We start from the raw sequence: 72,089 nt of genomic DNA, 5'->3' as shown, positions 1-72,089 counted from the left end.
ACACACAGACCATGAAAAAATGGGTGTTTATCACTGCAAAAGGTTTTCTCTCCCCCCACCCCACTCTCCTGCTAGTAATAGCTTATCTAAAGTGATCACTCTCCTTACAATGTGGAGCCCTCTTACACCAGAGCCCTCACCTCGTCCCACACTCCAACCCCCTCCCCAATACCAGATCCCACACCCACAGCCAGAGCCCTCACCCCCTCCCACACCCCAACCCCCTGCCCCAGCCCAGTGAAAGTAAGTGAGGGTGGGGGAGAGCGAGCAACAGAGGGAGGCGGGATGGAGTGAGTGGGGGGCGGGACCTCAGGGAAAGGGCAGGGCAGAGGACAGGGCAAGGGTGTTCGGTTTTATGTGATTAGAAAATCGGCAACCCTAAACAAAGTGGGGTAGTTTTCCTAAAGAATAACAATAGATTTTCTGCCTAACAGTTTTAAGTTATGCAGAAGTATTCCTAATGCTGTCTGCAAATGTTTGTGGATGTATTAAATATTTATTCACTAAGGAATTGTATAGTAATATCTCTCTAAGCATCTCACTGGCAGAAATTAATACCTACCTTCAGTGATTTGTCTACCATAGCTCTGAGATTTTACTTTGTGTTTTCTCTTTTTGTCTGAAAAGTCCAGAAATACTTGGCCTCTGCTTCACCAGAGTGTTACGCTGAGGTGCAGGAAAAATGGGAATTGTAATAGTTATAAATAATATTACTATGGTACAACATTAGTGACTTCTCAGAGGCATATTCCATTTTGTATTATTTGTTTACGCAAATGAACACACTAACTGGATGATTTTTGTCTTTTGACTGCCCGATTTTACTCTACAAGGCAAAGAAGTTCAGAAAATAATCCAATTCTGGGCCTGCTTCATGCTGAAACTGGATCTGGAGTGATTGCTGGAATGGCATTGTACTTCACTACTTGAGAGAATATACATCTTTATAGGCCTTGTAGCTCTGCATGTATATCCGTTGTGCTGGTGGTCAGCTGAATGGATCTTGTATACACTGAATGTAGAGTCATTTTGCCAAAATAATCATACAGAAAATAGTATTTATTGTTAAAATTAAAATATTCTGAGCTGAAGTGTTTTGTAATTAATCTGTAGCTTTTTTTTTTAATTGGACTGTTTAATAAGGACTGTTGTAGTGATGCTTTTTTAAAACAGCTCTCTACGTCTGTAGAGGTAACTAAAAAATCTAAAGTTAAATCCAGGGTATTTAAGGAATAATTGCCACCCCTCCTTTTTCAGATTAACAAAAGGTAACTATGAAGAGTAAACAAGAAAGGGAACAAAACAGTAGACCAAATAGTTCGAGACAACATTCTTAACATAAATAGCTGGAAATGAAATACGTGAATCTGTTGACACGGAATACACAGGAAAACTGGATTGCTTAGATTTCATTTCACTCAGAAACATTTTATTTGTTTCCCTGAATGACACAGTAAGAACACTGGGGAGTTCGTTTTCCAATGAGTTGAAAAATCAAAGATTCTGCTCCACTTCTACAAGTGTCCTGACTAGTGCTTTGCAGAGATTAATTTTCTATGCTGCGATAAACAAACCAGGCTTTCCTTTTATTTTCTGTAGGCATAATTTAGATCCATTGAAGCTGATTGGATTCTTAACTACCTCTCACAGAATTTGCACACATACTGCTTATATGCTTTTGCTAGGATTTATGAACCTGTGACTCAGATGTGCCTGCATTTTTATTAACAGAATTTTTCCCCTTATCCAAAGTTTTATGTTCATACCAAACAGAACTGAAAGACAGACTTTTTTCTAGTAGTGGCATAATGTGCACTTAGGGGTTTTCCTAGTGTTCGAATCTGGCAATTTTCAAGAGCATTTAAAGCAATACACTATATGACTCCATTACATATATCAATGCTACTCCCATAGAGAACTGAATGCTTTCTTTTCGTATATGTATACCTAACTATATATTTAGTGCCATTTTTTTCTGTCTATATTTGAAAAGCATTAACTAGAAATTCCTATTTTCTTTTCTGCTTTGTTTGCTAAAACATAACTGAGCATTGTACTTAGGCACTTTTCCAAGTCTCTGTTAATAGTAAGAGCTTAATAATATCTTTGAGTGAATTTGGTGGACACATTTGCTGTTTCTCAGTGTTGTGAGGAAAAAATCATGCCAATAATTACTCTGCGTGTAGCACATGTGTAACTAAGAGCAGAGTATGGCCCCTATTCCTGGTTATATTGCAATTTTACAGTATACGAACTAAGTGATTCCCCCACAGCTGGAAAACTAAGACAATGTGAGACTTTTTCAAAAGCTGCATACAATTATTCTAAAATTAATGTGTTAGCTGTTGTTTAAACGGTGATTCTCTCATATCCCTCTTGTAAAACAACATTGCACTCTCTATTTCCAGAGGAACTAGTCTCTTGTGCTTTAATGATAGCATCTGTTGGAATACTGCTTCAGTCCTGGTGGATTTCAGTATTTCTTTGCATTAAAATTGACTCACTAGATTTCTTAATTATTCCCAAAAAGAAAAGGAGTAATTGTGGCACCTTAGAGACTAACAAATTTATTTGAGCATAAGCTTTCGTGAGCTACAGCTACTTCATCGGATGCATTTGCCCGTGGTCTGCAGCTCTCTGGAGGTCCTCAGACTATGTCTAAGATATTCAAAGGGACACCTCCATTTGAAATTTTGTAGGGGCCAGCAACTGAAAAAAAGGTTGAGAACTACGGGCTTAGAGTACACTGAAACTTGTTCCAGCAATGTTTCTTTCCTACCTTTCCCCCGTCCTAGTACTGTGATGTAAGGCCAGATTTATAAAAGGTATTTACATGCCTAAAGATGCAGAGGGATGCCGAGTGGAACTTTCAAAATTTCCTTACCACCAAATTCGTATTTGGGAGTTCGGCACCCAGGTACTCTTGAAAATTCCACGGGGCACCTAAATACATTTTAAAATCTGTCCTTAGGTATCCAATATCTTCTCCTTTGTTTTCTTTCCTTGTCATTCTAGCCGTAGAATTTCTTCACAATTCTTTATCAAATCGCATTTCCATACCATTGTAAACACTTTGGACATATACAACTGTGCTACTCACCTTGCTTATTTAAATGAAGTGTATAAAAATGTTCCTCTCTATTGATGATCTTGGGATGTGAAGCATCAAACCAAATTTCTGTTGTGCTAACTAGATCAAAATCTTCAGCACTGGTTCTTCTTGCATTATTCTCATGTTTTGTTTGCTTTTGTATGCATATATTGTAGTCTAATACAAATCTTATGCTTCATTTTTAGGTCCCAGAACTCCCTGTCTGCTTTAGCCTGTTATAATTATCATTAGATAGCTTGACTTAAACAAAAGTTCCTCTTTTTTTCCCTTTCCCATCTAGTATAAAATCCATCTAAATAACTGTGCCTATTTTGAGCCAGTAGCTCAAGTACCACTTCTGCTCATTCAAATAGGCTGTCACCCAGAATGCCTGCAAGTGCTCTGCAGGTATCGAATGCAATCACATATGGAAATATTTGAAAGAAATTACAATCCAAGGGTACATTACAAGACCCGTACTCAAACTGAATAGTGTTTTGCATGCTGAGTTATCCCATTCAAGCCAATGTCATTCTTTGCAGAGTTGCAGTACTATTCAACCTGGGTAAGAGTATCTGAATCTGGCCTCAAAGATGAAAAACACAAGACCCAGGGTAACAATTCAGGCTAGGTAGGTTTAATAAAAATGAGGGGAAAGAGGAAGTATGATGTGTTATGAGGGGGAAAAGAATGATTGATATGGACAAGGATGTTTGTTCCAGGCATAGGGGGCATCATGATATAAGGTGGAAAGTGGAGACTGGGAGAAGGTGGTTAAGGGTAAAATAAAGGCAGAAGAACTAGTGACAAGCACAAGGCATGGGCAAATAGGAAAGAGAGGGGAGATTTGTAGAAGGGCAGAGCTATGTATGGGCTTATAGGTAAGGACAAAGAACTTGAATTCAGAGCTGGGAAGTGAATGGAACGATTTTTCAGCAATAAAAGGATTCTGAGGCATGAGAAAATAGGGAGGAATAGAATATCATTACTTTATTCTTTGACATCTCTATCCTCCTTTAAATAAAGCTGTTTTGTATAATAACAATATAATTTTCTGCAAATGGAATAGAAGTATTAACAATATAGGGCCACATTCTTTCCAAACAACTGGAATTAAGAAACAAAGCCAACTTTACACTATGCACATTACCATGACAATAAACAATACTTCGGTGCAATCTTCTGTTCTTCTTATCAAGTCATGCTGGGAACTGCGTATTTTGAAGACTTACAACTGTTAATGAATTGAAATGTGTTTATTATGGTTTTCTGAATGCAATACAAAGATTTCTGTGATGTGAATGCTAGTATTTTCATGTTGAATTAATTCTGATCATGTATAATATGGAAATATAAGAGGTGAGCGGGAGAAAGAGATTCCATTTTGTGTGTCTGATGTGTAGCATCATCCACTGTGGGCAGCACAATAATATTTAACAAAGATAAATTGGGCAGCAGCATGAGCTAATGGATAGTATATTAGACTGGGATTTATGAGGTCCTGGGTTCTATTCCCAGCTCTGACCCTGGAGGCAAGTCACTTCACTTATCTGTGCCTCAGTTTCACCATTTATAAAATTGGGATAATGGTGCTCACCTCCCTTGTAAAGTGCTTTGAGATCTACAGATGAAATATGCTACATAAGAGCTAGGGATTGTTGTTTTCTTCTTTTACTCCCCCCCTCCAAAAAAAAAAACAATTGTACCCAGATGGTGATAATTCAATCTTGTGTGAGGTGAAAAAGATCTTGTCAGTACTGAATGCCTGGTACTACTTGTAGCATGGAGGACATAAATACAAAGAGCCATGCCTTAAGCAGCCACTAGAGAACTCCCCTCACTTCCTGTCAGAGGACTTGCAGATCCCAGATTCTCTCTTTTCATGTTGGGGAGTACTGAAGATGAACCCAATTTCTCTGAAGAATTCCTTTTGGAGTTTCCAATAAGTAGCATCCGGGAATTTCTGCTAAGTTCCAAGCGGTTCAGATGTCTGTGAGGTTTCAATCCAAATTTTGTTTCCTGGTGTCAGTTCAGGTAGTTTTTTTGTTCTGTGATGAACACTGACATTTTGCTGCTGAATTTTTATTTCAGCATCCTATTTTCAAAATTCCTTCAGGTCAGACCTCTTAGATTGGAGCTGTATCACTGACACCATGTTTTTAGTCTTCATCCCATCAAAGGTTTTCCTGGAGATAGTCCACATGCAAGTGATTTAGACAGATACGCCAAGAATGTTTTACAGAGGTCCACTGATTTCTGCTGAAGGTTTTGTTTTGTTTTTAAATATGTATTGTTCTTTCCACCGTCCTGTTACTCTGGGGGTAATGTGGACTACTACTATGCTATTCAAAATCAAAATCCTGTGCAAATGCTAGGAATGTTTCAGATGTAAATTGAGGCCCATTATCTGATATAAGGACTTTAAGAACTCCATGTCTTGCAAATACTGACGTTAGTTTCTGGATGACCTTTGTTGATGAGGTCTGTCTAAATATAGCCAAGTCAATATATCTGGAGAAGTAATCGACTCCAATAATATATATGTGTCCTTTCCAGAAAAATTAAGCTGTTGCTATCTGCTGCCAAGATCTGTGAGATACCTTTGTGGAGAATAAAGTTTTTTTCCCCTCACTTTTTATATACCTTGCAGCCCTCTGCTAAGGTCTGAATGTGCTTGCTCAGACCTGGCCACCATATGGATTGTTGTGCTCATGCCCTGCACTTTGGATACCATCTCTTTCTGAAGTACTATAAACAGGCCATTAGCCTTGTGAACATCATTTCAATCCTGTCACTATGGTAATAGTTTTGCTGGAAGTTGACCCCTTCTATACCAACCTGTTAGCCACAGTTGAAGTTTTTTGGCAAGTCTCATTTTTAGTTGTTCATTTCTAAATTGCTGAAGTCAGCTGGCAGTTGCTGGAATTGCTGCCAAAAAAAAAAATCAATGTAGACTTTGACATCTTTCTCTAAAGCCTTTTTTCCTGTTGATAGCTACTTCACCTGGGCTCTAGATGGTGTCTGCTGTTATGAGTGCTTTCCCAGGTACGTGAATGACAAAGGTGTGTGAGATAATATCTTGTATGGACCTTCTGTTGGTGACAGAGACAAGTTTTCAATCTTTCACAGCTCTTCTTCAGATTACTTTGTCTCTCTAACATTATGGACCAACATGATTACCACACTGCATTCCCAGTTATTTGTTCAACATTTAAAGAAAATCACAACAGCTGTTGTCAAAATCTTTGAATCCTAGGTAGAAGGTCATTCAATGGTTTTGATGAACCCAATAATGCCACTCAGGGCTTGCGGTCTATTTCTATTTTAAAATCCAAGCTAAAAAGAGATATGCACCGAGCCATTCACAAGCTCCGGTGACTGCTAGAGCTTCCTTTTCCACTTGTGCGTACCACTGCTTTGTTTTTGTGAGTCTTCTTGACAGGAATGCAGAAGGTCTCTAGTCTCCTTCTGTGTGAGCACTGCTTCCAAACCAGATGAAGATGCATTTGCTGCTACTATTGTTGGATAGTATACAGAGTATTATGCCAAAACAGGTGAAGATGTCAAGAATTCTTTTATTTTATTAAATGTATTTTGTTATATGCTCCCCCAGATCTACATATTGTGACCATTATAGAGATCTCTAAGGGTTTTGTTAAATGAGATAAATTTGGTAAGAATTCAAAATAGCATTCAAAACCCAGTCGGAGAAAACTTCAACCTCCCTGGTCACTCAATTTCAGACCTAAAAGTTGCAATTCTCCAACAAAAAAACTTCAAAAATAGACTCCAATGAGAAACTGCAGAATTGGAATTAATTTGAAAACTGGACACCATTAAATTAGGCTTGAATAAAGACTGGGAGTAGATGGGTCATTACACAAAGTAAAAACTATTTCCCCATGCTAATTTTACCCCTACTGTTACTCACACCTTCTTGTCAACTGTGTGAAATGAGGCATCCTGATTATCACGACAAAAGTTTTTTTTTTCTCCTGCTGATAATAGCCCACCTTAATTGATTAGTCTCCTTACAGTTGGTATGGCAACACCCATTTTTTCATGTTCTCTGTGTATATATATTTTCCACTGCATGCATCTGATGAAGTGGGTTTTAGCCCACAAAAGCTTATGACTAAATACATTTGTTAGTCTCTAAGGTGCCACAAGTATTCCTTGTTTTTTTTTTTTTGCTGATACAGACTAACACGGCTACCACTCTCAAACCTAAAATGATTTGTCATGTCCAGGAATCCTCTTTCAGCAAAACTATCTTGGGGTTTGCGGTAAGGCAAGTAATGCCTTCGATTTGTCTGAATCCAGCTGAATTAACTGTATCCTAATTGTTGTCCTATACATTTTATTTGCCACTTTCTAAATTCATATTTCTTATTCAGCATGAGGCTAGATTTTTGAAACCGTCTCAAACTGGAGGTCGTTGCTCATCATGTTTATTTTTATCTCTGCCTTTACCAACACATCTGCACAGTAAGGATACCAGGAAAACCTGACACAATCTGAGAGATTTTCCTTTTGGAAATATTCTGGTACTGCAGATTTGCCAAATGGAAGCCAGTTGAAACTGTACTTTCCAAATGGGGTAATGAAAGTTGTTAATGGTAAAGATTTTTTTAGAAAGGGGGATTTGCCAGCACCTTGCTGTAGCATCTAACTTTGAGAATACTTTGGCTTCTGATAACTGAGCTAATATCTGGTCTATTGTGGGAAGCATTTCTTTCACCGCACACATTTTTATTAAGTTTTGTACGGTCCACATAAAACCAGCTTTTGCCATTTTGCCTTTAATGCTACACCCATTCCTGCATACCAGGCAGTGCATTCTTCTATCCAGAAAATAACCCCCATATTTTCCATTATCTTTGATTCTTCTTTGTCTGTCTTTCCCAGCAAGGGTGTAGGGATGTGGCGTGGGGCTGTGAGAGGAAAAAGGGGTTGTTGATGGCACCAGTTTTAGTTTGTGCTTTCCTAGCTCTGTGAAGTTGTGTGGGTACATCTCTTGTATAGCTTGCTTTTTGTCATTGTTACATTCCAGTTCCTCTACTAAATGTAGTCCTTCTGTTGCTGGCAACCCTACAAGAGAGTTGTTAGTCCTTGTATTTCATATATTATATGTTGAAGAACTTTCTGCCCTTTCTCCAGTTTCCCAAGGAACTGGCGACATACATTCAGTGAATTATTTCCCTCACAGAGAATCTTATTTGGTGCTTGCAGGTCACCATCCTGGTATTGTTGCCGGCACCCAGTGCCGAGAGGCTGAACAACAGCTTGAGTTGGTGTGTTATCCGGTGTGCTACACCCAATAATTACAACGGGGTGGAGAAGCAGAAAAGTTTATTTGCAGCTGCAGAAAGGTACAGGGAGAATAAAATCTCAAATCCTGCACACAGAGCAGGAAGTTACACAGGCTTTTATACATTTTTTTAGCATATTTATTTAATAGCAAGCTGCCCCAAGTATTTATATAGCTAGCCAATTCAGTTTTCAGCTAGTTTTTTGATTTTTTGTATTATTTGTTAAACTATATATAAAGCTGCTTTATTTAGCATTTTTTTTTTATATTTGCCTTGTTTGGCTTTGCTTAGTTTTAGGCAATCTGACTCTGCAACATATTGTTGCAGATCCTTAGCATAACTGCTGTGTGTGCCTCGGGGGGGGGGGGGGGGGCGCAAGGACACTTGGGCCTAGTACGCAGAGCTGCTGCGAGTGCCTCCAGGAGGGAGGGGGGGCCAAGGACACCTGGGCCTAGTGTGAGGGGGCTTCATTGACACTCGTGGTTTTCCATCCCCTCGAGTTACCTAGTGGCCATGCCCCAGTGTCCCCAACAGTATCACTTACAACTTTTTATGAAATTGTAATGACTGCTGACCCAGAATCAATTTTAAATGTAAGGTTTCAACCATTTAGATAATTGGTTTTCAACCTTCTTTTCATTTGCAGACCCCTAAAACATTTCAAATAGAGGTGCAGACCCCTTTGGAAATCTTAGACATAGTCTGCAGACCACCAGGGGTCCACGGATCACAGGTTGAAAACCACTAATTTAGATGCATGTTTGTGTACCAACGTGTTGTCATTTCTATTGACGATATAGTCCCTAGAAATATGTATTCATTGTCATCTGACAATAACACTGCCTCTTGGATCATTTCCACTACTCTTGGTGACTTGAATATTATTGCAAGATGTCCCATTTTGTGGAATCTCCTAATTTCTTCCTCTTTTGCTAGACATTGTTGCGTGCTGAGGCTTGGTGTTTTGCCACATCTTTCACAATCTTCCCCCCAGTTAAAGTTCTTTGATCTCCCACTTTGTAGTACTGCACTGTTCTTATGTTGTCACTTTTGCATATTCTTTCTTTTCCTCACCCTTCAGGGGTAGGATATCAGCAGCAGCATCACCGATGGCAAATATTAGGACATTTACCTGATTTTCTTGTGCTTTCTTTATTAAACCAGAAACTATCTGGAATCCCTTAAAACTCTGGAGCCAAGAAGGCCAATAACCTGATTTGTCAAAATCAAACTTCTCTAACAAAGTCATTTGCACTGTGGACTCTGTTGCTACACTAAGATATGGCTGTGCCTCGTTTCTGCTGCAGCTTTCACAGGTCTCTTCCCTGATTTTTCACTTTCCCCACTTGCTCACTCTTTTGGCAGTCTGAAAGTCTCTTTTTTCCTTCTTTAGAGAGAGGGATTCACTCACTTCTGACATCATGTAGTATGAGGACATATGTAAGCGGAGGAATAGTCCCGCTATTGTGGGGAACTTTCCTGGCTTCTGCACTACCCCGGTGAAGTGGGCTAATGAAAGGATCTGAGTCCTCGCTCCCACTTCCTTTACCCAGTGGCCTCCCTGCCCTTGAGGACTCCCCTTCCACTCTCCTGTCTGGCAGAGTCCTCGTAACCCCAACAAGGCTGGGCCCAGGATTCCTGGGGGGCTCGACCCCCAGCCCTGCTGTGGTCACCTAGGACAGGGGCTAAGGTGTCCCCACTCCGGGGTACGCTCTCTGCACTGGGCACTTCTCTGACCCACTGACCATTACATACAAGTTAAAGCAAATGCAAGTTATTTAATCAACAATTAATTTTTAAAAGAATAAGGAAAAACAGGAAAGGTTAAAGGAAACACATCAACCCACTCTGTGGCAGGGAACATCACAAACAGTGATGCACTATAAGGTGGGTAGAAAGCTGGCTAGATTGTCGGGCTCAACGGGTAGTGATCAATGGCTCCATGTCTAGTTGGCAGCCGGTGTCAAGTGGAGTGCCCCAGGGGTCGGTCCTGGGGCCGGTTTTGTTCAATATCTTCATAAATGATCTGGAGGATGGTGTGGATTGCACTCTCAGCAAATTTGCAGATGATACTAAACTGGGAGGAGTGGTAGATACGCTGGAGGGGAGGGATAGGATACAGAAGGACCTAGACAAATTGGAGGATTGGGCCAAAAGAAATCTGATGAGGTTCAATAAGGATAAGTGCAGGGTCCTGCACTTAGGATGGAAGAATCCAATGCACCGCTACAGACTAGGGACCGAATGGCTAGGCAGCAGTTCTGCGGAAAAGGACCTAGGGGTGACAGTGGACGAGAAGCTGGATATGAGTCAACAGTGTGCCCTTGTTGCCAAGAAGGCCAATGGCATTTTGGGATGTATAAGTAGGGGCATAGCGAGCAGATCGAGGGATGTGATCGTTCCCCTCTATTCGACACTGGTGAGGCCTCATCTGGAGTACTGTGTCCAGTTTTGGGCCCCACACTACAAGAAGGATGTGGATAAATTGGAGAGAGTCCAGCGAAGGGCAACAAAAATGATTAGGGGTCTAGAGCACATGACTTATGAAGAGAGGCTGAGGGAGCTGGGATTGTTTAGTCTGCAGAAGAGAAGAATGAGGGGGGATTTGATAGCTGCTTTCAACTACCTGAAAGGGGGTTCCAAAGAGGATGGCTCTAGACTGTTCTCAATGGTAGCAGATGACAGAACGAGGAGTAATGGTCTCAAGTTGCAATGGGGGAGGTTTAGATTGGATATTAGGAAAAACTTTTTCACTAAGAGGGTGGTGAAACACTGGAATGCGTTACCTAGGGAGGTGGTAGAATCTCCTTCCTTAGAGGTTTTTAAGGTCAGGCTTGACAAAGCCCTGGCTGGGATGATTTAACTGGGAATTGGTCCTGCTTCGAGCAGGGGGTTGGACTAGATGACCTTCTGGGGTCCCTTCCAACCTTGATATTCTATGATTCTATGATTCTATGATTCAGTGTCTCTGGAATGTCCGGGCAGTTCACCGTCTGTTCCTTGTACGTCTCAGGCCTTCTTCTCAGGCCCTGGCTGTGCTGCAGGGATGCTGTGGGTTGGACACTTGCTCTGGTGGTGGCCACACACTCTCAGGCTCTAAGTGGTAGGACCCTTCTTCCCAGTATCGCCCCCCGCCCTGTCAGGGTTATGATCCAAGCCTGGCCTGCAGAGCCTCTTGGCTGAGGCGTCTCCCTGTGCTGGGCCTGCTGCCCAGGGTCCCCCTCGCTGTCCCCAGCTGCTCACCGCACCCAGCTCCAGCCCCAGCTCCACCGCTCTGTCTCAGCACTGCTGCTGCTGCTGCTCTGCCTCCAGCTCCCTGGGCTGCTTCTTTGGCCCCTCTGACTCTGGTTGCTGCAGCTCTGCTTCCAGGACAGGTCTGCTCCGCAGGCTGTGCCTCTAGCTTTGGAGCTGCAGCTCTGCTCCCAGGACAGGGTCTGCTCTCTCTGGGCTGCTTTTCTGGTCCCTCTGGATCTGGCACAGCTCTGCTCCCCAGCTTAGCTTGAGCCCCTGCTTTCTCCTTAGCTCGGCCCCACTCTGTCTGACCCAGGCAATTCCAGCTCACACGGAGGACGGGACCTCCCTGGCCTCCTGACTCCCTGATTAGCCCGCTCGCCCTGTATTTCAGGCTGACCTGGAGCATTGGCCTCTCCCCGTTGTACCTGGGGGCTGTCAGTCTCAGGGTCCTGATTCCCCATTGACCCTTCCCCCTTTTAGTACTGGGAGCTAGCCAACCAAAACACCCCCACTGAATGTTAGTAAGGGGGCAACAGTCCCCTTACACATAAACACAGAGCCAGGCCATAAGCTGCAACTAGATAACTTCCTGACCAGCAAGTTCCAACACTTCAGCTCCCCTCTGCAACACACCCTAGTTATCCCTCATAACTGTGGAGGACCAAGAATTTTGCAACCACTCTGCAGTATTGGCCAGATTTTCACTACCACATTAAAGTTCTATGGAAATTGACAAGCTAACATTGCAAAGTATGCTTCACTTTCTCATGTGTATAATACTATGGACATAAATAGGGCTGGCCATATAAAGGAAAACAGCCTTTATATTTAAACTTTTACCTTATATATTTAAACTTTAACTGTCATTAAAGTTATTTTGGTGATGTAGGCCTTGTCTACACACATTTTTTGTACTGGTATAAGTGTTGTGTGTGGGTGTTTTTTGTTTTTGTTTTCACAAGTATAGTTAAGCAATAAAACCCTCCTGTGTTGCCACAGTCACACCAATATAGCTGTGTCCACACTGGGGACAGTTTACCTTTTTAACTCTATCAGCATAATTAGTGGCACAACTTTTTTTTTATAGAGAAGGACTAAGACTCCAGTCCTACAAACACTTAAGCATGTGCTTAGCTTTCTGCCCTGTGAGCAGTATCATGGGAGTTAAATAATTCAGTGAGAATAAAAACGAATAAGTGTCACATTTTTTTTAAAAGCACTTTAAGTCCATAACTAGATTTTTAGCATACTCTCAGTCAATTTTCACATCTCACATTTCAGAGGTTTCTTTGTTTGAGGCATCCTAAAAAGGGTAGACTCACACAAAAAGGAAATAGATTGTTATAAACAGAGGTATTTTAAAATGCGTACAACTAACAGACTTACCTGGAAATTTATTCTGTGAATTCAGTAAGAGCAATATGTTTTGGGAGAATCCATTAAATTATTCATGCATATATGCATTAGGTTTAAATACCTGTTCAACTCAAGCCTTGAGGCTCTAGTTTCATCTCAGCCTGGACTATGGAGATACAATTATAGCATCTTCATAGTATTACAGTTAAAATCTTATTACAGGAAAAAATCTCTACCATTGACACAACCACTTAAATAAAAATAAAAATGCATAATAAAAATACATGAATAAAATGTTTCTATTAGAGCGGAACATAGTTCAATGGATAACGCACTGGGCTGGGACTAAGGAGACATAGGTGTCTGAGACACTGGCCTACTGGGTGACCTTTATCTTATCTATTTGGACTGCAAGCTCTTTGGGTAAGGGTCTGTCTCCTATTACAGTTGTGTAGCACCTTGCACAATGGGGCCCCAATCTCTGTAGGTGAGAACAGTAATAAAATAATACATGTTGAGAAAAATCCTTTACTAAACCTACATGTGGAGCCTAAACTTTCTGACGGTGTCCCATTAAAAAAATAAAATTATTTCATCTGTTCATAATTGTAACGTGATTCTTTTTATTATTACATAAATAAAGGGGATTGCAGCTTCTGCATGCTGGCTGCTAATGCAAGGAGTGAAGGGGATATCTTAACTATGCTTTGAAAATGGAAATTAAAGTTTACTGTGATATTATGGACACAGAACCTTTAGGATAAAATTGTAAAGGAAAATCTTAACTATATGTTTTTTTCTGCTCTTCACTTCAAATCCGTGGAGGAACAAAAAATACTATGTCATTATTAATTTTATTTTAAATGTCCAGTCTATTTCAGAACAACCTTTGCTTTAACTTTTATTAGTTTGAGTATATATCACTATCTATTTTGCCTTATGTAGAATAGCTTTTATGATGAATGTACCCAAGATAAAAAGAAAAGGAGTACTTCTAAGGTGCCACAAGTACTCCTTTTCTTTTTGCGAATACAGACTAACACGGCTGCTACTCCGTACCCAAGATAGCTTCAGCAGACTAGCAGAAAGATCATTTCAGGCAATAATAGCAATAGTGCTTTGGAAACCCAAATAGACTAGCAACAATAATACAAATAATCAGGCTTCTTTTTTTATCCTGTCCTCTTTATTAAATAAACAGGTTTGTCTGATGGTTTGTTTTTTTTTTATTTTGAGGGGTTGGTGCCAATATTATGTGTATTGTGAGTATTGCTAGGGAGAAAGCCCATTCAAGTGATTCAGGCTAGTGATGGGTGATGTAAGGGACTGCGGAAGACTCTGTTACGGCCTAGCTAGGGAAGAATGCTTTCTTGCGCCGACGGTCATTGTAGGACATAGAGAACTGGCTGTAACCAGCCCTTGGCCGGTTTCAACCGCCTCACATGGCCCTTTGCCAGTTAGAGGAAAACCCCTTAGGAAAGCACCTAATCATATATTCATGATATGTTCATGTGTAGTGCTTTTTACTGCTTGTTGTCCGCCCCTTCATCGGACTCTGTCCCAGGCATTGCTCCGGTGCACTGGGTTCTCTGCCTCCGTGACAGCAATGCTTGGAGTCCCCGTTGCAGGTGTGTCACTTACCTTCAATAAAGCCAATAATTCGCCACTTTGCCGCGTTCGAGCCTCGCTTTCTCGGAGCACCCCTGCCAGGCCTTCCGGGCCTAGAACAGAACAGGTGAACATGAATGAGTTCAAATAAATGCCCCAAAGTGTGTGTTTGTTTTATATGAATTTTCTTTAGTTCATCCCTAGGAAACTAGCTAATTCTCTAATTGGAAAAGGCATGTCTCAGTAGCTCCCTCTTCCTTTCCCCTCCATGATTTGCCCACTTGACATGATCAGTCTTTCACTTCTCCTCATTCCCATTTTGGTCCTCATGCTGGGCATAGGGGAAAGCAAGTTTTTTTTAGAGAGTAGGCTGGCCCCGAGAAGAACCAGCCATGAAATGGAAGCAGTGGAACGAGAGGCCTGGTAGTCATCTGTGTGAAGCCAGACAGTGAGTATCATGTTTCCATCTGGTCAGGGTGCTTTTCTTGGAGGATATCCCAGCATGGTTCACTGAACAGACAGAATGATCCTGTCCCAGATATCGCTGTATATGATGTATTCAGTGCCTGCTACTTTCTGACTCTGAGCATATTGTCTCAGAACATGGAATTCTATCTCTTCTTATGTACCATCATGATTGCTAAGATTAGCTAATACACTTTTGTCTATAGTCACTACATTTTAATACTTGGAGCTAGAGACTGGACATTTTCAGTGGTGGGCACTGGAATTTCTTCGTTTCCTAGGTCAGACATTGCTTGTGCTCTTTGACCTTCAGAGTTGAGTTTAAAGCCTATTTATAGAAATGTGTGAAGGGTCGATTGTGTGGTATGTCTATTCACTTATAGATTAACATTGCTATTACAGTTACACACTGTTTAAATTTAATATATATATAACTATTATTATTATTATTATTTATTATTTTATTATATATATTGTGTGTGTGTGTGTGTGTTTGTGTGTGTGTGTGTAGTAACTTTGTTCATGAATCCAAGGACAAATGTGAAGGGCACGTTTTAGAAAATCAATCTGGTTATGGGTGTCTGTTACTGCTGCATTTGTTGGGAGATCTAGCCATGTGTTTACTACAGAGGAGAAGAGGAGATTTTGTGCTGATCAGCTGAGGGAAATATCCTGACAAGCGTGTTCATAGCTCGTTATTGTTTGGTCTCCGGTTTCTGAGTTCAAGTCAATTTTTACAAAGATCTTGGGTTAAATCTGCAGAAGGCAGAGAAAACTGTAGAGAAAATGTATGATAAAAGCTGCACCTTATCTTTCACACAATGATGGTAATTGCACATGAAATAAATTAAATGCACATGCAAAAGGATTACCGGACATCCAACTAGTATCTTCTGGATGAATTCACCTAATTTGCACTTGAATCTCTACCCATCATTTTTGAAGTTTGGGCCTACTGTTTCTCATTTAAAATATTAGGAAAGTGCCCATTTGTATTTTTGATCACTTATTTTATCTGCTTGTGACACTGGTCTGGCTATGTTGAGAATGCATCTAATGTTAGGAAATTACAGCTCTTTATGCAATATGTTTTAATTTTATACTGAGAAGGTATGAATAACACTTTTAGTCTGGTCCCTGGGTTGTATTCATATTTCATTTCCTATCTTCCTATATCCAGGCTTAATCAAAAGAAAATTTACTTTGAATACCAATGAGTCAAAATAGGAAATTTTAAATGTTGTTTTGATATTACTTTTAAGGCTTACATGGCCATGCACAAAATAGAAAACTAGCACATCATTCTGTTTTAGAGGAAAAAAATGTTTCTAATTCTCACATCTCTAAATCCTACCGATAGGAAAGGTCCCCACACACTGTAGTTATCCAAAGTTTAGATTACAGACAAATATTCATTTACTAGATATTTTTGCTCTCATGTGCGTATTGCCTAATTTTCAGCAATAGTCTTCTCTTCTGTTTTTGTATGATCTGTGTGGGAGAGAACCTTGGGGAAATGACATCACAGATCACCATGATTCATTCCAAGGCTGTAGTTTCCGTGGACATCCATTAAAAAAGCAGATTTGACAAAATCATCCAGAGCTGAAATTTGAAGTGAAAAGGTGATTTTTTTTTAAACCTAGAATAACAGAAATTGTTACACAGACTCTAAGGTAGAGTTTCTATGTAGTGTTTCTATGGCTAATACCTGTGATAAAATTTTGATTCAGGAAGAAACACAGGGATTACATGGACCTAAGGGAATTCAACATCCCCTCATTGTTTTAACATGTTATCAGTTTCTAGTGTTGATTTGTAATTGTAATCCATAAAACTGGTTGGAAAAACTCTGATGAAACATTTTTTTGTTGGAATTGGTCAACTGGAACATTTTGTAGAAAGGGTTCTATTTTGATGAAGGTCCAACGGAGCCCTCCCAGGTTTCTTCCCAGCTCTTAGCTTCTCAGCAGCCCGTCTGATGGACTGCCTCAAAGCCACACACTTCACAGCTTATTCTATTTGAATGGTTCCAGGCCTGAATAGATGGGCCAGACTTGTTCTTTTGTGTTGCTCTGGCCAGCTGACATTATTTAAAGTTGTTTCTATGTTGTTCTAATATAATCTAGGGCCAGTGCAATTGGCCCACAGGAGGATGGACCTATATTTGGCTGCTTGACAATCAGTTGATTCTCTTGTGCCAAATGAAGAACAACAGGGGAAAAAAGTGCATATAATATATATTATAGGTGGATCTGATAGCCTCCCCTATGATTTGGGTAGCCTGACGTTTCCCACAAGACCACTTTTTGAGTTTATAATTTTTCCAAAATAATAGCAACCCAGGCTGAAATTTTCTATGCCAGGTGTTTGCCTCAGTCTGAATTTTTTAAAAAAGTTTTAGCTAAAATAGTTCAGCCATTTCCGACCTCAGTATGTTAAAAATAAATGTACAAAATTTCATTGAGAAGCTGTAGGACCTCAATGTTTTAGAGCAAAGGCTTGAAAATTGGCAGGAAGGAGACTCATGCTAATATGAGGGATGTGCTTTTTGCTGTCCTGTGGAAATTTTGCCCAAACTTGTCCAAATTATAAGCCTTTGGAAAATCTGAGATCACTCAAATTCAGTAGAGACTTTAAAGTTAGGCAGTTTAATTTTCCAAAAATTCTGTCTGCAATGAGCATGCTCCGACGAACATGCTCCAACCTGGAGTTGTGGGGGCTGTGAAAGTCTTTCCCTGCATTTGTTTCTGCTGGCTGCTAGCAGGGTCTATACATTCTTCTGCAAATTGTGTCTAATCCTCCTCTAGTTGCTGATCCATAGAGAAAAACAGCCTACTACTGCTACCAGTTTCTCTTAGCTCAAGTGGTAGAGATCTGTTGCATGGATCTACAGGTCCAAATACCACAGATGACCCAAACTCCTGATCGATATGATGCCACATCATTAATTTTTTTCAGTTTTTTAAAAAACATTAGGTATTTACATTAAAAAAACATTAAGGTTGCAATGTCAAGAACCCAGAAGTTAAGAAAAAAATAAAGATGCTCACACAAATGTAAGTCATGCCCTTATCCATGTACATTATTATACAGTCTTTAATTGCATGATCACATGCTATATTTTTTATTTTTCCACAAGACCCCTTTTTCTGAGTGCACAGAATGGATGATGCTTAGTGAGCAAAAAGAAAAGGAGTACTTGTGGCACCTTAGAGACTAACCAATTTATTTGAGCATGAGCTTTCGTGAGCTATAGCTCACTTCATTGGATGCAGTGAGCTGTAGCTCACAAAAGCTCATGCTCAAATAAATTGGTTAGTCTCTAAGGTGCCACAAGTACTCCTTTTCTTTTTGCGAATACAGACTAACACGGCTGTTACTCTGAAACCTGTCATTATGCTTAGTGAGCAAATATTCAATTTTTTTTTATCCTCAGTATGTGGCTGAAGGCTTTATTTACTGCACACTAATTAAACACTGCTCTGAACACAGAATTATCAGTTTCCTTGTGAGCATTTCTATGGTGCGTAGTATCTGAGTGTTACACAAATATTAATTAATTAATCTTCACAACACCTCTGTGATGTGAAGGGCTGGTATTATTTTACAGATGGGGAATTGAGGCACAGAGAGATTAAAATAAAAATATCCACCAATTTTGAATGCCCAATTTGAGAAGCCTAGGACTGGATTATTCAGAGTACTTAGAATTATACTGCCCTTTGTATTTTCGAAGCACATCACCCATTGACTTCATGGCGTCCCATTGAAAACCCAGAAAATGAGGAAGACACAATTAGTGACCACCCAAGAAAAGCTTAGTTTAAGTGACTTGCCCAGCATCACACAAGAACTTTGTCTCAGAGCGTGGGTCAGAATCCAGTTCTCCAGGGTGGCATTCAACTACCTCCACCATGCAACCATCCTTTGTCTCCTGCATTCCCCGGCTCCATTCACTATACACCTCCAAACTTCTGCAACAACTGAAGCAGAAGTCCTGCAGACAACAGCCTTCTCCTTTCACAATCCTAATTCATCCTCAGAGAAGATTCAATCTATGTGATGAATGAGGCAGGGGTACTCCAGAAAAAATGTGATCATGGAATTAAATGTTGGATTCCAGGAATGTTGGGTTCTATTCCAGAGGGTAAAGGAGAGTGTTCCTCTTGTGGGCACAGACTCTTCTGGCTCCCTGCCAAGTTTGACACCTTCGGTCACATCCCTTTCCACCCTTAGCTCCTCATCCCAACCACCATCTCCTCTTCTTTCAGACTTCTCATTCCAATACCAATCTCTTTGCCCAGTCAGTCCCAGTTTCACTAACTCAGCTCCTTGTCCAGTCTGTCTCTTCAGCCATTCCCTTCCTCCCTGTCTCCCCTTCCATGCCCCACCACTGGCTCCCCATCTCTCTTTCTGGGCTCTTCAACCAATATTTCTCCCCCCCACCTCCCTCCTGCCCAAGTTTTTTACATTTTTATCTTTCATGACCAAATTGTAACTTAGTTGTGACCGTCTCTGTTTATGCAGATGGTCAGCTGGTCAAAGCTTATTTTACCATTTATTGAGTCTCTTTCTGTCTCCTCCCTAATTTCCCAGCACCTGGGTGTCTCTACTTTCCAACCTTGGTGGTTATAACTCTCGTTAGGGACATTCCTGGGGTGGGGTGCTTTATCAGCAGCGGAACATTCTTTTTTTTCAATTTTAGTGGTGAACTTCCTCAGTTTCACCCAATGCTATTTTAATATGGGGCTAGGGGAGGGGGGAGAGGGGAGTGATCAGGTCTCAGGTCTACAATATGTTCCAGAAAGGCATCTGCTCTTGATTTTCTGTCTTTCTGAGTTTTCAGATCCATCATTCCCCATAGTAGTTTGTTCCAATAGTTACAGTTCCATACCTCTTTATTAAAAATGTGTGCCTTATTTCTGTTTCAACTTGTTTGGCTTTAACTTCCACCTATTGATTCTTGTAATGTCTTTCTCCACTAGACTAAGTGCCCCTTTGGGACATGGTATTTTCTCCCCGTGAAAGGACTTATACATATTATCAAATTGCCTCTTGATGTTTTTTGACAATCTTAGACCAGTCAGGCTCTTGAAGTCTCACTGTAAAGCATTTTTTCTTGCCCTTGGATTATTTTTGTGGCTCTTCTCTGCACCCTCTCCAATTTCTTAAATGCTTCTTATAGAAACTTTAATTTAGTGAAGCATAGCACCTTATGAAAAACTGAATATTTATTTCTTACTCCAACACATTATCTGGTGGATTGTTATTTTCCCCTGCATCAGGGATGCTTGAAAGTCTTAATAAGAGAGGAGAGCGCACACTTGTGTGCATACCCAGAAAGAGGCTGCTTGTGGCAATTTGAGTGCTTATTCAAGCGTCAATTGTCTCTCAATTATAAAAATAAAATTAGTTCTATTTAAGTAATGGTAGCATTCCAGACCATCTTGTGATTATGTCAAGGTGGGCCTACATCGTTCTATGTAACAAATGAGGAAAAAGACTTGGTTACTGTAGTCTTAATGAGAGATCATGAGGGCATGGAAGAGCTTTTGGGAGTGGGAATAGAGAAGGATGGAAGAAAATATCTGTATTATCCTGGCAACTTCTATAAAATCCATCCTTTCTTACTGGTAATTATAGCTTAAAATTTTTTAGACGTGTGCCTGTTAAAGTGCACTACAATTCTGTATGTGGTCAACTTGTTGTCGAAGCATGTGCAAGTTGGGAATTTGCACGTTTATACCTAGTTAAGTAACCCTCATTTATATGTGTGCCTCAGGCACTGAGTTGGCAGTTAACATATTTATAATTTGAATCAATCAGCTCATAGATAACAACCAAGCCATTTTATTCAACCTATCATAAAACAGAACTAGAAGGTTCAGATAATCAGATTATCTAAATAGCTCAACATCTGTGGGTTTGTAAAGGGAAGCCCCTGTGTGCAAAGCAACGTTTAACAGTTTAATTTAAAAAAAATTAGATATCTTCAAAAAGTCAAGATGCTTCATAAAATATTTAGAAATTCTCCCATCTGTATTTTTCCCTGTTAGTGTCATTGCATTTTCAATTGTGAAGCTGTCCCCAGCTGTTTTTGTCTTGATTGAATTGCTCATCTGACAATTTGCTAAAAGGAGAGAATCTGTTATGTAGATCTATTTACATATGCACACAATAATGACTCCTTTATTATTTTAGAGTATTACCATATGTGTATCTTAACAAGACAATGCCACATGTTTCCTTGCTGTCTTCTTTAGATATGGAACAGAACCTGTAATGATTCAAATTCCCAAATCAGAACTTGTCTCTATTTTGGCTACAGGCAGATCCCAAAACAGTAAGTGTTTTTCTAGTTCACATGTGGGCAAAATGTAATTGCTCAGTATTCCAACATCCCTTAAATCCAAATCTTAGCCCTAAATGAGTCCTTGAATCCTCGTTTAAAATCTGAGCTGGATTTTAGCATCGCTTCCTCAGTCCATCTCTACTCATTTAGACTCATCCACATCCAAACTGCTCCTGTGAGAATCTGCTTATATGAAAAGACAATATATTATTATTTATCATTGGCTAAGCAATGTGTTAAAATTTTGGGTGTGTATAATGACATGAATAAAAGTATAAAGAGGAAATTTTGAAGGGCACTGTATCCTTTAATCAAGCTTTTTCAATCCTTAAAAAATATAGTTTGTTCCACAGACATGCAGAGAGCCATGTTGCTTCTTAAGCTAAATTTTACCCATTATCAAGTAATAAAACATGAAATAGTTTTCAGAATGTAATCAGTTAAGCAACTCAGATTTAAAATTTGGAGTTAAACCTATAGGAAATCAGAGGCCATTCTGTAATATGTAGAAATATTCTATTCCTTTGGCCTAATTTAGTTTGACATGCAGTTAAATCAGGTCAAACTATAAAAGTAAAATTCTTTAAAAAGCCTGTAACATGACATCTGGACAGTAGGTTAGTTGTAGCTGATGGGCCTTACTTGTCCACTATAATTTTGTGGCTTGTCTTTTAAATATGCAATATTGCTTAATCAAATTTAATTTTTCTCTTGTTTGTGCCCCAAAAATGTATAGAGGTGGGATTTTTGGCAGAATTTTAAAACTTGAAATAAATTTTAAATGTCTTGCTGTTTTTTTTTAATCTAGCACCTATAAAATGTAGTGTGCCAGTTAAAATGCATATGTTTTGCATGGGATTTTTAAAATCACTGAACACTGCTCTAATTGCTTTCACTTAAATCAATGGCAAAGTTTCCACTGACTTCAGTGGGAGCAGCGATGTTGCCAGCTCTCACAATTTTATCATGAGTCACACAGTATTTAGTGGGTTTTTTTTTTTTTTCCCTAAAGCCACAGCTCCTGGACGTATGCAACTCTGTTTTCAGATTTAAACACTGATGTTTTTCTAAATATAAGCTTCTAGTCCTCATGGCTCTAGAGAAAAGCTGAAAAAAATTGAAAGCTAATGGCTCAAAGACAGAAGGCAAGTAAAATGACCCGAAGTGTATAATAGTTCAAAAATCTTGTCATTTTTCGAGTTTGACTCGTGATTTTGAATGCTTGGTTTAGACAACATTGCAGACCAATGCTAAGTATTTTCAAAAATCTCTTACTGTTAAATGGTGAAAATTGTCTTCACTGATCTAAAACAAGCATGTTTTCAAAAGCTGCACTTCATTCGTTAACAATAATCTTGAAATAGATATAAAGGAATTTCCTCCCTTGAGCTCACAATAATTACATCAATACTTTTAAAATATTGCTTTAACTCACAGAGAGTACCACAGAAAGAAAGAAAAAATAAAATAAATATAAAAAATATAAATGAAATATTTCAACTCTGATGTCACAAAATAACATGCATGGCATACATCATGAAATAAAATAAATCAAATTTAAAAACTAAAATTTCATTTCAAAATTATTTTTTTTCTAACCAATTTTTTTTTCTAATTCATTTTTAAGGGAGATTTTTTTTTTCAAAAATACATTTTCATTGAAATAGACACGATTTCACAAAATGTTTTTGTTTTGACTAAACTGCATTTTCTGATGGAAAACTGTTCAGTCAAAAATGTTCTGCCCAGCTATATTCTCTATCTCTTTAAACAGCAGAGACCTTAAAGAGTTTAGCAGTGCTGTACACAGGGAACAAATGCATAAGAGTTCTACAGCTAAATATAGCAAATTTGAGTTAGTGTAAACCAGAGCTGGATGAGAAATGGAATTTTAGTTCTGCCAAAATAAAAAAGTGAGTTTTCAGAAAACTTCTTGTCCTGATCCTGAGCTGTGAGAGGGGCCCATGAGGTGGAGGATGGAGAGAGACTTTAGGAGACCTCTTGAATGAAGGAGGTTGAACTTGAAAGCTGGAAGGGAGACTCTGAGATTAAGATATTGGCTGGCTAGGTGGAAAAGAGTCTCGTGTCACGGGTGGCATCATAGAAATAAAAGCACTGTGAGACAAATTGACTTTTAGCAAAGGGAGACTGGGGAGATGGGAAGAAAGGATATTTTGGTTGGAGGGAGAGGTGAAAAGGAAAGAAGAGGAGGGACTTTAGGAAGGAAGAGCAAGAGGATGGCTGCGGTATTGCAAGCAAGAATAAGTCAGCGGGAAATAAAGGGCAATATTTTATTTTTTATTATTGGTAACAACATGAATGAAAACAAAAGGAAGCATTAGTGACAGAAAAAAAATCTGTAAAATAAATACGTACAGAAAAATCTCAGATGAAATACAGTAGGTATGAGTTTCTAGTTTATTGTTTTTTACAAAGCAAGGAGAACGACTGGATATTGCGCAATCCCATGGCCAAAGCTTTAGTTTTGCTACCTCACATGGCAAGGGCCATCCATGCTGTAAGCTGTAACTGTGTTGTAAAAGGGCTAGTGGATAATTGCGCAATAACCTGATTCCCTACTTTGGCTGTATTTGTAGACAAGTCCTTAGATTTAAATACAGTTAAAACAAACCATGCTGCATTAATTTTCATTAAAAATTGAAAGGGGCCTCTGGAGAGTCATTTGTTCCAGGCTTCCCTGTCCCCTGCCAGTTGGAACATGTCCATCCAAGCTTAGATATCACCAGCTTCCACTGGAGAGGGGCCTGCAAGCCTGGTAGGAGAAACATACTTACTGGCTGCAGCTGGTGACTGGCAACAGTCTAAAAAATCCTGTCAGAAAATGGTGCTCTAAGGAGGAAGAACTAGTCACAGTGTGTGGCAGAGGAAAGGATCATTGGACTGAATGTGGAACTGGGAGGACAAAACTATCTTTCTAGTTTGAGCACTGGTCATAGTCATAATAGAGATCCATATTGTGGCTAACAGGAATTGTTTGTATGCACTGGTGGCTGAATATCCCAGTGAACAAAATATTCCTGCAAGGTATACATCCCATTTTTATAGTGGTAAAAAACAGAGTGGGTAAATTAGCCGAACCTAAACTCCATGTTCCCCAAATGAGAATTGGATAAATTTAATCCACCTGATCTTACCCTGAACTACGCTATTGCATCTTTGTGACTATTCCAGAGGAGCAGTGCTCATTCACCCTTACACTGGCATTCTTTAGTACAACACAAACAATATAATGTTGGGTGCTCAATCTAAAGTTGTAGACCGTAATGAGCAGCGACAGTCACGGTTAGATTTTGCATTGTGACAAGTTTTCTTGAAGGTAAGTATTCTTAAAACAAGACAATGTTGGTGCTTGTTTTAATAGAGCAGATTGCTTGTTCAGACTGATTTTAAATCTGAAATTCTGAGTTCCAGAATACGTTCTGAATTTTGAAGTCAAACTATCTAAAAGCTCCTCATAAGAGAAACTTAAAATGAAGTAATTTCCACAGACAATACTAACTTTAAAACCAACACATACAAATGAAAAAGAAAACACAGGTCAAACAAACAAGTAAACATAATTAATCTTTAACTAATATTTTTTCTCTAGTGAGCCAAGAACTTTAGCAAAGGGACCAGAATTGCAAGAAATAGTGAATCCAGTAGATGGCAGCCTTGCACTGTGAATTGTCTGGGTAAAGTTTTTTGTTATCACTATCTGTATCCATATACTTGTCTTCCTATTTGTTCAATATTTATCTGCACATGGCAAAAAATGGAGTAAAATGTAATATCCAGTCAGTTTGATACAACATTTACATGGAGAAACAACTTATAAGGGATATATCATGGAGAGTGTTGGATTATTGTCTTTAAAGTGGCACTCAAACATTACACTTGGTGCTCAATCAGTATGTTGTGATTTAAAAATAAAATTTGAATATAATGTTGCACAACAAAGATTTATTTTTTCTCTATTGGAGGTGTTCTGTATTGCACAACAGAAATTAATGGTGCAAATGATGTAGGTGAAAGGAGAACCGTGTGTTGTATAGTACACCTCTAATAACTGCTGGAGATATCTTAATAATTAGATTTTTAAAACAGTGGGAGGCGGGGTGAGGATTTTTTTTAAAGCACAATAATACATATCCACTTGAAGTCAGGTCTCCCTTGTTCAAAATGTAACAAGGCAGTGAAAAGAATAGATACAGCCCTCCAAATTTTTAACCACTATTCTGGCAATTCTGTGATCACAGTTTGTATGAAAGGCAGTAGACTGAAATGCTGTATATTTTTGATCTATTAATAAAGTTCACAATCAGTAGCCTACAGGCAGTGTGAACCTTTTCGTAGCCAATTAACATGCTAACAGCTTGTGGCCAAAGTGATTTCTACAGATCATAAGATGCAGCTTTAGCACATCTATTCCATCACCCTCTGAAATTTGTAATCCAGGAGTGGAGAAATGCAATGACTGCTATCACTATACAACAATAATTGCAATCTTTGAACATTTTATGACTGAAGTAGCTAGGAGGAAAGATGGTGCCCACGATGAAACAAACGAATCTGACGACCCACAAATATCAGCCCCCAACCTATGTTTGCTCTCACTCAGGACTTTAATCCTAATATGAATTTTTTCTTTAAGCTATAAAATCTTCTGAAACGTTTAGCTATGTATCTCTTTTTATCATTATTTTGAGTGATATTATTATACAGTGCATCAAATCCTAGGTTTGCAATGTTTGTGTATACTTTCGAGCAGTGATGAGCTGCCAAAATCTTAACAACGGGTTCCCTCCTCACCCCACGAGGGGGTCGTTGCCCACCCCCGCCCCCTGGGACTCCTGCCCCGTACAACCCCCCCGTGTTCCTTGACACCCCCCCCAGGACCCCTACCCCATCCACCCCCCTCTCCTGTCCCCTGACTGCCCCCAGAACCGGGCAGGAGGGTCTCGTGGGCCACCATAGTCGGTGCCCACCCCGCCCCGCCCTAAGAGCCAGAGAGACCTGCCGGCGGGCGAGGTGGGGAGTCCCAGAGGTGCTTACCTGGGGCAGCTCCCAGGAAGCATCTGGCAGGTCCCTCTGGCTCCTAGGGGTGGGGGAGCGTAGCTGGGGCGGAGCAGGGGGAGCGGCCACTCCCCCACTGATCACATCAAAAGTGGCGCCTTTGGCACCGACTCCCTGGGTGCTCCAGGGCTGGAGCACCCATGGGGAAAATTTGGTGAGTGCAGAGCACACATCGACAGCTCCCCGCCCCACGCCCGGCCCCAGCTCACCTCACCTCTGCTCCGCCTCCTCCGCTGAATGCGCCGTCCCGCCCTGCTTCTCCGCCCCCTCTCCCGGCTTCCCTCGAATTAGCTGTTCGGCAGGAAGCCGGGGAGGGCTGAGAAGCAGGCGGCGGCTTCACACTCAGGTCGAGGGTGGCGGAGGTGAGCTGGGGCAGGGAGCGGTTCCCCTGCGTGCCCCCACACCCCCGGGTTACCTGCTGCGGTGCGGGTGGCCCTTGTCGCGCCCCCCCGCCCGAGCTCACCTCCGGTTGTCCCTCACGGAACAACCAGTTCTAAAAGGGCTTCTAAATTTAATAACCAGTTCTAGCTAACCGGTGCGAACCGGCTCCAGCTCATCACTGCTTTCAAGTATCCAGTATAACCCCACTTAGAGTTAGCCAGCAGAGCCTCTAGGGAGGCCTACCCTATGGACTACAACAGTAATGGCTGCCAGAGCCCTCTGACACCATTTCTCAGCATGTTTGGAGTCCAGAGTAGGGACAACATTGACTAAAGACTGCTCCTGAGGTCAATAAGGAGGCATCTGCATGAGGTGATTTGGACAAGCAATTTGCTGTGTCAGTGATGCACCAAGGCTGCTCAGGGAAGGGCCAGCCTGATAGAGACAAATAGTCCAGTTTTAGTTTCAGGATTTTTTTTTTAGCTTGGGAGGTGAGGGAGTTGCAGAACAGCTCAGGGTGTCTCTGATTAACTCCTCCTCTCCATTTGAAACCGTCACAGGACTACAGACGAGGGAGCCTGGAAAGGAGGCTGCCACACTCATGGGTGAAGACATTGTAAGGAGACCCTTTTTATTTTCATTGGCCAACATTCACAGCCTTGATCTCAGGAAGGTGCCAGGGAGGGAGTTGGGGGTTGGGAAGAGTTGTGAGTGTTGGGAGGTAGGGAATCTGTTTTTGTTAATGTTGGTACTTGTTAGTTAACCATAACTCTTTCCTTCCCCACATCCTATTTTCATCCTACTCAGTAATGTCCCCTTTTTGTTATATCATTATTTTGGGATAAGTAATTTTTTTGTTGGAGTTGTGTTAATATAATTCATTTTCTTGTGTACTGGTTTTTGCTACTCCTTGCCCAATAGTAGCATTATTCATTTTTCCAAGGGCAGCATTACTTGTGTCTTGGACACAGTAAGGAGTCACCTTGGGTGGAGACACTAGGCATCAGAAATGAACCCAGGATGTAAGTGAGGAGAGGGTACAAGCCATTCGAAGTAGCAAGCCAGTGAAAGGAAATTTGAGCCACTCCTTGGGGGAATGGCTACAACAACAAGCAGTAACCCCTCTTTCTCCTTTCCAGCAACAGAAGATACATATTCACCCTTTGGTCATTAGTAACTAAACAACTATAAATAACAAACATATAAGGAGCTAGTCAATGGTAAGGAATCTAACAATATGTATCAATAGTCTAACATTGGGTCTTGCAATCAGAATACAACTGTGAGGCAGTAACACAAAAATTCTTTATTCAGCTGTGTATTTAAGCATCAAGTTTGAATGGAAGAAATGTATAGTCTTTAAACATTGGTTAATTTGCCAGGTGAATACATAGCACTGTGTAAATTAACATGATTTATTTACAAAGAAGTGGCATATTAGATAACCAATGTATTTAGCTGTTTTTTTCCTCTTGAACTCCAGAGCCACCCCTGCTCACAACCTGACCCTCATGGACTGTATCAGAAGCCATTGTCACTGATGATGCCCATGTCAAAACAAAACATAGCTGTTTGTTACCACAGTGTTGTAAAATCAGTGACTAACTCTTATGCTGAATGCAACTATGTGACAAATCTATTCCTCCCACCCCATTTTGGCTATTAGAGACAATGAGATCTTATACATGGCTTCTGAGGTCTTTAAATAGAAATTATTAATGCATGACCCCTACTGCTTTTTCATGGCATCTTGCAACAGAGCTTATATTTTTAAAAATACCCATAGTTTACCTAAAACTTTTTGATCTGGGAATCATGCTGTGAAATATAGCTCTCGTCATTATTTCTGGGACTTTCTTATTTCATGTGTGAAGAAAGATAGCAAAATGGTCTCTTGTGGTATTGTAATACTTCTGTTTCCAAAAGAAATCTAAGTGCAGAGGAGGCCAAAAATTTTAAGTTAACCAAACATTTTATATGAAATAATTCCATTAAATGTAACAAACCGGGAAGTAACAGCATCTAGTGCATAGTGCACCAGACTGGCAGCTGGAAAGCCCCTGAAGTTTTATTCACATTTCTGCAATTGATGTAGTCCCTCTGAGTCTCACTTTTATCATCATCATGTGGGGAAACTAAATAACATAGGTATCATTAACCCACCCTTGTAAAGTGCTTTGAAGGCTGTAGATAATAGGAACATAGGAATTGCCAGACTGGATCAGATCAAAAGTCCATCTAGTCTAGTATCCTGTCTTTGACCATGGCTTCAGAGGAAGGTGTAAAAACCCGTCAGTAGGCAAATGTGGCATACTCTGCCCCTGCCACTGTGTGGTCTTCCTGGTCTCTGAGATCAGTTTAAGTCCTGAAGCCGGAGGTTTAATTTTCCTTCCAAAATTTCTATTGTTACTTAGACAACTTCTGGTTATTGTTATCTATATAAATATCCAGTTCCTTTTGTACCTTGCTAAGTTCTTGGCCTCTGTGAATTCCACTTCTAGCAGGTTTGGAGTCTAATTACGCACTCTATGCAAAAGTATCTCCCTTTACCCGTTCCAACATTTACATCTTTTCATTTCATTGAATGTTCTCTTGTTCTTTTGTTCTGAGACTGAGAACTACTTTTCTTCCAGTCCACCTTCTCTGTACTATTCATTGTATATACTTTTCTCATGCCCCTCTTATTTGTCTCCTTTTTAAAGTAAACAATCCCATTCTTCTCCTATGAGAGTTTTTCCATACCCTTCATCATTGTCAGCATGTGCCTCTGACCCCCATCTAATTAATAAATTCCAGGGCCTAAAGGTACAGTTGTGATTATCTAATCTGACCTCCTACATAACACAGGCCATAGAACTTCCCCAAAATGATTCCGAGAGCGTATCTCTTAGAAGAACATCCAGCCTTGATTTAAAAATTGTCAGTGATGGTGAATCCACCATGACTCTTAGTAAATTGTTCCAGTGGTTAATTACTCACCCTGTCAAACATTTATGCCTTATTTTCTGTCAGAATTTGTCTACTTTAAACTTCCAGCCATTGGATTGTGTTATACCTTTCTCTGCTAGATTGAAGAGACCACTTTTAAATAGTTTTTCCCCATGTAGATTATTGTAGATCAAGTCACCCCTTAACTTTCTGTTTGTCATTCTGGCTGTCCATTACTATAGATTTTTATAATATTTAGCACTTTTCAAATATTGGGAGCTGGTTGAAACATATCAAAATTACAATATTTGATAAAATATTTAGTTGAAATTTTGATTTTGTGCAAAAAAGCTCAGAATGTTTGTGCAAATTTCATCCCATTTTTCACATCCGCAGTAGAGTGGTGTCAGCAAATGTTGATAAGACATAAGAATGGCCATACTGGTCAGACCAAAGGTTCATCCAGCCCAGTATCCTGTCTACCGACAGTGGCCTATGCCAGGTGCCCCAGAGGGAATGAACCTAACAGGTAATGATCAAGTGATCTCTCTCCTGCCATCCATCTCCACGCTCTGACAAACAGAGGCTAGGGACACCATTCCTTACCCATCCTGGCTAATAGCCATTAATGGACTTAACCTCCATGAATTTACCCAGTTCTCTTTTAAACCCTGTTATAGTCCTAGCCTTCACAACCTCCTCAGGCAAGGAGTTCCACAGGTTGACTGTGTGCTGAGTGAAAAAGAACTTCCTTTTATTTGTTTTAAATCTGCTATCCATTAATTGCTGTTTTATTCTCTATCCCTTTTTTAATGATTCCTAACATCCCGTTTGCTTTTTTGACTGCCGCTGCACACTGCGTAGACGTCTTCAGAGAACTATCCAAGATGACTCCAAGATCTTTCTCCTGATTAGTTGTAGCTAAATTAGCCCCCATTGTATTGTATTTATAGTTGGGGTTATTTTTTCCAATGTGCATTACTTTACATATATCCATATTACATTTCTTTTGCCATTTTGTTGACCAATCACTTAGTTTTGTGAGATATTTTTGAAGTTCTTCACAGTCTGCTTTGGTCTTAAGTATCTTGTGCAGTTTAGTATCATCTGCAAACTTTGCCACCTCAGTGTTTACCCCTGTCTCAAGATCATTTATAAAGTTGAATAGGATTGGTCCTAGGACTGACCCTTGGGGAACACCAGTATTTACCCCTCTCCATTCTGAAAATTTACCATTTATTCCTACCCTTTGTTCCCTGTCTTTTAACCAGTTCTCAATCCATGAATGGGATTATTATCCCATGACAACTTAATTTATGTAAGAGCCTTTGGTGAGGGACCTTGTCAAAGGTTTTCTGGAAATCTAAGTACACTATGTCTAATGGATCCCCCTTGTCCACATGCTTGTTGACCCCCTCAAGGAACTCTAATAGATTCATAAGACACGATCTCCCTTTACAGAAACCATGTTGACTTTTGCGCAACAATTTATGTTCTTCTATGTGTCTGATAATTTTATTCTTTACTATTGTTTCAACTAATTTGCCTGGTACTGACGTTAGACTTATCGGTCTGTAATTGCCAGGATCACCTCTAGAGCCCTTCTTAAATATTGGTGTTACATTAGCTATCTTCCAGTCATTGGGTACAGTAGCTGATTTAAAGGACAGGTTACAAACCATAGTTAATAGTTCCACAGTTTCACATTTGAGTTCTTTCAGAACTCTTGGATGAATGCCATCTGGTCCCAGTGACTTGTTACTGTTAAGGTTCTCAATTAATTCCCAAACCTCCTCTAGTGACACTTCAATCTGTGACAATTCCTCAGATTTGTCACCTACAAAAGATGGTTCAAGTTTAGGAATCTCCCTAACATCCTCAGCTGTGAAGAGTGAAGCAAAGAATCAATTTCTCTGTGATGACTTTATCGTCTTTACGTGGTCCTTTTGTATCTTGATCGTCCAGGGGCCCCACTGGTTGTTTAGAAGGCTTCCTGCTTCTGATGTACCTAAAAAACATTTTGTTATTACCTTTTGAGTTTTTGGCTAGCGGTTCTTCAAACTCCTTTTTGGCATTTTTACATTTAATTTGGCAGTGTTTTTGCTCCTTTCTATTTACCTCACTAGGATTTGACTTCCACTTCTTAAAATATGCCTTTTTATCTCTCACTGCTTCTTTTACATGGTGGTTAAGCCATGGTGGCTCTTTTTGAGTTCTTTTACTGTGTTTTTAGTTTGGGGTATACATTTAAATTGAGCCTCTATTATGGTGTCTTTGAAAAGTGTCCATGAAGCTTACAGGGATTTCACTCTAGTCATTGTACCTTTTAATTTCTGTTTAACTAACCTCCTCATTTTTGCATAGTTCCCCTTTCTGCAATTAAATGCCACAGTGTTGGGCTGTTGAGGTGTTCTTCCCACCACAGGCATGTTAAATGCTATTACATTATGGTCACTATTTCCAAGCGGTACTGTTATAGTTACCTCTTGGACCAGATCCTTCACTCCACTCAGGACTAGATCGAGCTTTGTCTCTCCCCTTGTGGGTTCCTGTACCAGCTGCTCCAAAAAGCAGTCATTTAAAGTATTGAGAAATTTTGTCTCTGCATTTCATCCTGAGGTGACATGTACCCAGTCAATATGGGGATAATTGAAATCCCCCACTATTATTGAGTTCTTTATTTTGATAGCCTCTCTAATCTCCCTTAGCATTTCATCGTCACTATCACTGTCCTGGTCAGGTGGTCGATAACAGATCCCTACTGTTATATTCTTATTAGAGCACGGAATTACTATCCATATACATTCTATGGAACATGTGGATTCATTTAAGATTTTTACTTCATTTGATTCTACATTTTCTTTCACATATAATGCCACTTCCCCCCATGACCTTTTCTGTCCTTCCGATATATTTTGTACCCCAGAATGATTGTGTTCCATTGATTGTCCTCACTCCACCAGTTTTCCGTGATGCCTATTATATCAATATCCTCTTTTAACACGAGGCACTCTAGTTCACTCATCTTATTATTTAGTCTTCTAGCATTTGTGTACAAGCACTTTAAAAACTTGTCACTGTTTATTTGTCTGCCCTTTTCTGATGTGTCAGACTCTTTATGTGAATGTTTTTTGTCTGATCTGGCCCATACTTTATCCTCTTCCATCCTCTCCTCCTGACTAAAACCTAGAGAATCTCTATCAATAGACTCTCCTCTAAGAGAAGTCTCTGTCCGATCCCCGTGCGCCTCTGCAGCAATCGGCTTTCCCTCATCTCTTAGTTTAAAAACTGCTCTGCAAACTTTTTAATGTTAAGTGCCAGCAGTCTGAATCCACTTTGGTTTAGGTGGAGCCCATCCTTCCTGTATGAAAATAAAAGAATGAAATTTGAATGAAAATCTCAACTTGTTCTTCAGCCTGCACTAATGGGGATTTATCCTGCAAACCTGAGTGGGCCTTACATGTGTAGTCTCAGTAAGATCAATGGGACTGCTTGAGTAGTGTAGCCCTGTCAAAAACTCAGATACCATTATTACACTTAATTGCACAGGAACTTCAGACAGAAGATAAATGACTGTCTGTTTCAAAGCCAAGATTGGAATTCCAGAAGTTCCTTGCACCAAGCGCAAACTGCTAGTCCACGCTTCTTGTTACAGTGAGATATAACTAACACTTAATCTGAGATAGCTTGTATCCATCTCCAATACTATTCATGTTATTTAGAGGGGAACTGCACTCATTTTCCCCTTAGCAGCTCTGAAATGTCAATTGGTTTCATGATGTCCAGGCTATATTATTCCAATACACTTCATTTGGAATTATCCTTGCAAACAAGAGTTTGTCTACAGGTATTGCAAAATGTGGCAGTATGGCTGCTCCAGGGCTTTCTCTGTATTGGCTGCATGTTTTCCAGTGAATTTGCTCCCTCTTGCTATTTACAGCAAGAAATAATACAGCATTGGATTTATATAGATTCTATGTCTCTTAAGTACGTATTGGTCCCCATTACCAAAATTTCTGAGTGCCTTACAATTTTTAATGCATTTGTTTGCAACACTCCTGTGAGGTGTTATAGATAGTAAACTGAGGCACAGAAATTAAGTGACTTGTCCAAGATCACATAGGAGGTCTGTGGTGAAGCAGGGAATTGAATCCACGTGCCCTGGTTTCTAGGCTAGCATCCTAACCACTGAACTATGCTTCCTGTCTTACAGAGTTTATCTGGATACAACATTATTTGGCTCCCTAAAAATATTTACAAAGAGAAAAATGGGGTGTCACCCTATGTTCTTCTGTAGTAAAATGAAATTGGTGTATTAAAGTATCTGAGCAACTGCACTGAATGTGCTTGAGGATGGGAAGTAGAGCATTGTAATTTTGGCATTCTCTTAACTTTTATATAGATATACATGAGGCATTTTTTTCTTTGCATCTCAGTGGTGTTTGGCGTTTTTAAAATTATTGTCTTTAGGATTGTGTTATTTATTGTGTACGTTCGTGTGAGAGGTAGTTGTGGATTCTAGTTTTTTCAACTCTGCACCTGTTTTAGGTATTTTGTTTCCTGTATCATCTTGTGGTTGCCTTAGTGTTTGCTTTTTTTTCTTAAAAGATGTTTTTCATGTATCCTTTGTTGAACATGTGAGCATAGTCTGCCATGGAGCATTATATAAAAAAGAATATTAGTAAAAACAAGGACAATAAATTAAGTTTTCACTAAAAACTTTCAGCGATCAGAATTAAAACCTGCTGCTTTCTTTAAGCTTGGTGAGCCTGCCATGTAAAACTTGTACCTGTGTTAACTTCCAAAGCTCACCAGGCTCTCAGCTCAGTCTGAATCTGAAACTCAGCAGTTTCACTAGAAACTGAAAGTCTAGATGATCTGAAAGGCTCTAGTGTCTTATTTTAAAATAAATAACTAACCCATTTTCTAATGGTTTCAGAGTAGCAGCCATGTTAGTCTGTATTTGCAAAAGGAAAAGGAGTACTTGTGGCACCTTGGAGACTAACAAATTTATTTGAGCATAAGCTTTCGTGAGCTACAGCTCACTTCATCGGATGCACTGAATGCGTCCAATGAACTGAGCTGTAGCTCATGAAAGCTTATGCTCAAATAAATTTGTTAGTCTCTAAGGTGCCACAAGTCCTCCCTTCCCTTTTCTAATGAAAGTTTTATTTTTTTGAAAAAAAAAATCACTTGGGGAAGAAATATTTGAATGGACATTTTTAACTGAATATGTTTATCTTCCAGTTTAATTTTAAAACTGTTCAGTGATCTCAATTTAAACCACTACAAAGTGTTGATCCTCTCACAGCTTATCAGTTAAGCACGGTTGGGCAGAGTCAATACTTTTATGATGTTTTAGAAAGTAGTGCGGGTAATTCAGCAAGTCATATAGTCCCATTCTTTCAATCGGTACTAAATAATTTCTGCAACATATTTTTAGGAGCAATGACATTGTCACTGTGGTAAGATGTAAAAATCCCAAATCTGGACACTTACAGATGTTTTAGAAAGAAATTAAAAGAATCCTGGTATTTTTTTATGGGCTGTGTGTGTTAATTCTGCTGTCCTCCCCCAATTCCAGATTGGGTGGTCTTACATTGTCCATGTGATAGCCACTCCACTTCCTTTGTTCATCTATATTATGTAATGTAGCTCTTTTGCCACAGTGATAGGGAAAGTGATTTTATAGTTGTGTGATATAAAAAACGTTATCAGCATGGGTTTGGGATTGGCTGCATTACTCATTAGTGGCAAAGCTATTTTAGGCATATATTTGAGAATTTATATATATATATATAAACAGTTAATATGCGTGTGTGTGTGTATATATATGTGTGTGTGTGTGTGTATACATGTGTATGTGTGTGTGTGTATATATATATATATATATACACATATATACACACACACACACACATATTAACTGTTTGCTATCCATGCACCTGTAAGGACAGATGCCAGAGATACGCTGAGTTCAGCTATGCAGAGCTCAGAGGGAGCCGTAAAAAAGCTGTTCAGATGACCAACAGTAACTTTGGCATATCTAATGTTGCAATGGTACAGACTTACCCTAGGTCCCTCCAGGGCAATGCATGTGGGACTTCAGGGGGAATCTCAGTCTCCCCTTCCCAAAGGGATGGAGGTTCCATTTTGTAGCCTGGCAGGGCTGTGAGAATTTGAACTGAAAATCATGATACTTCTATGTATGGAAAAACTTAAATGGACCCAAACTGTATATTACGTGTCTTGGTACTTTTGCTGATTTTTTTATTATTTCAATTCTGGTAGTGCTCAGATATCTCAGTCAGTCCCATTGTGCTAACACTGCGCAAACATGCTTGCAATCTGCAGTCTAAGCCATGTAACCTATTTTTCCCAGATGGACCCCTGCAACTATGCAGAACCTCTCTGATGTCAGTGAGATTCCATGCTGGTTCAGGCATCTGGCACCTTGAAGGATGGAGGCCTAAGACAATGATTGACATACAAATGGTTGGAGAGAGAAATATAACCAAAATAATTATAATTTTATATGCAATATATGTTTGCAAACAAAACTATATCAATATATAAATGTCCATCAGATATATCTGATTGCCTGCAGCATATTCCTAATTAGTTGACTAATTACTTGTAGGGACAATGAAAAAGAAGTGGGTTCAGAAGAGAGCTGTATCCAAGGTCAAGCTCTTGGGGCAGGGTTTGAGGACATTTGAGGTCTGCTCCATATTATGATCTATCAGTGTTCAGATTTTATCTTCCAAGTAATACTGTTTTGATTATGATAATATTTCAGTGGACCTGTATGTTTGAGTATTCCAGTATACAAAATCCATTCCTGCAGTAGTCTGAAGGATGGTGTGGAGATGGTTGGGAAAGAAAGATATAAGTGGGAGGATAAGGTTAGCTCAGCAGTAGAAAGGAGAGGGGATAAGGAATGACTTATTTTTATGGGAAGGGAAGAATGAGCATAAAAAGCTTACTTGTTTGAAGCTGCCCAGGTTGATGTATGTAAGACCCAGGGGGATGAATTAGTGGTCAGATGTGATTTGCTCCATTTGGCTGAAAAGTGCGACGCTGTATAAATGGGAGAAGAAATCTGAAATATATTTACATGATTCTTCATCCAGAGGGTCTCAATGTGGATGGAACACTTCACATACACCCCAAATGCAGCCACCTCTACAGGAAAACAGTACAGTTGTGTGACAACAAATAACAACAACACATAAAACTTGGGAGCAGGAAGTGAAGAATGCTATATTTTATTAAAACTAAGGAGGGAATGTTTAGGTAGGCTCCATGTAACTGCCAGAATTGGAATTTGGCCTGGACAAGTGACAAGTATCAGAGGATCTTTAATTACCACAAGTGATCAGAACCTATGTCTCAGCTAAAAGACAGCAACTTCCACAGCTCAGTGTTTACTAAGAGCATGCTGAAGTGCTGATTCAAAAGCAATCACCTACTGAATAAGTTTCAGAGTAGCAGCCGTGTTAGTCTGTATTCGCAAAAAGAAAATGAGTATTTGTGGCACCTTAGAGACTAACAAATTTATTTGAGCATAAGCTTTCGTGAGCTACAGCTCACTTCATTGGATGTATTCAGTGGAAAATACAGTGGAGAGATTTATACACATAGAGAACATGAAACAATGGGTGTTACCGTACACACTGTAATGAGAGTGATCACTTAAGATGAGCTATTACCAGCAGGAGAGCGGGGAGGGGGATGATCTTTTGTAGTGATAATCAAGGTGGGCCATTTCCAGCAGTTGACAAGAATGTCTGAGGAACAGTGTGGGGTGGGGGGGGAAATAAACATGGGGAAATCGTTTCACTTTGTCACCTACTACAGTACAGGCCCAACAAAGAAAATAACAGAACGCCACTAGCCATCACCTTCAGCCCCCAACTAAAACCTCTCCAACACATTATCAAGGATCTACAACCTTTCCTGAAGGATGACCCATCACTCTCACAAATCTTGGGAGACAGGCCAGTCCTTGCTTATAGACAGCCCCCCAACCTGAAACAAATACTCACCAGCAACCACACACCACACAACAGAACCACTAACCCAGGAACCTATCCTTGCAACAAAGCCCGTTGCCAACTGTTTCCACATATCTATTCAGGGGACACCATTATAGGGCCTAATCACATCAGCCACACTATCAAAGGCTCGTTCACCTGCACATCTACCAATGTGATATATGCCATCATGTGCCAGCAATGCCCCTCTGCCATGTACATTGGTCAAACTGGACATTCTCTACGTAAAAGAATAAATGGACACAAATCAGACGTCAAGAATTATAACATTCAAAAACCAGTCGGAGAACACTTCAATCTCTCTGGTCACTCGATTACAGACCTAAAAGTTGCAATTCTTCAACAAAAAAACTTCAAAAACAGACTCCAACAAGAGACTGCTGAATTGGAATTAATTTGCAAACTGGATACAATTAACTTAGGTTTGAATAGAGACTGGGAGTGGATGGGTCATTACACAAAGTAAAACTATTTCCCCATGTTTATTTCCCCACCACCACCCACCACTGTTCGTCAGACATTCTTGTCAACTGCTGGAAATGGCCCACCTTGATTATCACTACAAAAGGTCCCCCCCTGCCCCGCTCTCCTGCTGGTAATAGCTCATCTTAAGTGATCACTCTCGTTACAGTGTGTATGGTAACACCCATTGTTTCATGTTCTCTATGTATATAAATCTCCCCACTGTATTTTCCAGTGAATGCATCCGATGAAGTGAGCTGTAGCTCACGAAAGCTTATGCTCAAATAAATTTGTTGGTCTCTAAGATGCCACAAGTCCTCCTTTTCTTTCTACTGAATAAGCAATACCATTTCTATCAGCCCCTGGATTTTTCCTTGGTCTCCCATCCAACTACTTACAAAGCCTGAATATGGTTAGTATATTTCTTGTGACCATTTCCTCTTATATTTTCTACCAATATGTGTGGGTATTGCAAACTGCAGCTAAAAGATTCCTGTGGTTCCTCTAGAAGGTTATATTACATAGAAATTATCCAAGGCCTTTTGCTGTATGGAAGGCACAGCAGGCCATGGCTCTTGGTTTCAGATTGGACAGCCATTTCTAAATTTCACTCTGTTATGTCTGCAGTTATCTGCAGCAGGAGGAAAACTCATAGTAATCAGATCTTCACTTCCTGATTATCTACAATTTTCACACTGCTATGATGATTATACAGTTGTTGTGTCCTAAAGTCACCTGGTTTTGATTGGCTCAGCTGGATATCGGTCATTTTTATGTAAAAGCCAAATGAAGCTAAAGCTTCATCTCTTAAAGTACAATTAAATGACTTGATTATACTTTTATATCAGGACCTGAATAAGAGATGGCATATTTCTGCACCATCTCACATGTAGCCCTGGGAGGAATTGTAACTCAGAGTTAATTAGCTAACCTGGTTGAAAGCATCATCAATTTTCTTAGTGTAGACAGGACCAAAATCTGAGATTCTGCTAACTCTGAAAAATACCCTACATATTTTTGACATCAATGAGTGCTAATTAAATTCAACTTCAGTAGTTTCATAAAACTTAAATAAGTTACCATTTGTCCGTCAGATGTATTTCCATCTCCTCTGAAACTCAGAGAGGCTGTCTGAGTCTCATAATGTTGATGTCACGAAGCAATTCCTGTTTCCAAAGGAACGAATGAAGTTGACCCTTTTTTCCCCCTCTTACGTCCGGTATTTTCTCCTCTTGTCTGTGGATGCCTACAGCTGCAGGCGATTCAAAAGGTTTCTCATATTTCACTAAGAGAGGGAAATACAAAGTAGGTATGACGTCAGAAGCTCTAAATAGCTAGCAGTCAAAACCAACACACATTTGAATCAATAGTAAATGAGATGACACTTGAGCTTTAAGGATCCAGAATAAAATTTTCAAAAGCACCTAAGATCTAGGACCTTAAATCCCATTGACTTGCACTGGAACCGAGGCTCCTATGTGTTTTAGTCCCTTTTGAAAGTGGGACTTGAGCTCCTAAGTACTTCTGAAAAAATTTTCCCTGCATTTAATTCTTGTTAAAATTAATTACTTCAATGACATTGCATCAGGTCCACAAGCAGACTGTAGCCTTTTATTTTATTTAAAGTGAATTTAGTAACATTGTATTACACCATTGTGGTAATAAACTAAACTATAATAAACTACAATTATTAGCTACAAGATATATGTGAAAAAGTTTTGAAGATTCAATGTAAACATATTTTAAATCTGCATGTACCTCAGGTATAGTGCAAACAAGGAGAGAACCATAGTAGTAAAAGACTCTGCTGGTCTGCATTTATCAGACAACAAGCAACAGATCACAGAAATATGGAAACACTAGGAGGACTCTGAGCATGCCCAGTTAAGTCTCCCATGATGTAATTTGCTATTTCAGCATAAATCAAGGCATATCACAGGGCTTAAAGGATGGTCTTGTGCTTAAGGACCAAGACTGGTACTTGGGAGATCTGGATTCAGTTCAGTTCTCCCTTGGCTGCACACTTTTGGGCAAGTCACTTAATCACTCTCTACCTCAGTTCCCCATCAGAAAAACGGGGATATTTCCTTTATCCCATGCTTAGCTTGTCTTGTCTGTTTAGAGTATAATGCATATAGCTAGAACCTTGGTTGGGCCCTCAGTGTGCTATTATATTAACAGTAGTATACACCAGATTTATGTTGCAACCAAAATCATTTAACTGATGAAGTATTAAGTTCTGTGGGGCGGAGGGGAGAAGTGAGGTGTGTGGGGAGGGTGCTTCTGTTCAGAAATAGACCCCTACCCAGTTGGAGAATTTGTCAATATTTTGCTGCCCTATTTAGCAAACATTTCTGATATCCTGTATTTCACTTCTGGGTTCTCCCATGACACCAAGCTAGATGGCAGCAGAATAAACTAACTCAGCTAGATCAGCTCTTTCAGACTTCAGAAAAGGAATTACTTTGAACACCTCTTCCAGTAACACAAATCTGAGTATATATTTATGGATATGTCCAAATGAAGCACCACAAAACACCACAAGAGGCTGGGCAGACAGGAGGCAATCTAATTTTGAAACACACAGCATAAATAGACATCTGAAAAGGTCAAATAGCCATTTTTTGTGCAGCTCTCAGTAATGCTGAACTATATGAAATCTTCTAATCAACCCATGTCTCACATCTGGGCATCTTCTTTGATTTGTTTCTCTCCCTTGATCCACATGTCCAAGCTGTGTCCAAATCTTGCTGCTTCTGTTTTTTACATTTTAAAAATTCAACCGTCTCTTGTTGTCCAGACTGCCCTGGCTCTTATTCAGGCCCTCGCGACCTTGTGTCTTGACTTCTGCAACCTTTTCCTCTTTGGCCTTGATGCCGGTCATGTTGCTACAATCATGTCCATTCAAAGCACTGCATCTTCCTGGCTTGTAAATGCTGAGCACATCAACTCCCTTTGTGTCCCTCCTTTCCTGATATATCAACCAAAAGCTCCTTGTTTAATGCCTTTAAGACTCCTCATTATTTAGCCCTCCCCATTCTGAAATTTAGTAGTTTACCAATCCATTGACTATTGCACTTCCAATGATGCCAGCTTTGATCCCCACCTTGTCTTTTCTTCCTTGAGCATCTTCAGACTTTCTCCTATGCTGCCCCTATGCTTGGGAGGATAAACTCCCTAACAAAATTTGTAAAGCTGCCACTTTATCTTCTTTTTAATCCCTCCTTAATGCCCACTTCTGCTATGATGCCTACAAATCACTCCCTTCCAGCATTGGTTAGGCAAAGGGTGAGCTAAGAGTCCTGCTTTTTTTGTTTACCTCTATTAATTTTATTATTACTTCCTACCCCATAACCCATTTTCTGTTTCATTCACCTGTTGCATTCTTTCTGATCCCTACACTGTAAGCTCTTTGTGAGGCAGGAGCTAACTTATTTATTGTTTTGCCTTCACAGTGCCTTGCTCAATGTGTCCCTGATCCTTCACTGGGTAGCATATAAACAAAGAATTGAACAGAAAATCAGGGATCCTGAGTAAGCATTCTACAAAATCTACAAACTACCACTGAAATCAATGGGACTTTGTAGAGCAAGTCCCTAAATCTACAAGGGATGGCCAAGTCTGCTCCTATTAAATAGGTGCCTCTAAATTCCCCTGTATACCACAAATAAATAAAGTGAGTCCTACAACAGTAAAAAGTGAGTCCTACAACATTTCACTTCCCACCACATTTTGGAAGAAATCAGCTGATTGAATGGAATAATCCTTGGCAAGTAATTTTGCTCCAGCACTCAGTCATGAGTAATTTTGCATATCAGTACATCAACATTTGTTACCTGTAACAATAACAATAGTTAATTGCAAATGTACTGAATTATATAGCATTGCAGGCAGCACTGAGATTTTTTTTTCAGTAGCTTGTCCTGAATTTCAGGGTTTTATATCATTTGTTTCATCCTATAGTGACTTTGATCTGACAGAAAAAAGCATTATAAACATTTATTTAATAATTCTCAAAACACTGCTGTGAAGCAGGGGAGTTTTAGTATAACCAATTTACAGGTGGGTAAAATGAACATAAGTGAAGTGTCTGTTCTAAATTCACACAGTAAGCAAGTGGCAGAATGAGGAATAAAACAAAGGAGTCTTGACTTCCAATTCTATGCATTAATCATGAGGCAACACTCACTCCATTCAAATCATATTGGGAAAACTGACAGTTTGATTGCAAACTCTTTTTCTAAACATGATTTTTATCAATATTAAGACACTTTTTAACTCTGTCATGACAAAAACATAGTCTGCTCTAGATTTTTTGTAATCTATAAACATAAATCCGTAAACAGGGCTTGGAAATATTAATTAGATCATCTTAAAACAGACTAAACTTTATGGAATTTAAAAATAAAAAGCTTCTTTAAAACGTTGCGGTATTTAAGATAGTTAAATAACTCCTGTGCATGAAAGGCAGCTACATTTCTGTGGTGTTGCTATTTCACCATTTGCTTCTTTGCGGTCTAGTGCCGTCACACAAATCCCCAGAAGATGTCAATGCAAGTCTACGGCAGATCACATTACAATGTCAAAACTTTAGTAAATCAGACTGTGGAGATGCCAAGGGTATGGTTATGAAATCAAGACAAAATGAGATGATGTCAATGCGAGTCTGTGGAGACCACATTATCATATCAAAACAAAAGGCAAGGATATCTAAGTTACATTGCTACTAATAAAGGAAATAATTTAAAATGCAGAGGCTCTAGGGATGGAAAATGCCCCATCACTTAAATGGTGGGGATCCTAGGTGTGGGTGCATGCACAAAACAACTGTACTGCGTGTGTATTTCAGGTTATCTGTCTCAGAGGATTGAAGAGAACTGCTAGTTGAGAGCCTAACTCTGCCACCTTTACACATAGAGTAGTCCCATTAATTCCCTTGGGCCTACTTGTGGAGTAAGGTACTACTCAGTGTATGAATGACAGAATCTGGCCCTTAATGAGCAGAAATCCAATTTATACTGTTCCCACCCCACTAAAGAAATCTTTTTGGGGGTTGGGAGTGGATATTAAGAACAGCTCCACAGTAGAGGGCAAGGGACACCATGATACTTGGTAATTAATTTCAGCTGGTTTAATCAGTTTAGGTGTGCCTCAGTTCTTTCATGTTATGAGACGTCTCTAATTGTCATGCAAGATATCAAAGAAAAGGTCATAACTCACTAATTAGTAATACCATTGCCTAATGTAAGTGCAAACAACTGATACGAATTTATGGATATAAACTGAAATTACAATTCTTAAAATGTGTTTGCCGGACACGCAGAAGTTACCCCACTGACGTGAAAGGAATGTGGTTTCCCCACCTAAGAGTTACTTCCACAGTACTTTGGAAGAAAATGAGAATGTATTTACCTAACACATATACAGACCCATCAAGCTAATAAGGGGTGAAGGCAAACTTTTTACTATCATGGTGGGCAGGAGATTGACAATAACATGTCTAATGTTCATTCAATTGCACTGGAGGGGGAAGGAACTAAAATATAATTTGCATTTGAGCAGACAGACCCAGTGGCAGAAGAAGCAGCAGAACACTCCCTTCAAGACTCCATGTTGCCTTCTTCATGACTGGGAATGGTCTTTTATCTGAAGGTATCCTTCAGAAGTATCCATTTCAAAGATTCAATGGACTGTAAAAGAGAGGGATACAGAATCCCTAGTTAACTATCTTTCACTGAAGAAGACTAAGGTACCAGCCCTTTGATTTTGAGGGGGGATAGATCCTGACCCAGGAGTTCAGTCAACCATCTTGATGGAAACATGTGGAGAGGATTTTACCTTGAACCAAGTCTAGCTTGTAAAATGCTTTCTAATGACTAAAATTTATCTTTATTTCTGTTATAATCATTTCTGACTTTAATCCTTATATTTGTACTCACCTAAAACCTATTGCTTTGGAATTAAATTACCCTGTTTTCTTTTTTTAATCTCAACCATTTCAGTGCTGTGTTTGAACTGAACTGTTCGATAATCTCAGCTAAAGTAACAAACTGTTGGATATTGACTTTTTAAAGGAGAAATAGACCTTAACATTCTTTTGATTGTTCTAGGACAGGGCTGAACTTTCCAGAACACATGCTTTTTGGGGCTGTGAAGAATATGGAATCACCTTCTCAGTTGTTAACCAAGGCTGATGGAGACCAGTGGAAGTCTGTGGTATTGCATGCAGGCTCCTGGATCCAAAATGTTGGAGCCAGGCTACTCAATACACAGACATAGGGTGCATACTTGTTGCTGACTGTGAGAATCCCAGGCACAGAGCTGCAGTAGCAAAGCTTTTAAGGCATTACAGGGTAAGAGGTGACACAACTCTACACTGGTCTGGATTGCACCTCAGAACATGACGAGGCATTGTTAAAGTGTAAATTCAAACACAACCACCAGACCAATCTGGAACTTGGAAAGCTCTAAAGACACAAATTGAGAATTAATTTTAAGTGTCAGAGTTTGGCTGACTGCTGCAACATTCAAAGGCAGGCTACCACAAGCATAACAGATGGGTGTTCTACCTGACTTTCCAAGCACAGTGCAAGTGTAACTTGAATGTCCTGCAGGCATTTAAATTGCACAATTAAATTGAATGCAACACCAATAAATTATTCCTTGTGCAGTCTTTAAATGTATACTCACAAACATGTATCTGGGGACAAAAAATGTAGGCCACACTTACATGATGGTGACGCAGTGATGCTAAAAACAATTTGAGGGTCATGGTGGACAATCATCTGAACATGAGCTTGCAGTGTGATGCTGTGTCCAAAAAAGCCAATGTGATCCTGAAATGCATAAACAGGAGAATCTTGAGTAGGAGTTGACAGTATTTTACCTCTGTATTTGGCACTGGTACAACAACTGCTGGTATACTGTGTCCAGTCCTGGTGTCCCCAATTCAAGAAGGATGTTGTAAATTGGAGAGGGTTCAGAGAACCAAGAGAATGATGAAGGGATTAGAAAAAATGCTGTAGAAACTCAAGGAACTTAATGTGTTTAGTTTAACAAAGAAAAGGTTAAGGGGTGACTTGATTAGTCTATAAGTAGCTACATGGGGGAGCAAATATTTAATAATGCAGAGACAGGTATAATCAATAGCTGGAATCTGAAGCTAGACAAATTCAGAGCAGAAATAATGTGTACATTTTTAATGGTGAGAGTAATTAAATTGGAGGATTGGGCCAAAAGAAATCTGATGAGGTTCAATAAGGATAAGTGCAGGGTCCTGCACTTAGGACGGAAGAACCCAATGCACCGCTACAGACTAGGGACCAAATGGCTAGGCAGCAGTTCTGCGGAAAAGGACCTAGGGGTGACAGTGGACGAGAAGCTGGATATGAGTCAGCAGTGTGCCCTTGTTGCCAAGAAGGCCAATGGCATTTTGGGATGTATAAGTAGGGGCATAGCGAGCAGATCGAGGGACGTGATCATCCCCCTCTATTCGACATTGGTGAGGCCTCATCTGGAGTACTGTGTCCAGTTTTGGGCCCCCACTACAAGAAGGATGTGGATAAATTGGAGAGAGTCCAGCAAAGGGCAACAAAAATGATTAGTATGATGTATGAGGAGAGGCTGAGGGAACTGGGATTGTTTAGTCTGCAGAAGAGAAGAATGAGGGGGGATTTGATAGCTGCTTTCAACTACCTGAGAGGTGGTTCCAGAGAGGATGGTTCTAGACTATTCTCAGTGGTAGAAGAGGACAGGACAAGGAGTAATGGTCTCAAGTTGCAGTGGGGGAGGTTTAGGTTGGATATTAGGAAAAACTTTTTCACTAGGAGGGTGGTGAAACACTGGAATGCGTTACCTAGGGAGGTGGTAGAATCTCCTTCCTTGGAAGTTTTTAAGGTCAGGCTTGACAAAGCCCTGGCCGGGATGATTTAATTGGGGATTGGTCCTGCTTTAAGCAGGGGGTTAGACTAGATGACCTCCTGAGGTCCCTTCCAACCCTGATATTCTATGATCCTATGATTCTAATTAAACATTGAAACAATTTAGCAAGGGTTGTGGTGGATTGTCTATCACTGACTATTTTTGAATAAAGATTAGATTTTTCCCCCTAAAATATATGCTTTAAGAATTATTTTGCTGAAGTTCTATGGCCTTTGTTATACAGGAGGTGGCATTATGATATTTTCTATTTCATAATGTATCCCTTTCCTTATGGTTACTAACTCTCTTTTAGCTATTTTGACAGCTGCTTCACATTGAGCAGTTGTTTTCAGAGAACCATCCATCATGGTTCCAAGATCTTTGAGTGCTAACTGCTAATTTAGACCCCATTAGTTGGTATGAATAGCTGGGATTATGTTTTCCAATGTACATTACTTTGCAATTATCATTATTGAATTTGATCTGCCATTTTCTTGTTTGGTCACCCAGTTTTGTGAGATCCCTTTGTAACTATTCAGTCAGCTTTGGACTTAATTATCTTGAGTAATTTTGTATTATCTGTAGATTTTGCCGACTCACTGCTCACCTCCTTTCCCAGATTATTTATGAACATATTGAACAGCACAGGTGCCAGCACAGTTCCTCAGGGCAGCATGCCTTTCTCCACTGTGAAAACTGACCATTTATTCCTACCTTTTGTTTCCTGTCTTTTAAGCAGTTACTGATCCATGAGAGGACCTTCCCTCTTATCTGGTGGCTGCCAATTTTGCTTATTCAAAGGCTTTCTGAAAGTCCAAGTGCACTGTATCCACTGGATCACCCTGGTCCACAGGGTTTTTGCCACCTCAAAGAATTCTAATAGATTTGTGAAGCATTATTTCCCTGTACAAAAGCTGCTTTAATTCTTCCCCCACATGTCATGTCCATCTCTGTGTCTGATATTTCTGTTCTTTACTATAGTTTAAACCAGTTTGCCTGGTAGGCAAGTTAGGTTTACCAGCCTGTACATGCCAGGATCATCTCTGGTACCTTTTTAAAAAAATTGACATTATATTAGCTATCCCCCAGTCATCTAGTACAAAGGCTAATTAAAGTGATAGATTACATACCACAGTTAGTAGTAGTACAGTGTCATATCAGAGATCCTTCAGAACCCTTGGGTGAATACCATTTGATGCTGGTGACGTATTACTGCTTAATTTACCAATTTGCTCCCAAACCAACTTTGTTGACATCTTAATCAGGGACAGTACCTCAGATATATCACCTAAAAAGAACGGCTCCAATATGGGAATCTCCCTCAGATCCTGTGGGGTGAAGACTGATGCAAAGAATTCATTTAGCTTCTTCACAGAGGCCTTGTCTTCCTTAAGTGCTCCTGTAGCACCTTGATCTTCCAGTGGCCCAACTGATTGTTTGGCAGGCTTCCTGCTTCTGAGGTAGTTTTAAAAAAAATGCTGTTAATTTTTGTATTTTGCTCGTTTTTCTTCAATTTTTTTTGGCCTGCCTCATTATACTTTTATACTCAACCCACCAGAGTTTGTTCCTATCTGTTTTCCTCAATAGGATTTGACTTCCAATATTTAAAGGATGCCTTTTTGCCTCATTACCAATTGTTTTACTCTGCTGTTTAGACATGGTGGCATTTTTTTGGTCCTCTTACTTTTTTTTTTTTTTTTAGTATTTATTTGGGGTATACATTTAGTATGAGCCTCTACTGTGGTTTTAAAATAGTCTCCATGCAGCTTGCATGTATTTCACTACTGTTACTTTGTTCCCTTTAATTCCCATTTTAACTAGCTTCCTCATTTTTGTGTAGTTCCCTTTTTGGGAACAAAAACATTTCAGAATGGCTGGTTGCCAGCCAATGGGAGCGCGGAGCCAGTGCTTGGGGCGGGGGCAGTGCACGGAGCCCCGTGGCCCCTCTGCCTAGAAGCTGGACCCGTTGCTGGCTGCTTCCGGGGCACAGCATGGTGTCGGAAAAGGTAGGCACTAGCCTGCCTTAGCTGGGCAGCACCGCCGATGGGACTTTTAATGGCCCAGTTGGCAGTGTTGACCAGAGCTGCCTTGACCCGCTGTCTTACATGCCATGACCAGTAGTGGGTTGCGACCCAGGGTTTGAAAAACACTGTTCTAACACACCTAATCTAGACCAGGCCTCCATGGTTAATCAGCACATTACCTTACATGCTTTCTAAAATACTCCTAATTTTCCCAATTTAAACCAACAGAAAATTCCACACACAGTGAGGGTGTAATGTGGAGAAAGCATGAAATGAGCTCAGAAACCACTGAATAATAATAATTAATAATAAACTGTTTATTCTTAAATGAGAACTCAAGCAATAGGTTTGGTGATTAATTTTCCCCTGAGAATAATGTTTTGAAGATGTTTTCTCCCATTGAAGTTACCCCATTTCTAGGACAAATGATTTGCATGGTTTTCACATTTTAGCATACAAGACTGATAGATACATTCTTTGTAGGGTTGATGCCTTAATAGAGATTGAAATGAGTTGACTCTCTCCACTATGAGGGCAGGATCATGCCCTATTACACTTGTGTTTTATAAGCCGTTGTCACAAATATAGTTTTTCATCTGCAATATTTATGCCCCCTAATGTATTCATAATTATTTTCTTTGGCAAGCCATATTTTACAACACATTGGCTTGTTTATTTTATAAAGCTCTATAATTTGAATAGAGGGTCTACAACTTTTCAGGGTTCATGAATCCCTCGTTTGAAAGACATAACTGTAGAATTGCCATATTTTGGCTAAAATGTAGACTTTTAAAAGGACAGATGTACTGAACTGACTGGTCTGTTCCTGAAATTCTTATATCCTCTGAGCTGTTTGCTTGAAATTTTAAGCTGCTAAAGAAAAAAGCTCCTTGAGTCAACCTTGGAAATACCTCACAAACAAAAGGCTGTTGAAAGAGAGGGACTTAAAGGGAATCAAACCGATTTTTAACCTTACAGAATCTCACCACTGTAACGCTTGGTGAGCATACCACATCATACTTGCTGTGTCACTTTGTAGCCCTCTTGTTAACTTTCCCCTTTTCAGACCTTCTAAAGCGATTTTTTTAAACTGCTTAGACATCAATAAAGCTGTTTCTTAAAGTACTGAGATGTATAACAAATGTATTTAATTGCACCTTGGGTCAGCTGTGTACAGGGCACAGAAATGTAGTGACAACTTAGCCTTCCCGATCACATTTCCTCTTGATTGTACTGTGAATGCTTGTGGCTTGTGGGAACGTACTTGATTGTTATATTAGAGGGCCAGCCTTAAATCTTGGCTACGTGGGCTACTTGAGACCCATGCCACCTGCCAACCCACACACACATTTCATAGCAGTGTTCTATTTCTGTACATACTTTACTATCATAATATTAATCCCATTTCATCTTGGGTTATTTAACAGGCTACATTTATAAAACAGAAACAAAAGATAATAGCTAGATAAAAAACACCCATGTGCCTCGCAGGTGCAGTTATAAAATGTTTTCAAAGGGTATTGAATTAATTCCTCTATCTATTTTTCTGAAGCTTAATATGCAACCATTAAAGAGTCTCCACACATGTAAAACACCAGACAACTTGAAGGTTTTGAGCACTCAGTTTTCACAGTGGGACAGAACAAAGTACTATGGCATGATGCTTCTAAATTATGATTCACTAGGAAGATCCAGAGAATTCAATAACTCTCAACTTACAAACCTGCACAGGTGGAAGTATTTTAAGGTGAAACTTTCAGTCTACATGGAGATTTTACCAGAAGACTCCCATTATGAATAATGGGAGTTGCTAGCAATGGGTAGAAAGCTCTAGAGACTGATTAAGTAAAACACTGAATGTAGGGACACACATTCTGTGACTTTATGTGATCTTCGTGACTTCTGCAGTGGCCAGTGTGGCTGACCCCAAGGCTGCCCAAGCAGCTGGCTCGGGGGCCAACCCTGCTCAGGTGGCCCCAGGGCCAACCACACTGGCTGCTGCTGGAATGCCACTTGGGCAGCCCCGCAGTCAGCCACACCGGCCACTGCAGGAGCGGCCCAAGGCCAGCCGCACCAGCTGCTTCTTGGGTGGTCCCCAGGGTGGCCGGAGCAGCTGCTGCTCTGGTGGCTCCCAGCAGTGATTCCTAGGGCGGTTGGAGTTGCCACTGCTCTGGCAGCAGTTCCCGGGGTGGACGGAGCAGCTGCTGCTCCAGTGACCCCCGACAGCTGGTGCCACTGGCCCTGGCACCTTCCCCAGGAGTAGCCTCCTGGAGTACTCCCCCCAGCAGCGCCCCCCCTCCCAGCAGCAGCCCCTTCAGCAGCAGCCGCCCCAAGATTTAGTCAGGGGTATTTATAGTATAAGTCAAGGACAGGCCACGGGCCATGAATTTTTGTTTATTGCCTATGACCTGTCCATGACTTTTACTAAAAATACCCATGACTAAATCATAGCCTTACTTATAATTCATTATACAGTTTTCAGAAAGAAAGTTTATAAATGAAATCTCAGAAGAATAACTGCACAGAAGTAAAATTATGGTAACGTCCTGGATCCTGCACAGTCCTTTGCACATACTTAACTTGAGGCACCTTTATACACTTTTTTGCAGACAGTGGGATAAATGTGAGAAGTTAGCCTGTGTTGTCTCACAGGATCAAGGACAAAGACTGTATTTGAAGAACAGCTAGCCAAAGACTGAGAAAGTAATAGCAAAAAAAATCAGTACATCAGAAGCAGGAAGCCTGCTAAACAGCCAGTGAGGTCACTGGACGATCAAGATATTAAAGGAGCACTCATTGAAGATAAGGCCATTGCAGAGAAACTGAATGAGTTTTTTGCATCAGTCTTCACAGCTGCGGATATGAGGGAGATTCTTTTTAGGTGACAAATCTGAGGAACAGTCCCAGATTGAGGTGTCATTAGAAGCTGTTTTGGAACAAACTGCTAAATTAAACAGTAATGAGTCACCAGGACCAGATGGTATTCACCCAATAGTTCTGAAGGAACTCAAATGTGAAGTTGCAGAACTACTAACTGTGGAATATACTATCATTTAAATCTGTTTCTTCACCAGATGACTGGAGGATAGCTACTGTGATGCCAATTTAAAAAAAAAGATCCAAAGGTGATCCCGGCAATTACAGGCTGGTAAGCCTAACTTCAGTACTGGGCATATTGGTTGAAACTGTCGTAAAGAAGAGAATTATCAGACACATAGATGAACATGATTTGTTGGGGAAGAATCAACATGTTTTTTTGTAAAGGGAATCACCAATCTACTAGAATTCTTTGAGGGGTCAACAAATATGTGGACAAAAGTAATCCAGTGGATACAGTGTATTTACATTTTCAGAAAGCCTTTGACAAGGTCCCTCACCAAAGGCTCTTAAGCAAAGTAAGCTGTCATGGGATAAGAGGGAAGGTCCTCTCATGGATCAGTAATTGGTTAAAAGATAGGAAACAAAGGGCAGGAATAAATGGTCAGTTTTCAAAGGGGAGAGAAGTAAATAGTGGTATCCCCCAGTGATCTGTACTGGGACCTGGGCTGTTTGACATGTTCATGAATGATCTGCAAAACGGAGTAAATAGTGAGGTGGCAAAATTTGCAGATGATACAAAGCTACTCAAGATACTTAAGTCTAAAGCAGACTGCAAAGAGTTACAAAGGGATCTCACAAAATTGGGTAAATGGGCAACAAAATGGCAGATGAAATTCAGTGCTGATAAATACAAAGTAATGCACATTGGAAAACATAATCCCAATTATACATATAAAATGATGGGGTCTAAATTAGCTGTTACCACTCAAGAAAGAGATCTTGGAGTCATTGTGGATAGTTCTCTGAAAACATCCACTCAATATGCAGCAGCAGTCAAAAAAGCTAACAGAATGTTGGGAATCATTAAGACAGGGATAGATAGTAAGTCAGAAAATGTCATAGTGCCTCTGTATAAATCCATGGTACGCCCACATCTTGAATACTGCATGCAGATGTGGTTGCCCCATCTCAAGAATGGTATATTGGAATTGAAGAAGGTACAGAAAAGGGCAACAAAATTTTTTAGGAGTGTGGAACAGGGTCCATATGAGGAAAGATTAATAAGACTGGGACTTTTCATCTTTGAAAGAGATGATTAAGGGGGGATCTGATAGAGGTCTATAAAATCATGACTGGTGTTGAGAAAGTAAATAATGAAGTGTTATTTACTCCTTCTCATAACAGAAGAACTAGGCGTCACCAAATAGATTTAATAGGCAGAAGGTTTAAAACAACCAAAAGGAAGTATTTCTTCACATAATGCACAGTCAACCTGTGGAACTCTTTTCCAGGGGATGTTGTGAAGACAAAGACTATAACAGGGTTCAAAAAAGAGCTAGATAAATTCATGGAGGATAGGCCCATCAACGGCTATTAGCCAGGATGGGCAGGGCTCGTGTCCCTTTCTTCTGTTTGTCAGAAGCTGGGAATGAGCGATGGGATGGATCACTTGATTACCTGCTTCGTGCATTCCCTCTGAAACATCTGGCCTTGGCCACTGTTGGAAGACAGTTTCCTTTGGTCTGATCAAGTATGGCCATTATGTTCTTATGAGGATGCCAAAGAAGATGATGTGGTCAGATGGAACTAGGAAGACGATATTGGCAGCTGTATTTTTTGTGGTTTGGGGTGGAGTGAGAGCACTGTGGATGTCAAGGAAGCCAGAGGAGAGGAAGCGACAGGGAGGATACTGGGATGTTCCAAGAGCACCATAGAAGGGGGTGTGGTTGGAGAGGGAAGAGTGCTTTGAAGGAAAGAAAAGGAGGAAGAAATTAGAGGAATAACTAACTATTCAGTCAGTTTTGACTGTGTTGCATTTAAATTGATGACAAGACATCAGGAGGAGATGTTGGAGCAAGAGGCTGACATGCAGGATTGGATGGAGGGAAGACAGGTCAAGAATGGAAAAGTCTATTTGAGTCATCAGCATAATGATTGGAAGTCAAAGCCATACGCATAGAGGAGCTTGCCTACAGAAAGTGTGTAAAAGGGGAAAAGAAGGGACTGAAGGACATGACTTTTGTCTTCTTTCATCAACTGGTTATTTGTTTCAAATGTAAATCATTTAGACTACAACTGTTAAGTGAAAACATATTTTTCTCTGTAGTGTAATTAGTTTCATAATTCAGTCCTGTTCCTTCTCAGTAAACTCTAGCATCCAACAGATAGCTGTCTTATGAAAATGTACACGTGATTATTCATGTTCTAGCTACAACATATGTAATTACAAATTTTACGTTTGTGAGCTCCCAACAATGCCACTACTCAGTACGACATAATTTTCTTTCTAATTACGAGAGTATATTACTATGCTCACCTACCCTGATTTTCAATTCAGCTTTGCTCATTGTCTGCCCTTAAACCTGACAAAAAACATCTTTAGAAAGTGTTGACTAAATTAGGACATTTCATTTTTGCTGATGGATCTATATCACTTTTTGGTGTGGTTTTCAAAACAAGCAATATAATAGCAACCCACCATAATGTTTTGTGGGCAGCTGTTCCTTTTTTCAGAGCCTTCCAAACCTTCAACACTAAATAGAACATGCATTTCTTTCCTTCTTACTCTTCAATTTATCATTTTAAAATGTCTCTGGTTTATTTCTGGTGCCATTTTGGCTGCAAGGACTATATCATTCTTGTTACCACTGCACAGCAACCCATCTCTTCGCTGCTACAGTAACATTGCATGGTAAGAGATGTAGCACAATATTGCTTTTGATGTATTAATGGTGAAATCCTGTCCTCCTTATTCAGTGAAAACTTCAGTGGGAGTTTTGACTGAGTAAGGAGGACAGGATTTTTGCCGTAAACAAGGAAGCAAAATTAACACCAGCTTTCAGAAATTTCTCAAAAGAAGGATTTTTCTTTTCCTCAGATGAGTTTACTGCTGGTTTAACAAATGACATGAAATCTCTGAGATTTCTTTAGCCATTGCTAAATATAACTCTTTGGCTGACTTTCTGAATAGAAACCGCCTACAGAACATTATATATAAAGGACTTTATTTTCCTCTCACACTTGATTTATGCCAGTTTAACTCTACTGACCTCAACTGATTTACTTTTGATTTACATCAGTGTGAGAGGAGAATCAGGCTGGGACGTCAGTTGATGAAGGAAATATAAAATGTTACACAATCCTGAAGACTGGTCACTACCTGAATGTCAAGAATAAAAACAAATGTATATGGTGGCTTCCTTTCAGAAGGCACCACTCAAGACCTTGGGGATGTATATGTTCTGCTCCGGTCTCTATCCTATCAGTGTTACGAAGCTGGTTATGTGGCCTCTGTAGAGAACTGACAAACAGGAATGATGCATCATAAATAGAAAAATGATTATGTACTAGGGATGAAAGAAAAAGATCAAAACCCTTCCCCCAAACTGTATAATTTGTCTCTAACCAATAAATAGTAAATCTCCCAAATTAACAGTAATACACCATGAAAACACAGTACATTGTTTGTTCAATCGCATTGTCTTAATAAGTTTAGGTAACTTAATGCTTTTTTTATTGGCTAGTTCTTTTACTGATTGACCTATATTCATTCATATGAAGTGGTTTACATGATACAGCTATTCCCGAGCCTGATTCTGATCTCACTTAGTTTGGTATACACCATAAGGGTCTTCATGATAGACCATGGACATGTGGTGTTCTACAGTCAACATGGAATCAGAATCAGATCACCTGCTATAATTGTTCCCATTGTCCCCAGACACAGCAAATTCTAAAGGTCTTCTGATATTTCCCCTACTTACACAGGACTAGATTAATTTCTTCTTGTATGTGGCCATGCAACAGGGGTGAGAGAAAGAAAGAAAACTCTCCCTTGCATAGCTGCTACTCACTTGCTCCCACAGTGAGGGAGAAACCTATTGAAAAGGGGACAGGGATTATATGGAATCATGACTCTATTCTCTATGCACTAGTCAACTCATAGTCTTTTTTTTTTAATTCTCATTGCTTCTTAATTTCTCGAATTTCAGGGAGTAAATGAGTAAAATAGTCTGAGTAAATGAGTTCAGCTTCCTTTGAATTAGCGGGAAATATGTAGCAGATAGTCACATTTTAAAAGAACTGGAGGCCTCTAAAGAGTACCTCTACATAATGTTCTTGAGATATGCTATTTACATTGGTATCACTGCATGATTAACGTATTACATTTGGTAAGTTGTACATAAAAAAAGTGTGTGTGTGAAAGCACATATTTCCATCTATACCCCAGTGCCTTTATCTATGATGAGACTTCTGCATATCAGCTATTTTGTGTAATGACTGGAATAACTTTATCACCTGAAAAAAGCCAATTGAGTGGTGCTTTCTTTGGACAATTCACTTGGGAGCCTGTTAGCCTCATTGCAGAACAGAAACAGTTCCATCTTAATTAAAGTGGTATTTGGAGTTGTTGGTAACACATGGATTCCCAGGGAAATTGCCCAAAACACTTTAGTTAAGCTACATGAGGTCCATGCTGCAGATCTGACTGAAGAATGTAGCCTTAACCTATAGAGGTGCAATAAATCAGTTCAGGAAGAGAATTCCAGAAAGTGGATGGACTCAATAGTAAGCCATAGGTTCTGTGGGTACAAGCATCTGCGAACATTAGAGACACATATTGTTATCCAAGTCAAGCCCCAGGGATATAAAAAAATCCAGCCAAGTTTTGCTTTGTTATGTAGGTGAAACCCCACTAATGTCAATGGAACCACAGCTGTGCAACAGAGCATAAAGTGAGTTTAAACTTACAGAACATGTGCCTGATTTAGGGTGACCAGACAGCAAGTGTGAAAAATCAGGACGGGGTGGGGGGTAATAGGAGCTTATATAAGAAAAAGACCCCAAAATCAGGACTGTCCCTATAAAATCGGGACATCTGGCCACCCTAGCCTGATTATACATCCCCCCACTGCCTCAACTTTGAAAAGACTAGGGGCTCAGCCTGAAAGCCTGAGATATGCCACAGATTCATAACAAATGCAGAGGACAAGCATGTGGATCCTGGCCATACCTCCAGGGTGTTTGTCCCTTATAACTACTTGCATGACCCTCCTGGCACACTTAGAAGCATGATTCCCTTACAACACATGCCAGCAATGGTTAGCCCCTGACATTCTTCTGCATGCCTGCATCACACATCCTCTGAAGGGGACAGAATGCATGAAACATATAAAGGGAATTACAACTGTATTAGGAAGTTGTAACAACTGAGCAGAGGGCCACGTGGAAATCCTCTGTCTGATAAATAGCTGGAGCATGCTGCAGAGAGTGGGTGTTACTTGCATGTACCCCTCTACTTCACCTTGAAGTGTCCTTTCTCCCCAAAGATGAAAAGCCCTGACCCCACAATTGGAGCAATGAAGGCTCCATGACTTCAAGAAACAGGAAGGCCCATGCCCTCTCCCTTCTGTCCATCTGTTTTTTATCTGCCACACTTTACTCTATACACAGCATGCAGCAGAAGGTAGCATTGTGGCCAATAACACTCACTGGTGTCTGGCTTTATTTAAAAAGTTAAGTTACTGTAACTTACGTGAACAGCACTTACACAGACAGTTACCCAAGCTGAAGCTTACCTTGGCGACATTAAACAGGGCAATATTTCCATAAGAATGAACAGTTCTTGAACAATTTCTCCAATCTATTAGGTACAAACAGACTTTTTGTCAACATCAGGCATACATGTTTCTCTTCCTGTTTTTTCCTTGCAGAAATATTTATTGAGGACAATGCTGATGAAATCCCACTCTCTATTTCTGTATGAGTTCTCTCGTATCTCTCTCCTACAATATTTGTACTTGGTCAGGCAGTACCAGATCTTGTTCCAAATCCATATCTCTGTCAATTCCTGCTCAAAGCTCCTAGTGCCATAGAGAAACTATTAGCATTTATTGACCTTCAGAACCAGTAATTTAATCAGTGGGGCACCAAAATCGATTATTCTCAGCTTGGCATATGATAAACTAGAGTGAGTTCTTTCCCCAAGAGTGTGCACTTGGCAATAGCAGCACTTAGGGCATCCAAAGCATCTGAATCAGGTGAGCAGTATGCATTCAGGCAACTCCTATACTGAACTGTAGCTTCAGCTCTCATGTACTGCACATGGCTGATGTCTGGTGATGTTGCTGAATACTGTGTAAAGTGTTTCTTTACCCATTAGGCCAAAACCTGTTCTCAACCACACACGCACAGCTCCCACTGAAGCATAACTGAGAACAGATTTTTTCCCCTCTGTGATCATAAGAAGACTATCAATATTTTAAATTGGTTAAAAAGAACATGTACTTGGTAGAAACAGAGAATTAAAAACAAAACAAAACAAGACAGATTGGGAGAGGGTTTGAAGTTTAAGGGTTTTAACACTTTCTTCCTATGTCCTCTATGGCTAAACACACAGAAGGCATCGTTAAAAAATATATGCATCCCATGCTACCAAATGTTCCTTGTAAAACTGGTGTTCCATTGTTTTCAGTGGAATTCCACTCTAAAGGTGAACTGCAAAGGGTAGCTCAAAATTCAGTTAACCCAGATATAGGACAGGGATGGTGTTCCTAGCTTCTGTTTGCCAGAAGCTGGGAATGGGTGACAGGGGATGGATCACCTGATGATTACCTGTTCTGTTCATTCCCTGTGAAGCACCTGGTATTGGCCACTATCAGAAGACAGGGTACTGGGCTGGAGAGGGACCTTTGGTCTGAACCTGTATGGCTGTTCTTATGTTCTTAGGTGTCGAATATCCCCAACAATGAGCTGTGGGAGGTTTTCTGCTTAAAAATACATTTTTAGAAGCATCTTTAAAAACAAATGTATCCTCCATGAAAGACAATTGCTTCTCTGGGTTTGTCAGACATGTCTGCAATGTTTTTGATGACTTTCTGTTCAACTCTTCCCAGGGTGAGTACAGCAATTTGCGCTCACTTACTCATGTGTCCAAAGGCCCCTGTCGGGATCCCGGCCCTACTTGGGCTATAGGAATCCTGCTATGAAGAGCTTGCACTCAAAGATTGAGCAACTATTTCGGTTGATGTGTGATTTTCACTAATGTGAGTAGTAAGCATGTGTATAAATGTCTGCAGAAATGGGACATAAAGAAATATAACAAACAGTACCAGGGAATACTGACATTATACTTCTCAACCTCATAGGGGTGTTGTGAAGATAAATAGAGTAAAGATTGTGAGGGATTCAGATATTACCCTAATGGGGACCATATAAGTATAATAGGCAGGAGGTAAAAATAAAATTGCACTGTTAAGATAACTATTGCATGGTTTGATAGTTCAGCTAAAAGCCTATAACCAAGGGCAGGAATGGGACACAGAAATGTGCACGATGAGACCAGCTCTCTTCTCCCTCTTCACTCAGCTACAAGAGAAAACAACTATTTTTAGCCAAGTAATACTTAAAAAGAAACTGGGGGAAAATAATTTCAGCAGACATCAGTACATTTTTGAGCACTTTCTTCATATTTCTTTAATGAGACCCAGGTTAACTCTTTACCCAACTGAAGTTTCAGCACAGTGAGCACTGCTCATGTGGTAAAAGATTCAAATGAAAATCACAGTTCTCTCCCCTTATACACCTTCGTCCCGTTTACCCTAAGCTTCCCTCTCTAATATGAGCTCCAGTATTTTTTCCCCTTTGCAAACAACTGTTTTGCCGAACAAAAATTACTTTTCACACATGGCAAAATCTGACACTACATCAAACAAAATATTTGCTTTGCCTTTTCCTAAATCTATCAAAAGACAAAATTTTGAAAGCTAGTAATAAAAATATATATATTTAATGTAGGGTTGTTTTATGAGTAAAACATTATTAAAGGTGAAATTCAAGCTCTCAAAAGTTAGGAAATGCCAGCATTAAGGTTGCCTGTGCAACTTTAATTTGCCTCCTTAAGCGCGTGCAAATGATAGTCTTGTATTACATGACCACATAGTATTTCTTCCACTCCTGCATGAAATCAATGTGAGATTAGATATAAACCATATCATCTTTTACTATCCTGGGACTGATTTTTCTCTCACTTATACCAATTGTTGACCAGTCTCCTCCGTTGGCTTCAGTGGAGGTCCTTTTTTATTTATGTGAAACTGAAAGCAGAATAGGTCCTATGATTCTTTCACTGAAGCTGGTAAGAATGTTTTGATCTTGGGGGGGGGGGGGGGGAGAACAACAAAAGTGTTTAGATTAGTAGAAATTATTGAATGTTTTGTCAATAGAAAGGACATACCGACATTATTTATTAAGTCAACTTGGCCATGAGGGCCAGTTCTTTGCCCCTTTCCTCCTGCCTACTTCAATTTTAAAGGCATCAAGCACTGGCTATATTAAATATTCGCAGCTTAATTTCCAAATATAGCTAAAACAAGATAAAAGGCCCTGGTGGGAATTTTCCATTGAGAGCATTGGGAAGAGCAGGCTCAATATGTGCATACAAATGTAGAGCTCAGAATCTGTATCAGCTGTGGATTAAAACAGGCACACCAATCCTTTGACATATGAACAGAAAAGCCAGAATGTGTGGACACAATGGTGCAAGAGCAGTTTTGCAACTGGCATTTAAAAGAAAATAAATTGGAGGTGGTATCAATTAGCATTTCCCATTGAATAGATACATGGGTGCTTTTACCCTAAAAGCAAAAAGGCAAGCAGCCTGCTTGGATGTACTTAACACATGGGTTGATCTTGTCCTAATCTTGACAGATTCTGTGTAGAAACTGTAGGCTCAGAACAGTGGGAAGAAGAATGTGATTAGAATGGGTTAAATTTAAATGATCAGCAAGCGAGGTATAAAATATTACATTTTCTCGCCTATTTAATTAGCATAAGTACATTTTAATGTCTAATGAAGAGCTCATGTATGTTAGTGGCAAGGATTAACTCTAGTTATATAAAATGCAATACATGCACTTAAAGCATAAAATTGTCACCCTAGTAACTTGCAAAATTCAAACAGAAAGAGAGACAGTTTGGGAGAAACAGAAAACAGAGCCTGTGACAGATGGCAGAATTTGGCCTTCTCTCCATAAAGAGGGTTGAAAACAGCAGCCAGGATAGCAGAGACTGAAAACCTAGTGTGTTCAGTGGATTTAGTGGGATATTGGCAGAGATATAGGGAGCTTGTGGGGACTGAAGAGACTAGCTACCAGATAGCGGCATATATCTCCATTCTAAACCTTTTAAAAATGAGGTTCATTGACTATTTCTTTGGACCTTATTTTCTCCAAATCATTTTCCTCATCCCCATTGCTGTAAGTTTCAGGGACTTCCTCTCTCCTAGAACAGATTTCAGGTTTGATAGATGGATATCTAACAGTGATCATTTGCATGTGATTGGTATTAAAATTAGCTTATAACACGTATCTTTTCAGTCTGTCAGAGAAAGTGTTCCTAGGATTTCTACGGTACTGTCAGAACTTGATATGGCTAATAAACATGGAATAGAGGCTATTGTAATGCAGTCTGCTACCCAATAAACCTACACGTATTAAGCCTGATTCTCCTCTCCCTCACCAGTGTAGAGTGGATATAAAATGTTACTACCTGTTTTGGTAGTGTTTTACTCCCACTTTGCCCAAGTGTAATCAGCTACACCAGGTGCAAGATGAGAGAAACAATAGATGTGCGTGTCATAGTCTTACACTGGGCTTGATGGTGACATATCATTAGCCTCAGTACATATCTATATATTTAAAATTAGAAGATGCCGTGCTTGGTAAATTCACTAATTTTGTTTTTTTTTTAAGGAGAAAGTCCCATTCAATTACTATGGCTTCCCTATGTGTTTGTTAAAATTTGTTACCAGGGCTAATATTCTTGGTTTTGAGTAGTAAGTAATAGACATTTTTCCCCTTGGGTATACAATGCTATTTAACTTTATTCTTCACGATGTTGATCCCATCAAGTTCTAAGTTTCTGTAGAGAGATGACAGCCAAGGTAGTTTATCTTCTCTCCCTTTCCTCATGACTTGCATGTGTGCATGTGCACACGCACACAGAGAACTTGTTTGTAATTAAATTTCTCTGATGCTCATTTCATGGCTGTTCTGTGCAATAAAAAACTTGCACCATAGGGAAATCTTTACTGATGGGAAGTGAAGTCCGTAAAGAAATAACTAATAATTTTTTTTGTTCTAAGTTTTACAAAGTTATCTGCTAAACCAGGTACCTGAGCTAAGCCAAGTACTCTATGTAATTGTCATTCTTGTGAATAAAGGACATTTCAAACAGTGCTACCAGAAAAACTGGATGCTCCTAGTGGTAGCCATGTTAGTCTGTATCAGCAAAAACAACTAGGAGTCCTTGTGGCATCTTAGCCCTGGTCTACACTACAAGTTTAGGTCGAATTTAGCAGCGTTAGGTCGATTTAACCCTGCACCCATCCACATGACGAAGTTATTTTTGTCAACTTAAAGGACTCTTAAAATCGATTTTGGTACTCCTCCCCAACAAGGGGATTAGCGCTAAAATCGACATCACTGGGTCAAATTTGGGGTAGTGTGGACGCAATTCACCAGTATTGGCCTCCGGGAACTATCCCAGAGTGCTCCATTGTGACCACTCTGGACAGCACTTTCAACTCAGATGCACTAGTCAGGTACACGAAAAGCCCCGGGAGCTTTTGAATTTCATTTCCTGTTTGGCCAGCATGGCGAGCTCATCAGCACAGGTGACCATGCAGTCCCCCGAAAGCTGGGGGAACTGGATCTGATCGCTGTATGGGGAGACAAATCCATGCTATCAGAACTCCGTTCCAAAAGACATAATGTCAATATATATGCCAAAATCTCCAAGGGCAAATGTGAGGTGTTTACAATGTTCACAACTGCAGCGGTGAGCGGAGCAGGCTCCCACTTGCAGTGCTATGGCGTATGCGCAGGCAATCCAGGAAAAAGGGCGAGAAATGATTGTCTGCCGTTGCTTTCACGGAGGGAGGGAGCGAGGGAATGGTCACTGACGACACGTACCCAAAACCACTGGCGGTTTCCTTGTCCGTTATCTCAATTTTTTTAAATTAATAAAGAATGCATGGTTTCAAAACAATAGTTACTTGATTTTGAAGGGGGGAGGGTGGTTGGCTTACAGGGAATTAAAATCAACAAAGGGGGCGGGTTTGCATCAAGGAGAAACACGCACAACTGTCACACCGTAGCCTAGCCAGTAATGAAACTAGTTTTCAAAGTCTCTTGTGATAAGCAGTGTGCCTTGCTGTGCTCTTCTAATCAGTGTCTGGCTGCTCAAAACCGGACGCAAGGCAATTTGCCTCAACCTCCCACCCTGCCATAAACGTCCCCCTCTTACTCTCACAGATATTATGGAGCACGCAGCAAGCAGCAATAACAATGGGAATGTTGGTTGCGCTGGGGTCTGACCAACAACGCCAGCGAGCTTTTAAACGTCCAAAGGCACATTCTACCACCATTCTGCACTTGCTCAGCCTATAGTTGAACTGCTCCTTACTACTGTCCAGGCTTCATGAGCCATGGGAGCAAGGGGTAGGCTGAGGTAGGTGAAACTGCACGGTGCTGCCGGCTGGGAGAGCAGCCAGAGGCAGAAGCCTCCAGCTCACAGGAGATCAGGATAGCAGAGTTGCAGCGGAAGTGGTGGAGCAAGCAAAACACCATTGATGAGGATGGCTAGCAGTCCTACTGCACCGTCTGCTGCAGAGTTGCAGCAGAAGCAGTGGAGCCGTTCACCATGGATGCAAAGGCACCCAGGAGCTGCTGCTGTGTGGCCAAGGCAAAAGAGCAGGAGCCCTGGAGCTGTTTGTGTGGAATGTGCGCCTGCAAGACTTCTTCACCAGTGACAAAGGACAGGACTATGATGCACCTAAAATCTAAAAAGGCCTGCACATTTCCCAGAGTCACTAACCTTGATAACAGAATGTCAATGATTGCACTGGCTACTTGGATCACAGCAGCCCTCACAGTAGACTTGGACACAACAGCAGTGGTGAAGGTGAGCTGAGTGGGCTCCCGCTTGCAGTGCTATGGCGTCTGTGCGGTTAACCCAGGAAAAAAGCCATGAAACGATTGTCTGCCGTTGCTTTCATGGAGGGAGGGAGAGAGGGAGGGGTGACTGACAACATGTACCCAAAACCACCCTCAGCAATGTTTTTGCCCCATCAGGCATTGGGAGCTCAACCCAGAATTCCAATGGGCAATGGAGACTGCGGGAACTGTGGGATAGCTACCCACAGTGCACCGCTCTGAAAGTCTACACTAGCCATGGTACTGTGGATGCACTCCGACGACTTAATGCACTTAGTGGGGATGCACGCAATCGACTGTATAAAAGCACTTCCGAAAAATCGACTTCTATAAAATTGACCTAATTTCATAGTGTAGACATACCCTTAGAGACTACTCCTCGTTGTTTTTCTGGATACTCCCAGTATCTATAAACTATTGGAGCAAGGCACCTCCTTCGCCTTGCCAAGTTCAGAGTTTCCGCCTTGGTGGAGGGGAGGGGCCTGGAGTAAATTAGTCCCAATCCAGAGAGGTTTTTGTTCCTCAAGTGGGTTTTATTTTTCAATATTTACAAGATGGGCCTCAGGGTAGGTCCAAAGAGTATTCTTCAGCCAAACCAAAGAAACAAATTCATAACACAAAAAGGGAATATCTTTCCCTGTCCTTTCTCTGGGGTGTTTTCCTTGCAAGGTGCCAGTCATTCCCCAAACTGTGTGCTAGCATGGTTGCTTCCCCTGTAGGGAGGAGAGAAGCCTTCCACCAGGAGAAGCCTTTTCTCCCTGCTGCCACTAGGTGTGTTGCAGGTTGTCTCTCCTCCCTCTCTCTCACTAGAAAAGGGTTTGTTTGTTTGTTTGTTTGTTTGTTTGTTTGTTTAAAGAACTCAAGTATCCCTTGTGGACTCAGGTGTCCCAAGGCGACCTGAGGTAACGTCTTTTCAGCTCATGGGGAAAAGGGCTTCTAACTTTCTAAATCTGATGTCCCTGCCTTCCACCACCCTCTTACAACTGTCCGGTCTGACGTTGTCACAATGTTTAGGCACCAACGTGTTCAGTGCTCGACAAGACAGAAAAAGAGATGGTTCCTGCCCCTGCTATCAGTGAAAATACCTATCAAAATAATGAGTATGCCCACTGTAAATAATTTACATATTGGAAATTAATGTGTTTTTTACTAATTTAATTTATTTCTAATGGATAAATTCTAGGAAATCTACAAAAGTGCATTTATTGGCTTGTTTGTTACCTTTATGGGTATAATGAATACATTTTAACATTGAGGTAATATGTTAAATCCAAGACCTGTTGCAGCTTGAGAAAATGCTACCTTCCAAATTTCACTGTAAAATTTCAGCTTCTAATAATAATATTTAGCTCTTTTCATTCATAGATCTAAAGTACTTTAGAAAGTATCATTATCTCCTGTTTTCAGATGGGGAAACTGAGGCACAGAAAGGTGAAGTGAATCAGGCTCATTCACACAAGACGTCAATGAGGAACAGAACTTCAGGTCTCTTGACCTTGACTCCCAGACCAGTGCTCTAACTTCTGGACCACATTGCCGTGCTAATAATATATGATAGGGTGTGAAAGTCCAACCGTTCCTACGTTCAGCACACTCACAATTTATATCTGTGTTGTGGTCGGAGTCTTATTCTTGAGCTTACATCTTAAGTTAGATGGGGCATTCCAAATAAGTGCTGCTTAAAATCTTCATAACCACATGAACATGTACTCTGCGTAACCCACTTTTTACTTTAACAATTATTGTGAGAATGTTGTACAGAGCTTTTAGAAATAGTATTGGGACTATTTCCTGATCTCTCTGCATATCTAGTTGGATGCCTTAGTTGTCACTGGTTTAAATATGCAGATCTGGAGACAGCAGGAAATTAAAACCAATGAGCAAGATCTTAAGCTGGCGCAAACTGTATCTCCATTGACTTCTATTTACCACCGCAGAGGATCCAACATAATAAATTTCAGACATCTATAAGGATGCTATAAATAGCTTTTAAATACATAAATAATAGTTAATATTATGAATTTTGAGTTTAATAGACTATCTTGGTACCTTCCAAAACTCAAAGCAAGTGCTTTGCCAGTGGGAAGGTAAGTATCTCCTCCTTCTAGTGCTATAAATCTCTGGTTTGTAGCCCTCAAGAGAAACAGATTTCTGTCTATAAACCTATCATTACTAAAGTACTTAATATTGTCAATCCTGCAACTTGGGCTAGTGTAAATCAGGAGTGAAATTCCATATATGAAGAAAGAGGAAAACATTTTTTGCTTCTTAAATCCATCTGCCACAAAAGTGTCCTTTTGGAAGCTGGGATGTTAGAATAAGTCTGTTGGAGAAGGGTTAGTCAGTAGAGTGCAGTCAAGGAGGTAAAAATACATGATTATTGTCGTGTATTATATGGCTCTGAAAATTTATCCCACAACTATCACATCACATATTTCAGCTTTCTAGTGCCACCCTTCTGGTGCCACAGCTTTTCAAACAAGATTGCAAGGTACTATTATTTATGAGGAGGAACATGTATTTTTCCCACTATTCTCAACAAATTTCCCAAACATTTCAAATTCAGGCAGATACTAAGCTCTGAAATATTCAGCTCAAATGTTTTTAGAAAATAGAGTTATGGAAAAGAGAATAGAATGGAAGCATCCATAACATTTGGGATCAATACCTCTTCTTCCACCTCCACCCCCTAAAAAAGTGTGTCTCTTTAAATTATGAATCATGCACAGAATAATACTACTTAGCACTACATCATGTATGGTTCATCTAGTCAGAAATCAAATGGGGAAAAATGGACATTACCTTGAACTTTCAAATAATTCTGAATCTTATTTCTTTTAATAATGCAGGGTTAGTCATAAATGTTGCATCATCCATGAGCACATATAGGCATGCCATGAAAATCTCATGAGACAATCTCATGATCCTGTTACCCCGTTTTTGAAAATGGGCCTAACCAGAGGAATTATATAAATATTGTATTAAGACATGACATCATGCTTCTAAAAGACTAGAAAAAGAATAAAGTAGCATTAGATGCAAAATTGTAATGGAAGAAAATTGGCCAGGAAGTGTTCAAATATCTATATATTAATATCAAAATCCCAGGGTTCGGTGGGGGAAAAGGGAGGGAATCAAAGGGCCTGATTCTCAGCTGGTATAAATGTGTATCACTTTATTAATTTTCAAGAGAGCAACTTCAATTTACAGCAGATGAGAATCTGACCCTAAGCATGGATTTAGATACAGAATTTACCTCAAAGTTGTTTTTAGGACTAGGAGTACTTGTGACACCTTAGAGACTAACAAATTTATTTGAGCATAAGCTTTCGTGGGCTAAAGCCCACTTCCTCAGATGCATGCAGTGAAAGTACAGTATATATATATATATATATATATATATATACACAGAGAACATGAAAAAATTCGGGTTGACATAGAGTTGGTATGTCAACCCCCAGTTTGTCATGTTCTCTCTCCCTCTCTCTATATATATCTTCTTACTGTATTTTCCACTGCATGCATCTGAGGAAGTGGGCTTTAGCCCATGAAAGCTTATGTTCAAATAAATTTGTTAGTCTCTAAGATGCCACCAGTACTCCTCGCTCTTTCTGCTCATACAGACTAATACGGCTACCACTCTGAAACCTGTTTTTAGGACTGTTCTTCAAAGATAAAAAAGTTAAGATGTGGCCTAGTTGTTTGAATATGAGACTAAGAACCAGAACTCCTTATTAGGTCTGACTTTGAATGCCTCTGTAGCCTGTGGCAAGTCATTTTAACCACTTTCTCTATTTCCCCATCTGTAAAATGGACAAAAATGGATTCTGTGAGAATTAATTAGTTGATGTTTGTTAAAAAAAAAAACTCACCCAAAACTTTTCAATTGAAAATCACCATTTAATTGGTACGATTAAATAAATAGTAAACAGCTAATGTATGACAAAATATTGATGAAGAGATAATTAAAAAGATCCCCCTTTTTGTACACATATAATAGCAAATGATGAAGGATCAATTAAACCCTGCAAGGTATTAAATTTACCAGCCAGATGTCATCGTTCCAGGCACAATGTAGCATCTGCATGAAATTTGCACAACTGATATAATACTCTGGACCCAGACCATTCAGTGGAAAGCCAGCAATGATTCCATAATTCTAAACTTTGTCCTAGGACAAAGTTCTATAGTGAAGAATCAAACTCTACTGAATTCCTAAGGATGGTAATTTTAAGTTGAATATAATGTTGACACCCTGAATGACAGGAGAGAAATAATTGCTTTCCCTGCTGGGATCCATGAAGTGGATGCCCAGACAGTAGTGTCAGCCAGAGGGAGAGGAAAGAAAGCTTAATTTCTTCCTAACATAGTGCCTCCTCAAAGCCTGCTCCAGGTGGTGGAGAGAAGACTCCAGCCAACACATTTCCCTTCCAACCTTGGGGGAAGAAATGTATTTTGCGGGGAAGAGGATAGGAAAGATGCACAGAGCCCCTGGCCTAGTGGGCAAAATGGGGAACCCTACTGTGGGGGAGGGGAGAATGGCATGTGTGACAGATTTGAGGACCATTGTATACATTTATGAATGGCTTATGGATGATTGTGTTCTACTCCACAGGGGAAGATTGCAACAACTCTTCCAGGAATTAAAAAAAACCCCATATATGTGGAGGTAAATAGGGTAAATCCCTGAAACTGTTTTACCCCCACCTGAGGTAGTTTGCATGTACTGATTCAGGCTGTTTTTTCCAGAGACTAGGAAGCGCTGGATAGAAGACCTTACATTGAGGGGAGGGGCAACCCTCATGGAAGGGTTGGAAAGTCTTTGGCCTACTGGGGTCCCTCTTAAAACTGTTGGATGAACTCTGGTAAGCTTTTAGCATGCATATAGGATATTTTGTTGTTTTTTATGTTTTCTCTGCAATGCTTTTTCCTTAAGAATATGTATAGTTTGCTTTGTGAAGTTGCTTTGGTGGTTGATAATATACACACTGTTTAACCCCTGGAGAAAGGTTACCCACAGTTGCAGGACCTCTGCCAGATCTGCTGCAGAAATCACTGCAAGTACAGAGGGACTGCAAGCCTAAACCCAAGTTCTGGAGAAAGAGACATGACTTTGCCCAAGAGATGTGATGGCTACAAAGACTGAAACCTTTAAATAGGTGCCCTCCAGGAGAACCAGGAGGGTGGGGGCGTCAAAGGTGCAATTAACCTTGAAACTGTGACCTATATGGTGGTAGTGAGTGTGATCTATGACAGTGGAAAATTGTCAGTAAAGTGTCAAGAGCTGTGAAAGCAAGGATTGTAGAAGAGAAAGCAGTGCACAGGCCCTGGCCATGAGGCAGACTGGCTTTCTGGGAATATCACAGTGTTTGGTGGGAACTGTGCACCCTTAAAATCCCCCCGGTCAGAAAGGAATGGGAAAAGGGTCCCTACCCAGAGACACATGATAGCTGGAGGCCTGAGGCTTGACTGGGCACTCCTGGAGTGAACCATGGAGGGGGAAATACAGGTGCAGTTCCCTTGAAACTGTGTGACAGGGGCACAAAGAGCCCCTGGCATGGGGAAAAGGAGGAAATGGAGGGTATGCGTGGAAGTGAACATGAGGTTCACAGAGAGCTGCTGGCAAGGGGGAGATTATGGGGACTTTCATAGGAAGGAGGGGAAATGGGGGCACAGACCCCTTCCAATAATTTTTTTTTCCATTCCTTCTTGACCCTTGAGTCACTATGGGTCCCTGGTCACAAGTTTTAAGAGGAGCTTTCATGGGCTTAGGGGAATAAGCCCCCGTGGTTTCAGGGGCCTCTTAAATTTTATACCCTTTTTTGTTTTCCTCCATGCCACACAATCAACAGCCTGTGATTTTGAAATTTGGTTGTATTAGAATTCTTTGAAGCATACTGGATGCTTTTACACATTTTTATAGAGCCAATAATAAAAAAAATGCATTTAAACAATCTGTTTTCTTTCCTGGAGTATTAGAGAAAAAGGAAGTGTTAACCCAGATCACCATTTAATCTTGAATACTGCTTAAAGGTATTTGTTAAAGAGAGTTTTCCTTTCCTCCTATTCAAAAAATATTAGACCATTTTATAAGACCTGGTGGCAATAGATACAGTACTTGCACAATGGGGGAGAAAGGAAGCCATGCAGGTGACCAACAGCAAATAGAAACCATTTGTATGAATTGTTACCGGTATGGTTTTAAAGCACTTAAATCTAATGAAAACATAGAAGCATTTAACAACATGCTAGGGGGATAACCTGTGCTTCTAATGCAGTTTAATTTGAATCTGTAATAATCACACAACCAGAGTTAAGGTGCAGAACTCCAATGGAACAGGAATGTTTAAATTAAAACCTGTGACCAACAGCACAAAATACCATATTTTGTCGGGGAGCAGCCAGCCATTCTGGCTTTGGTTCTAGTCCTGCTGTTGTCTGAAAAGTTCTTACTCTATATTTCTCAACTATCACAGACTACTTGTTGAACTCAAGACTTTTTTTAACTAAAAAGAGGCCTTTGTTTGCAAAAGGCTATGTGCACCAAACAAAGCCTCCCTATAAACTTCAATGAGTAATTTAGATGTGTAAAAACAGGTTTCAGAGTAGCAGCCGTGTTGGTCTGTATTCGCAAAATGAAAAGGAGTACTTGTGGCACCTTAGCGACTAACAAATTTATTTGAGCATAAGCTTTCGTGAGATACAGCTCACTTCATCAGATGCATTCAGTGGAAAATACAGTGGGGAGATTTATATACATAGAGAACATGAAACAATGGGTGTTACCATACACACTGTAACAAGAGAGTGACCACTTAAGGTGAGCTATTGCCAGCAGGAGAGCGGGGCGGGGGGGGGGAGGACCTTTTGTAGTGATAATCAAGGTGCCATTTCCAGCAGTTGACAAGAACTTCTGAGGAACAACATTCAAAAACCAGTCGGAGAACACTTCAATCTCTTTGGTCACTCGATTACAGACCTAAAAGTTGCAATTCTTCAACAAAAAATCTTCAAAAACAGACTCCAACGAGAGACTGCTGAATTGGAATTAATTTGCAAACTGGACACCATTAAATTAGGTTTGAATAGAGACTGGGAGTGGATAGGTCATTACACAAAGTATAATTATTTCCCCATGTTTATTCCCCACCTCTACCCCCCACTGTTCCTCAAACATTCTTGTCAACTGCTGGAAATGGCCCACCTTGATCACTACAAAAGGTTTTTTCCCCCCCGCTCTCCTGCTGGCAATAGCTCACCTTAAGTGATCACTCTCTTGTTACAGTGTGTATGGTAACACCCATTGTTTCATGTTCTCTATGTATATAAATCTGCCCACTGTATTTTCCACTGAATGCATCCAATGAAGTGAGCTGTAGCTCACGAAAGCTTATGCTCAAATAAATTGGTTAGTCTCTAAGGTGCCACAAGTACTCCTTTTCTTTTTTCTTTTTATAAATGTAAGAAGTAGCTTCTGTCCCACACCCTCAGGTAGCCCCTCATCGCTGAGAAGTATATAGTGCAACTGGGCTGCTCTCTTGGCATAAATCACAGCAATCCGAGGGCTAGACTAGTTTCCTAGCTGGCAGCCAGAAGGGTGTGTTATCAGAGCTGTTGTGCTGGCTCTATGCCACCAAAAGATGCCCTTACATGAAGATGATCCTCCCATAGCTGATGAAGATAGCTTTTGGGTTTGCAGTGGCGGTTTTATACGAAGCAGCTACAGTACACTTGGGGATTTGAGCCATTGTTCCCTGGTTTTTATATTCTGACTTGATGATAATCTTTTCTACTATGTTCACTCCTGGTGAAACACAGGAAAGCAAAAGCAAATGGGAGTGGTGAATAACAGATTAAAAAACTCATACATCAAAATGTCTACTTGGTTTCTTAGAAACACCTAGAGTATGTGCACTCCAGTTACACCACTTGGTACGTAACTAATATAAAAGAACCTTCTTTAACCATTTCTCTTGTCCTTCCCTAGTCCATGTTTAAACAAACTAAATTGCTTCAGAAAAAGTAACAGCCAGATATAAAGCAAATGTTAAACTATGAATTACCTTACCCTTCCTAACCTCACTTCAGCCAAAAACTTAAGGTTTGTTGTACTTTTTTCCCTTTCAGCCACATTGCTAATTTGTCAAAGATATCTGTTTGATACAGTGCAAGGGAAAGCATAATTCAAAAGCAAACTTGGGGATATGTCTGTCTCGTTTTAAGAATCAAAATGGATTTTCCCCAAGGTGTCTGACATCTGGAAATTAATTCTGAGGCTCTGCAGGTGGATTAGTTTTAAATGTATTGTTTCCATGCTCCAGTTCAAATCAAGGTCCCAGTGTAATATAATGTTTCGGGGCACTATGCCTGCAATAAAAGTAGTCTTGCATATTTCATTTTCTTACAGATGAGACCATGCTAAATAGGCAGGGTGTCACCCAGTATAAATGTGGCATTTTGTATAATATGCATGGAAGCTGCACAGAAACAAAAACTTTTAACACAAGAGACCATGACAATCAGAAAAGAAGGGATTCAGAGATGGGTGATGACAATGCTTAGGGTTATGGAAAAACTGTCAATGAAAAAAGATTGAAAACACTGGGATTGTTTACCTTAGAAATGAGATGAATAACTGGGGACATAAGAAACATATACAAACTGATGAATAGTACAGGGAGGGTAGATCAAGAGTTTCTTTCTCCTTGTCCCACAACACAAGAAAAGGGGGACAAGAATATCTTGGAGTTCTAATAGTTCATGCTAAAAAAATGTGTTGGAAAAA

General features: G+C 40.1%; 1 long non-coding RNA gene across 1 annotated transcript; it reads left to right on the top strand.

Moving 5' to 3' along the window:
• The first annotated feature begins 25,094 nt into the window (after positions 1-25,094).
• Positions 25,095-68,173, top strand: LOC141982233 (uncharacterized). Its single transcript, XR_012637992.1, has 4 exons — positions 25,095-25,116; positions 27,439-27,494; positions 67,920-67,973; positions 68,054-68,173. It is a non-coding gene; the product is annotated as an uncharacterized LOC141982233 (long non-coding RNA).
• The last annotated feature ends 3,916 nt before the right edge of the window (positions 68,174-72,089 follow it).

Source organism: Natator depressus, chromosome 1 (genome assembly GCF_965152275.1).
Source record: "Natator depressus isolate rNatDep1 chromosome 1, rNatDep2.hap1, whole genome shotgun sequence".
NCBI classification, from domain to species: Eukaryota; Metazoa; Chordata; order Testudines; family Cheloniidae; genus Natator; species Natator depressus.
Note: the sequence above shows the minus strand (reverse complement) of the source record. Positions and strands in the feature narration are given on the sequence as shown.